This window comes from Rhinoderma darwinii, chromosome 1 (assembly GCF_050947455.1).
Source record: "Rhinoderma darwinii isolate aRhiDar2 chromosome 1, aRhiDar2.hap1, whole genome shotgun sequence".
Taxonomy (NCBI): domain Eukaryota; kingdom Metazoa; phylum Chordata; class Amphibia; order Anura; family Rhinodermatidae; genus Rhinoderma; species Rhinoderma darwinii.
The window spans coordinates 158,397,474-158,469,562 of record NC_134687.1 but is presented as its reverse complement, the minus strand read 5'-3'; the positions used below and the strand labels follow the sequence as shown (position 1 = coordinate 158,469,562).

The window sequence follows — 72,089 nt, the reverse complement described above, 5'->3', positions numbered from 1 at the left end:
AACTGATTTTACGGGATATCGTACTCCATTCGTCCGAGACAAGTTTCACGAACAGGTCCACTGCTGGACAAATGGAGAGAGTGGGAAATTTAGTGGATTTGTTCATTATACACTCGTTTAGAGAGGGACAGTCTCGATAAAATCAAATCATGGGATGATGTCTTAGTGAAACCAGCCGACAAGGGGGGTAACGTAGTATTGTGGCCGCGTCAGTCATATGTCAATGAGGCAAACCGTCAACTACAAAATGCTGTTTGCTATCAAAAACTTACTTTCAACCCCCTGTCATCTTTCAGACTAAAGTTTCACAAGATTCTGCAAGATGCTTTGGAAAATGGCACGATCACGAAACTGTTGAGTGACTCTCTCTATGTACCAGAACCTACCATACCAACAATGTATCTGTTACCCAAGATCCATAAAGATGCTAAGAATCCGCAAGGTAGGCCTATCATTTCAGGCACTGGGGGTCTTACTGAAAAGGCATGTAAATGGATTGATTTCCATCTCAAACCTTTGGTAGAGTGTCTACCGTCTTATCTGCGTGACTCGGCTGATTTATTGTTGAAGATCGAGGGGATCCATTTAGATCCGGACCATTCATTGGTCACGTGTGATGTTGAGTCCCTTTATACTAGTATTCAACACAGGGACGGCTTACATGCAGTGGCAAACTTTTTTCTGATGAGCGATATTGAGAAGGACACTTCTCAGCTCATTTTGTGTCTCCTTGATTTTACTCTTAATCACAATTTTTTTTACTTTTAATGGTTCATTCTTCCTACAGCTCCAGGGCACGGCTATGGGGGCAGCTTGCGCACCCTCTTATGCCAATTTGTTCCTGGGGCTGTGGGAGAGGGACATTTTCTGTCAGATCATGGGCCATCGATGAGCCGTGTCCTGTTATGGGTACGGTTCATCGATGACATTTTCATGATCTGGCAGGGTACTCTAGATGATCTCTCTTCATTTATTAATGCTTTGAATAGCAATTCTCTTAATATCAAACTTACTTATAAATGGAGCCATTCAAATATTGATTTTTTTGGATATTTTGATTAAGAAGGATATTGATGGTCTCTTGCAGACGGACCTGTATCGTAAGGAGACATCAACTAATTCGCTATTGCATGCCACCTCCTCGACATACCATCGATAAGATTCCAGTAGGCCAATTTTTATGCGTTAAGAAGATTTGCTCTAGTGAAGATGACCTCAAGTCTCGTTTTGATGAATTGGGAGACAGGTTCACTCAGAGAGGTTACAGTCAACGTTGTATACGTAAAGCTCGTCATCGAGCATCAGAAGTGAGTCGACAACAACTACTTCAGGTCACTCCAAAGGACCGCAAACAATCAAAGGTGAGATTCGTTACCACCTTCAACTCACGTTGGGTTGAAATGCGTGACATTTTGAACAAATTTTGGCCTATTTTGATGACCGACTCTATTTTGCAAAGGGTACTTCCACACTACCCTGCCATGGCGCCACGCAGAGCCCCCAATCTGCGTGATGCCATGGTACATAGTTATCTCTCACCTACCAAGCCTGGCAAGGTTTTTGGTACAAAGGGGCCCAAATGGGGCTGCAAACCGTGTGGCGACTGTATTAGTTGCCCCAATGTCGAGCGTTCAAACAATTTTGTGGACTCTAGTGGTACCAATAATTTTAAAATCTGTTGGCCCATATCCTGTAACACCAAAGGGGTCATTTATTACGCAACTTGTCCGTGTCCTAAGATATACATAGGCATGACCACCCGTGAGTTGCGTTTGAGAGTTAGAGAGCATGTTAGGGATATCGAAAATGCGAAAAACGCAGATGACGTTGAACAACTTAAAACAGTCCCCAGACACTTTAGACTCCACCATGCTTGCAACTCTAGAATGTTGAAGGTGAGGGGCATTGACCATATCAATCTTGATATGCGTGGAGGTGACCTTAAAAAACGTTTATTACAGAGGGAGTGTAAATGGATTTGGAGGCTCCAAACTTTACACCCCAAGGGTCTCAACGAGACCACGGGGTTCTCATCATTTCTCTGATTGCCAGTAATTTTAGTGGTGTTGGATTCTTTTATTATCGTGATTCATATTTACATATTTTTTGTGTGTTTTTGTGATTTTAACATTTCAATATTTGTATTCTACAGATTAGATTTTTAACTTGAGTTCTTTCATTATATCCGGATTTCCTGCTTGTCCATTTTTCTTGGGGTACTTACCTCGAATCATCATTCGCCTTGGCCCTTTATTGTGTCTTTTGATTATATATTTGTAACCATTTTTAATATTGGATGTTTTTCAATATAATAAATACTGATATATTGTGTTTCACTATATTTTATTCATACACATTTTTCATGATTACATGCTCGCCTGTACTTATTTCACTTCATTCACTTTATTCAACTTACATTTCACATTTATTTATTTATTCCTTTTATCACAACTTATATACACGGATTTTTTCATTATCATACTCACATGGTCCCATATAATGGTTTCTTTTCCGTTGGCAGGGCTGTTCGTCACTCTCATACAGATTCTTCATTCTCACGGTTCTTCTTATTCATTCACTCATTTTTCTTTCACCACACACATTCATCACTTCAATCTGTGTGTTTTTCACATGTCATTATTGTATGTATGATCACGTTATTTATCGTTGCGGGATTTCATTGTGATCTTCACTGGCGTATCTATAGGGGTCGCAGCGGTCGCAATTGCGACCGGGCCCCGAAGCCAGGGGGCCCACGGCCCCCCGTACCACATCAATAAAAAGTTACTATAGTAACTCGGGCCGCGGGCCCCTGTTACTATAGTAACATACTTTACTTACCTTCCTGGTTCCGGATCGCTGTGAAGGTCCTGACGTCAAGCGCTGTGCGCAGCGCATGACGTCACAGCGCTATGCGCCGCACACAGCATCGAGACGACAGAACTCCCGCCGCGGCCGAAGGGGAAGGTAAGGTTAGCCCTGACTGGCGGCGTCCGACTCCCGGGACCCGCCAATCAGCTGTTTTGAAGGGGCCGCAGCACTCGTACGAGAGCTGCTCCCCTTCATTCCTGTCACTTCATTCCGGTCACACTGTGAATCCGTGTCGGCGATTCACAGTGTGGGCGAGTAGTGAAATGAAGGGGAAGCAGCTCTCGTATGAGTGCTGCGGCCCCTTCAAAACAGCTGATTTGCGGGTCCCGAGAGACACATCAGCTATTGATGGCCTATCCTGAGGATAGGCCATCAATGTTTAGGGACTGTACAACCCCTAAGCCTACGATGTAGCAGGCTTAGGGGGCCCATGAGACAGGATCACAGATTGTGTGATCCTGTCTGCTGGGCCCCGTATCTAAGCCAATCACATGGTAGGCTTAGATACATGGCCCATGCGTGATCCTGTCTGCTGGGCCCTGTATCTAAGCCAATCACATGGTAGGCTTAGATACATGGCCCATGCGTGATCCTGTCTGCTGGGCCCTGTATCTAAGCCAATCACATGGTAGGCTTAGATACATGGCCCATGTGTGATCCTGTCTGATGGGCCCTGTATATAAGCCTACCACACTGTAGGTTTAGATACAGGGCCCCAGCACACAGTAATCTTATACTGTATAAGATTACTGTCTGCTGGACCCTGTATATAAGCCTATGTTGTGGTAGGCTTAGATACAGGGTCCCACAGACAGTATCACACATGGGCCCTGTATATAAGCCTAACACATGTGTTACTAATCATTTTTTGTGTGTTTTCTTACAGGTTCGGTCGTTGGACTATGGCGGATTCCAGTACTACTTCGATGACAGCTTTTTTTTTATTATCAATAAAATGGTTAACGAGGGCTGTGTGTTTTTTTTTTTATTTCAATAAAATATTTTTTCTATGTCTTTGTGTTTTTTTTTAAACTATATTACTACCGCCTTAGTAATGGTCGCCGGCTGATTGACAGCATCCATTGCTAAGGCGGGGCTTAGTGTTAGCCGATGCAGAGGCTAACACTAAACAACATTATTACCCCGGTACCCACCGCCACCAGGGGTGCTGGGAAGAGCCGGGTACGATCCAGTACCTGACCATCTGTAGTGATGGTCGGCCACTGGGGTGGCCGCAGGCTGGTATTATCAGGAGGGGAAAGGCCAAAAACAGTGGCCCTTCCTACCCTGGTGATGCTAGGCTGCTGCTGCTTTATTGTATCTGGCTGGTTATGAAAAATGGGGGGGACCCCACGTTATTTAAAAAAATAAAATAAAATAAATAATTGGAAAGAACGATGTGGGGTCCCCCCCAATTTTCATAACCAGCCAGATACAATGCAGCAGCAGCAGCAGGCAGCATTACCAGGGTGGGAAGGACCACTGTTTTTGGCCTTCCCCAGCCTAATACTACCAGCCTGCGGCCGCCCCGGTGCCTGCCCGTCACTACAGATGGACGGGTACTGGTTCGTACCCGGCTCTTCCCAGTACTCCTGGTGGCGGTGGGTACCGGGGTAATAATGGGGGTTAGTGTAGCCTCTGCATCGGCTAACATTAAGCCTCGCCTTAGTAATGGAGGTTGTCAATCAGCCAGCGGCCATTACTAAGGCGGTGATAATAAAGTTTAAAAAGATACAAGCACATAGAAAAAATATTTTATTGAAATAAAAAAACACAACCCTCATTAACCATTTTATTGGGAATAAAAAAAACGCCGTCATTGAAGTCCTCGTATCCGAAGTCCAACAACCGAACCTGTAAAAAAACACAAACACACAAAAATAATCAGTAACACATAAAGAAGCAAAATTATTATTCTTACCTATCCTGGGTCCAGCGCTGGAGACGCAATGTCAGCGAGCTGGGCCTTGTATCTAATCCAATCATGTGTGATACTGTCTGCTGAGCTGTGTATCTAATCCAATCATGTGTGATACTGTCTGCTGGGCCCTGTATCTAATCATATCTTGTGTGATACTGTCTGCTGGGCCCTATATCTAATCCGATCATGTGTGATACTGTCTGCTGAGCCACTGTATCTAATCCTATCATGTGTGGTACTGTCTGCTGAGCCACTGTATCTAATCCTATCATGTGTGATACTGTCTGCTGGGCCACTGTATCTAATCCTATCATGTGTGATACTGCCTTCTGAGCCACTGTATCTAATCCTATCATGTGTGATACTGCCTTCTGAGCCACTGTATCTAATCCTATCATGTGTCTATGGAATAGCCTACCGCAGGAGCTGGTCGCAGCAGGGACAGTAGATGGCTTTAAAAAAGGCTTAGATAATTTCCTAGAACAAAAAAATATTAACTCCTATGTGTAGAAATTTTTTACTTCCCCTTTCCCATCCCACTTCCCCTTTCCCATCCCTTGGTTGAACTTGATGGACATGTGTCTTTTTTCAACCGTACAAACTATGTAACTATGTAACTATGTGTGATACTGTCTGCTGAGCCACTGTATCTAATCCTATCATGTGTGATACTGTCTGCTGAGCCACTGTATCTAATCCTATACATAGTTTATAGGGTCGTAGTGCTATACATATGCTATGCTGTCTCATATATACACTTTTTTTTGGGCGGACACATATGTATTGGGGCTATTTCCCCTGACATTTTAAGCCCTAAGGGTATGTTCACACGGCAGCGTCTGTTACGGCTGAAATTACGGTGCTGTTTTCAGGAGAAAACAGCACCGTAATTTCAGCCGTAATGGCATGTGCAGGCGTCTTTCGCTGCGTCCATGGAGTCCATGGAAAACTGCTCCATTTACGTCTGAAGAAGTGACATGCACTTCTTTGACGTGGGCGTCTTTTTTACGCGCCGCCTTTTGACAGCGGCGCGTAAAAAAAAATGACCGTCGGCACAGAACACCATAAGACCCATTCAAATGAATGGGCAGATGTTTGCCAACGCTTTTGAGCGGCATTTCGGACTTAATTCAATGCTAAAACGCCCGAATTACGTCCGTAAATAGGGTGTGTGAACCCAGCCTTAGTGACGCCCCCAGCTGCTAGTGCTGCATTGTTGGGTCACTTAGGAGACCCAGCGATGCAGCTGAAAGCTGCGGACCGTCGGCCATGAGAAGTTTGCGTGGGGGGGGGGGCCCAGTAAGAATTTTTGCATCGGGGCCCATGAGCCTTTAGCTACGCCCCTGGTGTTATGTATAACTTATTTTCATGCTATGTATATATATATCTTTCTTCACTATTTTTCACAAATTTATGTTATCATATCAAGCACTTGCTTTGCAAAGTCCGATTGATGATTCTGGCTAAATTAATAAATACTATCTAATGTTTTACAAATCAGTCAATATATTCTTTTGTTGTATCCTGGGTTACCCCTTTCTCGCTGTGTCGCTCCTTTCATTGGTGGACGAGTGACGGGCCTCCGTTTCGTCGCTTGTGACGTATCGGATCTCGGACTCACGTGACCGTGTCTGCTGACGCGGTGACGTGTTTCCGGTTCCGGCCCCTGATGAGCGGCGTTTCCGGTGGCGCGGCCATCTTGCTTCACCTCGAGGCAGCGACCTGTAATCATACAGTGAGGTATGTACACCTTTCATTTTCGGGATTCCTCATTTTGGATACTTTATTATTATTGGCTGATTTCCCCTATTTAAAGTGGCATGTGCATTGTCCAGCACTACCCCCAGACAAAGGCATTTGCGCCGAAACGCGCGTTGGGGTGGACATCTTGCTGTGCATCTAGTCCTGGACTTACCATGGGTATGTTTACTATCGCAATTTGTTCCAATATTGTTCCACTTGTTAGCAATGTTTATTTCCTGCCATCTTCATACATATTTGTTACTTTAACTACTCTATGTGGCATGTGTCCATTTGATGTTGCTTCAGACAGTTGTGGGCAGGACTTAGCGTGCTAACACTCATGGTGATAGTCTATATAACCAGGCATTCTTTACTTATTTATTCCTTTAACTTATACTACCTGTTTACTTCATGAGCTGCATGGCTTGTATGTCCTTTTAACCTGTTGGTTTATGGATTCGTTTTTTATCATAGTACGTCTATATGTCATTTTCAATAAAGTACTTTTTCAATTTCTTATACCTCTAGTCTATTGGCATCTTCTTTTTTAGGTTATATAAACTCCAAATTCTCTCAAGTGCATGAGGCCTAAGGCATTGGAATCCCAGTACAGTGCCCCAACAGAGTCCTTCTGGTGAGATAATTTAGCCCTGAAAGTGTTATATCATGAATAACGTCCGGAAGCAAGACTTTGCAATAATACGGAAATTATCATAAATATTGTTACGTTTAGTGGGGGGGGGTGATAATGTCGCTATATACAGTACATACATGTTATACTGCTATATACGTACTGTACTCACACATAATATCGCTATATACTGTACACCTATATAATACTGCTATATACTATACTCACACATAACATTGCTATATGCTGTATTCACACATAATATTGCTAAATACTGTACACTGAAATAATATCGCTATATACAGTAGACACAATTCTGCTATATACTGTACACAGATAATATTGATATATGCTGTATTCACAAATAACATCACTATATACTGTACACACTATAATATTGCTATATACTATACACACATATTATTGCTATATACTATACACACAAATTATTGCTATATGCTGTACACATATAATACTGGTATATATACTATACACACATATAATACTGCATAGAGAGTAACCCATAAACCATCACTAACAACTCTATAGTGATCTACGATTCCCTTGGGACAACAAATGTATTTCTGCACAGACTAGACCCTATATATACTGGTAATGCTAGTCTGTGCAAAAATGGGCTTCTCTAAAAGGGGCTCTAAAGCTGACTGTGTGCTGAATGTGGGAGACAAGTCCAGGGCCAGCACTAGGGGGGCAAACTGGGCAATTGCCCAGGGACAAAATCCCCACAGGAACCTCTGCCAATTTGGTCCGTAAAAGAACGGCAGTGGCACGTGAAGTGCTGACTTAATTGTATTTATGTTCTTAAGTCATTGTGCCACCTGCCTCATTTTGCTGGAGTAAGCCTGGTCAGAAGAGACGAGGCCTGCATCAATGGAGGATGGTACGGCAATGGGGACACGTGAGTGTGGCGCTATCTACAGGGGGGGTGGTATGGCACTATCTACAGGTGGGTGTATGGCACTATCTACAGGTGGGTGTCGCACTATCTACAGGGGGTGTGGCAGTATCTGGAGGGGGTGTAGCACTAACTACAGGGGGTGACGCTATCTGCAGGAGGGTGTGTGACTGTAAAGGGAAGTGTCCCTATATCTATATCTATATATATATATATATATGTATAGTGTGTATGTATGTGTATGTATATGTATATATATATATATACATGTATATATATATAATATATATGTGTATGTATGATACATATAATGTATAATGAGCCAGGGCTGTAACAACAACAACAGCCCTGGTCATGAATGCGGTTGGAAGCAAAGCAGGACAATTAGCATTGCCCTGCTTTGTTTGGTAACCATGGAGACAGGAGATAGTTATCCCCTGTCTCCGTTTCAAGTCTCCCACGCGCACGGACATTCTCGTGCGGGCGCTCATGAGTCGGCTGGTGATACATTATCACCATGCCGACCCATGCTAGCCGGGGGCAAGCGCCACATCCCCCGCTGCGAGAATACCGACAGGGTTAAATAGCCCTGCGTTGGTACGCTCAGGAGCCGGAGCTAGCTGGAGCTAGCAGAAGAGGACCTCACCCCCAGCTGAGAGCTGCCTGCCTGCCTCCCACACCACCACGACCCGGCTCACCTCTCGCTCCTCCAAAGACCTGCTGCTACGGCTTCTGCCTCTGCTTCTGCTCCACCAACAAGTCGAGTCACGCTAAGTATCAAGTGTAGCAATAGCTACACTTAACCCGTTGCTCTCCCTGAGTACTGTTCCTACTCCCCCTGAGTAAGTTAACCCTTGCTTCCCTGAGTTAACCCCTTGCTCTCTCTGAGTACTGTCCCTACTGTCCCAGAAGTTAACCCTTGCTTCCCTGAGTCCCTGAGTTAACCCCTTACTACTGTCCCAGAGTTAACCCTTGCTTCCCTGAGTTAACCCTTGCTTCCCTGAGTCCCAAAAGTGAACCCTTGCTTCCCTGAGTCCCTGAGTTAACCCCTTGCTACTGTCCCTACTGTCCCAGAGTTGACCCTTGCTTCTCTGAGTAACCCTATGTTCCCTAAGTTCACCCTTGCTGCCCTAAGTACCCTGCAGTGACCCTTGACCTGCACATCCCCAGGTACACAGAAACCCATTCCCCTTGTTCCTCCTTATCCTGTATTAACCCTTAGTGTATAGGGAAAGTTATATTAGGAGGGAGTGGGATAGAGATAGTGAGCGTGTGAGAATCACAAGTAGCCTATGTGTATTGTGTTGTAACGTAACTGTATTCTGTGTATGCTTAGGTAAGTGGGTGGCGGTATAATTAGGAGTGTGATACCGTGTTTATAATGTACTGTGATTGGTTACTGTAATTTATATATGAGAGTGATTACTGTATGTTAATAAATATTACCTTTATTTACTATGCGGTCTTATTCCCTTGAGTAGCCGCTAAAGCAATTAGATCGACGTTAGTATAAGGAAAAGGTAGGGGAACTAGGCATAACCCTAGTGACCCTGTTTATCAAGGCGGTAGTAATAGTGGGTGCCACTAACCAGTGAATCCCGCTACTACCCCACCCCCTTTAACAGTGACACTATCTAGCCAGATACAACACAGCAGCAGGCTAGCATTACCAGGGTGGGAAGTGCCACTGTTTTTGGGCTTTCCCAGCCTAATAATACCAGCCTGCGGCTGTGCCAATCCCCAACTACCACTACAGACAGTCAGGTACTGGATCGTACCTGGCTCTTCCCGGTACCCCTGGTGGCGGTGGGTACCGGGGTTATAATGGGGGTTAGTGATAGCCTCTGCACCGGCTAACACTAAGTCCCGCCTTTGTAATGGACGTTGTCACTCAGCCACCAGCTATTAATAAGGTGGTAGTAATAAAGTTTAGAAAAACACAAAGACAGATAAAAAATATTTTATTGAAATAAAAATCCTACACACAAACCTTATTAACCATTTTATTGAGAAAAAAAAAACCCGGTATCGAAGTAGTCCTCGAACCCGATGTAGTCCCACAACTGAACTGTAAAAAAACAAATTAAAAAAAGCAAAACAATTATTATTCTTACCTTTCCTGGGTCCAGCGCTGGAGCCGCAATGTCAGCGAGCTGAGCCCTGTATCTAATCCTATCATGTGTGATACTGTCTGCTGAGCCACTGTATCTAATCCTATCATGTGTGATACTGTCTGCTGAGCCACTGTATCTAATCCCATCATGTGTGATACTGTCTGCTGGGCCTTATATCTAATCCTATCATGCGGGATACTGTCTGCTGAGCTACTGTATCCACAGCAATAGGGTCGTAGCGCTATAGATATGATGTCTCCTATATACACATATACATACACGCACACACATTTTTTTTTGGGGGGGGGGTATATGCATTGAGGCTAATTCCCCTGATGTTTCAAGACCTTAGCGACGTCCCTGGCTTCTAGACCCAGCGATGCAGCTGAAAGCTGCGGGCCGTCGGCCATGAGAAATTTGGGGTGGGGGGGGCCCAAGAAGAACCTTTGCATCGGGGACCATGTGCCTTAAGCTATGCCCCTGGTTGTCGCAGTGTAGAGATGAGCGAACCGGGACAACCGAACCCGGTTTCGGTCCGAACTTCCGGAAAAGTTCGGTTCGCAGCGAATCCGAACTTCACCGGGTTCGGCCGAACCCGTTTTGACCGAACCCGGTCAAAAATATTATACAAATCGGCAGCCACTTGTCTCTATCAATCACTGATAGAGAAAAGAGGCTGCTGATTAAAAATAAAATAAAAAGCATTTCATACGTACCCGGTCGTTGTCTTGCGGACGAGTCTCTCTTCTTCCTCCAGTCCGACCTTCTTTTCTGACGCGGCAGCCTGTGATTGGCTGCAGAGGCCTCTGCAGCCCGTGATTGGCTGCAGCGCTCACATGGGCTGCATCGTCATCAAGGAATGTCGGGCCGGATGTCGCGAGGGACGCGTCACCAAGGCAACGGCCAGGAGACCGGACAGGAGGAAGCGGGGAGTTCCCGGTAAGTGTGAACGTCTTTTTTTTTTTACAGGTACTCTATATTGTGATCGGTAGTCACTGTCCAGGGTGCTGAAACAGTTACTGCCGATCAGTTAACTCTTTCAGCACCCTGAAGAGTGACTATTTACTGACGTCGCCTAGCAACGCTGCCGTAATGACGGGTGCACACATGTAGCCACCCGTCATTACGGGGCCTCATGCACACGACCGTAAAAACACCCGTTATTAAGGGTCGTAATTACGACCCGAAATAGCGGGCCCATAGACTTCTGTTAGCCACGGGTACCTTCCCGTTTTCTCACGGGAAGGTGCCCGTGCCGTTAAAAAGATAGAACATGTTCTATTTTTTTATTTTACGGGTCGTGCTCGTAATTACGAGCACGGCCGGCCGCTTTTACGAGCCGTGCTGTCATTATAAGGGTATGTTCACACGACAGCGTCCGTTACGGCTGAAATTACGGGGATGTTTCCGCCTGAAAACATCCCCGTAATTTCAGCCGTTATGGCATATGCAGGCGCTTGAACGCCGCGTCCATTACGGACGTAATTGGCGCTGCTATTCATTGGAGTCAATGAATAACGGCTCCAATTACGGCCAAAGAAGTGACAGGTCACTTCTTTGACGCGGGCGTCTATTTACGCGCCGTCATTTGACAGCGGCGCGTAAATTACGCCTCGTGTGAACAGACAAACGTCTGCCCATTGCTTTCAATGGGCAGATGTTTGTCAGCGATATCGAGGCGCTATTTTTGGACGTAATTCGGGGCAAAAACGCCCGAATTACGTCCGTAATTAGTGAGTGTGAACATACCCTGTGTTCACACGCACTAATTACGGATGTAATTCGGGATTTTTTGCCCCGAATTACGCCCGAAAATAGCGCCTCGATATCGCTGACAAACATCTGCCCATTGAAAGCAATGGGCAGACGTTTGTCTGTTCACACGAGGCGTAATTTACGCGCCGCTGTCAAATGACGGCGCGTAAATAGACGCCCGCGTCAAAGAAGTGACCTGTCACTTCTTTGGCCGTAATTGGAGCCGTTATTCATTGACTCCAATGAATAGCAGCTCCAATTACGTCCGTAATGGACGCCGCGTTCAAGCGCCTGCACATGCCGTTACGGCTGAAATTACGGGGATGTTTTCAGACGGAAACATCCCCGTAATTTCAGCCGTTACGGACGCTGTCGTGTGAACATACCCTAAATTTTATAGCAGCACGGCCCGTAAAATAGAAAAATAGAACATGTTCTATTTTTTTAACGGCACTGGCACCTTCCCGTGAGAAAACGGGAAGGTACCCATGGGTAACAGAAGTCTATGAGCCCGTTATTGCGGGTCGTAATTACGACCCACAATAACGGGTGTTTTTACGGTCGTGTGCATAATGGGAGCACGGCTTGGAAAATCGACCGGCTGCCTGTGGCCGGCCGTGCTCCTCTCCTGAAATACTCTGTGCTGCCTTAAACTCTGTGGACAGGTCAGGATCCTGTTTCTTTTAAATGCTGCTAGGGAACCCGCTCGATCCACTATATAAGGCTGCGCTACAGTGCAGCATTTAAAAGAAACAGGATCCTGACCTGTCCACAGAGTTTAAGGCAGCACAGAGTATTTCAGGAGATGAGCGTGCAGATTCAGTGCTGCTGTGAACTCTGCTCTTACCATTACGTAGCTCTCAGTCTGTTACCTCTCCTCCATTCCTGTCCTCAATAACACCTTCACATGATTGGCAAGTCACCACCCCGCACAAGATCCGCACGCTCATCTCCTGAAATACTCTGTGCTGCTGTGAACTCTACTCTTACCATTACGTGGTGACTTGCCAATCATGTGAAGGTGTTCTTGAGGACAGGAGTGGAGGAGATGTAACAGACTGAGCTACGTAATGGTAAGAACAGAGTTCACAGCAGCACAGAGTATTTCAGGAGAGGAGCTTGCAGATTCAGTGCTGCTGTGAACTCTGCTCTTACCATTACGTAGCTCAGTCTGTTACCTCTCCTCCACTCCTGTCCTCAATAACACCTTCACATGATTGGCAAGTCACCACCCCGCACAAGATCTGCACGCTCATCTCCTGAAATACTCTGTGCTGCTGTGAACTCTGCTCTTACCATTACGTGGTGACTTGCCAATCATGTGAAGGTGTTCTGGAGGACAGGAGTGGAGGAGAGGTAACAGACTGAGAGCTACGTAATGGTAAGAGCAGAGTTCACAGCAGCACTGAATCTGCACGCTCATCTCCTGAAATACTCTGTGCTGCCTTAAACTCTATGGACAGGTCAGGATCCTGTTTCTTTTAAATGCTGCACTATAGCGCAGCCTTATATAGTGGATCGAGCGGGTTCCCAAGCAGCATTTAAAAGAAACAGTGTGTGTGTTTGGGTATGTGTCTTTGTCTGTTTTTGTTTTTATATGTGTGTTTGTGTTTATGTGTGTTTGTGTATATATGGGTGTGTTTGTGTATATGTGTTTGTGTATATATATGGGTGTATGTGTATATGTTTGTGTGTAGATGTTTGTGTGTGTGTGTTTTTGTATATGTGTGTGTTTGTGTATATGTGTGTGTTTGTGTATATGGGTGTGTTTGTGTATATGGGTGTGTTTATGTGTGTGTTTGTGTATATATGGATGTGTTTGTGTATATATATGGGTGTATTTGTATATATGTTTGTGTGTAGATGTTTGTGTGTGTGTGTGTTTATATATGTGTGTGTTTGTGTATATGTGTGTGTTTGTGTATATGTGTGTGTTTGTGTATGGTTGTTTGTGTGTGTGCGTGTATATATGTGTGTAGGTGAGTAGAAGTATTGTTATTGTTCACATTGATAACTGTTTTTTTATGTTGTTGCAGATTTTGATGTACCGATTGGACTACATCTTCGATTCGTTGGACTACTGCGTAGATCTACGTTTTTTTTAAATTTTAATAAAATGGTTAACGAGGGTTTTGTTGGGGATTTCTTATTTCAATAATAAAGAATTGTCTTTGTGTTTTTTTTTAAACTTTATTAGTGCCTAGATAATGGCAGTTGGCTGATTGACAGCGTCCATTATTAAGGCGGTACTTAGTGTTAGCCGGTGCAGAGGCTAGCACTAACCACCCATTATTACCCCGGTACCCACCACCACCAGGGGTGCCGGGAAGAGCTTGGTACGATCCAGTACCCGACCATCTGTTGTGATGGTCGGGTACTGGGGCGGCCGTAGGCTGGTATTATGAGGCTGGGAAGGGCCAAAAACAGTGGACCTTCCCACCCTTGTAATGCTAGGCTGCTGCTGCTGTGTTGTATCGGGCTGGTTATAAAAATGGGGGGGACCCCACGTCGTTTTTTTTGGGGAATTTAACAAATTTAACAATAGACGTTGGGTCCCCCACATTTTTAATAACCAGCCATATACAAGGCCGCAGCAGTCTGGCATTACATGGGTGGGAAGGGCCACTGGTTTTGTCCATTCCCAGGCTAATAACACTGTGTTGTATGTGGCTGGTTATGATAAATTGGGTGGAACCCCATGTCTTTTTAAAAAAAATAAATAAATAAATAATAAAAAAAAAATGACGTGGGGTCCCCCCCACTTTTATAACCAGCCAGATACAACACAGCAGCAGCAGCCTAGCATTACAAGGGTGGGAAAGTCCACTGTTTTTGGCCCTTCCCAGCCTCATAATACCAGCCTGCGGCCGCCCCAGAGCCCGACCATCACAACAGATGGTCGGGTACTGGATCGTACCTGGCTCTTCCCGGCACCCCTGGTGGTGGTGGGTACCGGGGTAATAATGGTGGTTAGTGTTAGCCTCTGCACCGGCTAACACTAAGCCTCGCCTTAGTAATGGATGTTGTCACTCAGACAGCGGCCATTACTAAAGTGGTAGTAATAAAATTTGAAAAGACAAAGATATAGATAAAATATTTTATTGAAATAAAGCACCCCCAACACAACCCTCATTAACCATTTTATTGTAGAAAAAAAAAACGTCATCGAAGTAGTCCTCGAAACCGACGTAGTCCAAACACCAAACCTGTAAAAAAAATAAAAATGAAATAAAACATGTCGTAGGCTTAGATTCAGTTTAATGTGTGATACTGACTGTTATACCATGTATAGAAGCCTGCCACGAAGTTGACTTAGATACAGGGCGCCAGCAGACAGTATCATACATGGCCATACAGACATGTATACAAACAAACATACATACATGCAAACTATCATACATACATGCATACACACACACATGAAACCATACATACAAACATGCAAAGATACATACATATATACAAGCATGCACAAATATACATGCAAACATAAATACATGCAAACATAATTACATACATGCACATATATATAAACATACATGCAAAAATAAAAACATGCAAACATACATGACAACATACATACATACATACATGCAAACATACATACATACAAACATGTATACATACATGACAACATACATACATACATGCAAATATACATTCATGCAAACATACATAAATGCAAACATGCACATATATACATACATGACAACATACATACATGACGACATACATACATACATACATACATACATACATACATACATACATAAAATGCAAACATACATACATTCATGCAAACATACATGCAAATATACACATACATGCCAACATACATACATACATACATGCAAACATACACACATGCAAATATACATACAAACATACATGCACATATATACATACATACATGCATACATACATACATGACAACATACATACATGCAAACATACATTCATGCAAACATACATTCATGCAAACATACATTCATGCAAACATACATACATGCAAACACACATGCACATATATACATACATGCACATATATACATACATACATGACAACATACATACATGCCCAAAAAAATAATAATACGTTCATACTTACTTTCCTCCTGTCCGGGCTCCAGCGATGACGTTTCATCCATGTCGCCGCTGCAGCCTGTGATTGGCTGCAGAGGCGGTCACGTGGGATGAAGCGTCATCCTGACGTGCGTGACCGCCACTACAGCCTGTGATTGGCTGCAGCGGCGAAAGGGATGAAACGTCATCGCTGGAGGCCGGACAGGAGGAAAGTAAGTACGAACGTATAATTTTTATTTTTTTATTACATTTAAATTGTATTTTCCGCGCGCCGAGCATGTACTGTCAAGGTTGCTGAAAGAGTTAGTGCAGCCCATTAACTCTATCAGCACCCGAGACAGTAGCATGCTCGGCGCACGTAAGTGACAGGTTCGGTCCGAACTAGTTCGGTCCGAATCGAACTTTTTTGTGAAATTCGGCGAACTAGCCGAACCGAACTTTTGAAAAGTTCGCTCATCTCTATCGCAGTGACTTCAGGTTCTTTCATCGAAACATCCTTATTTCCGGAATCGTTTGTGATGGAATTACGTGTTTTTTATATCAAAAGTTGCAACTTCTCAGATCAATAGAGAAGCATTCTTCCATTTTTATCCCCCCAATTTAGCTCACGAGGAACAAGAATTCCTTTATACACTGGATGTTGAGAGGTATTGAGATGTATCTTAAAAGAACTGAAGATTTCTGAATTTCTGAGAAATTGTTTGTTCTTTTTTTCAGGAGCTAAAAAAGGCCAAAAAGCTTCAAAAGGCAAGCTTGCCAGAAGGATCAAGACAGTGATTATAGAGGTTTATTCCTTTGAAGGAATTACTCAGCCATTTATAATTAAGGTTCATTCGACACGTTCAACTGTAGCCTCTTGGCCAGAGAGAACGCATGTCTCTCTGATGAATATATGTAATGCGGCCTCCTGGGCTTCCCCATCTACTTTCATTGACGATTACAGGCTTGATATTAATACAAAGAGTTCATCCTTTGGCACTGGCATTCTGGTATTGGATTCTTAACCACCTCCCCAATGTACTACTTAAAGAGGCTCTGTCACCAGATTTTGCAGCCCCTATCTGCTATTGCAGCAGATAGGCGCTGCAATGTAGATTACAGTAACGTTTTTATTTTTAAAAAACGAGCATTTTTGGCCAAGTTATGACCATTTTCGTATTTATGCAAATGAGGCTTGCAAAAGTACAACTGGGCGTGTTGAAAAGTAAAAGTACAACTGGGCGTGTATTATGTGTGTACATCGGGGCGTGTTTACTACTTTTACTAGCTGGGCGTTGTGTATAGAAGTGTCATCCACTTCTCTTCACAACGCCCAGCTTCTGGCAGTGCAGACACAGCCGTGTTCTCCAGAGATCACGCTGTGACGTCACTCACAGGTCCTGCATCATGTCGGCACCAGAGGCTACAGATGATTCTGCAGCAGCATCAGCGTTTGCAGGTAAGTCGATGTAGCTACTTACCTGCAAATGCTGATGCTGCTGCAGAATCAACTGTAGCCTCTTGTGCCGACACGATGCAGGACCTGTGAGTGACGTCACAGTGCTGCACTGCCAGAAGCTGGGCGTTCTGAAGAGAAGTGGCTGATACTTCTCTTCAGAAAGCCCAGCTAGTAAAAGTAGTAAACACGCCCCGATGTACGCACATAATACACGCCCACTTGGACTTTTACTTTTCAACACGCCCAGTTGTACTTTTGCAAGCCTCATTTGCATAAATACAAAAATGGTCATAACTTGGCCAAAAATGCTCGTTTTTTAAAAATAAAAACGTTACTGTAATCTACATTGCAGCGCCTATCTGCTGTAATAGCAGATAGGGGCTGCAAAATCTGGTGACAGAGCCGCTTTAAATCGCTTCTGCACTGCCAAGACAAAATAGAAAAGTGAAAATCGGTTAACCAGCAATTTTTATTTTCTTATGTCCAGAGGCAACACATATTTATCCAGCCAATAAAATATTAATTTGGCTGTACCTCTGTCTTTTTATTTATACAGAGTGTATGGGGTCTTTGAGAGCTACACACGCCTATCCAACTGATATGCTAATGTATTCTGTTGAGTTGTAGGTGGGTTGGTCCTAGGAAGGAGTCAAGGATGAGGTAATAACCATTCTGTGCTGACTCCGGACTTAAGGAAAGCAAGATTCCAGGTAAAACAATTTTTAATATATAATGTAAACATATAATATCATTATCAAGTGCATTTGGAAAGTCTTCAGACCATTTCACTTTTCTCACATTTTATGTTTAGTCCTTGAAGTAAAATAAAAAAAATTCACGTTTTTCGCCATCACTTTATTAAAAATAAAAAAACTCAAATTTTGCATGGCTATAAGTATTCCCACCCTTTGCTATGACACTTGAAATTTAGCTATGGGGCCTCCCATTTCTCTAAATCATCTTTGAATTTTTTTTATACCTTGATTGGACTCCACCTGAGGTAAATTCCTTTGATTGGACATGATTTGGAAATACACACCCTTGTCTATATAAGGTCTCACAACAGACAATGCGTATCAGAGCAAAGACCAAGTCATGAGGAGGAAAGAACTGTCTGTAGAGCTCAGAGACAGCTTTGTGTGGAGGTAAAGTTTAGGAGAAGGGTACAAAAAAGATTTCTGCTGCACAAAAAGTTCCCAAGAGCACAGTGGCCTCCATAATTCTTAAATGGAAGAAGTTTGGAACAACCAGGACTCTTCCTATAGCTGGCGGCTCCACCATACTAAGTAATTAGGGAATAAGTGCCTTGGTAAGAGAGGAGACTAAGATCCCAATGGTGACTCTGCCTGAGCTCAAAAGATCCTGTGTGCAGATGGGAGAAAATTCCAGAAGGTCATCCATCACTGCAGCACTCCACCAATGTGGGCTTTATGGCAGAGTGGTCGGAAAGAAGCCTCTCCTCAGTAAAAGACACATGAAAGCCCATCTGGAATTTGCAAAAAAAGCACAGAAAGGACTCAGACTGAGAAACAAGATTCTGTGGTCTGATAAAAGCAAGATTGATTTAAATGTTTGGCCTGAATTCTAAGCGTCATGTCTGGTGGAAACCAGGCACTGCTCATCACCTGCCTAATACCATCCCTACAGTGAAGAATGGTGGTTGCAGCAGTATCATGCTGTGGGGGTGTTTTTTAGGGGCTGGGACAGAGAGACTGGTGAGGGTTGAGGGAAAGATAAATGGAGTAATGTACAGAGATATTCTTAATGAAAACATGATCCAGAGTGCTCTGGACCTCAGATTGGGCCAAAGATTCACCTTCCAACAACCCTAAGCACACAGCCAAGACAACACAGGAGTAGATTAGGGACAACTCTGTGACTGTCCTTGAGTGGCCCAGCCAGATCCCTGACTTGAACCCAATCGAACATCTCTGGAGAAACTTGAAAATTGCTATCCACCGACAGTTCCCATCCAACCTAACAGAGCTTGAGAGAACCTGCAGAGAAGAATGGCAGAAAATCCCCAAATCCAGGTGGGCAAACCTTGTGGCATCATACCCAAGAAGACTGGAGGCTGTTATTGCTGCCAAATGTGATTCAACCAAGTACTGAGGAAAGGGTCTGAATACTTATGTCAATGCAATATTTTAGCTTTTTCTTTTCAATAAATTAGCAAAGATTACTAACATTCTGTTTTCACTTTGTTATTATGGGGTATTTAGTGCAGAATGATGGGGAAAAACTCAATATTATAAGACCATTATTACCAGTAATAACACTAGACAAGGTCCAAATAATACCGCCACACCATAACCACATAGTGACTGAAAAATACCCCCATACTGATACTGAATAATACTGCCACACCATAACCACATAGTGACTGAATAACACCCAAATGATGTTACTGAGTAATACCTCCACACCATAACCACATAGTGACTGAATAATACCCCCATACTATTACTGAATAATACCGCCACACTATAACCACATAGTGACTGAATAATACCCCCATACTGTTATTGATAATACCTCCCCACCATAACCGCATAGTGACTGAATAATACCCCCATAGTGTTACTGAATAAAAACCACTATTCAAAGACCAATACTACCACCATGTAGTGACCATACAGTGGTAGATGCCAGTTATACACAGAAGCCCTTCAAACGATATAAATGATTACAGCACATTTATATCCAGTGACTCACAGGTGATGTTTTCTCTGATTATAGTCGTTCACTTTCCCTTGTTTTCTCCATCTGGCCCAGTCCACTACTTATTCCAGCCACGACTCGTCTCTGCAAAATTTGACACACAGACATGTTGGTTTCTCGCTATTCCAGTATCCTCCCCATCTATATGCTATGCTCTAAACCAATTTGTAATCCACAGTGCCCCAGATGGTAATAATGATACCTGAGTGCTCAACACAATAAAAGTGCCCCATCAGTAACCGTGCCCCCACACAGTGATAATGCCCCCTTTGTGCTCCCTGTAGATAGCGCCACACACAACACCCTGTAGGTAGTGCCACATACAGGCCCCTGTAGATAGCGCCACACACGCAGCCCCCCCTTGTAGGTAGTGCCACACACACAGACCCCTCCTTATAGATAGTGCCACATAGCCCCCCTTGTAGATAGTGCCACACATACCCCTAGTAGACAGTGCCACACCCCACCTCCTTGTAGATAGTGCCATACAGCCCTCCCCTGTATAGTAACACATAGACCCCCTTGTAGATAGTGTCACACACCCCCTTGTAGATAGTGCCATACTGCCCTCCCCCTGTATAGTGCCACACAGCCCCCCTTGTAGATAGTGCCAGATACCCCACCTATAGATAGCACCACACAGTCCCCCCAGTAGATAGCGCCACACAGAGCCCCCAGTAGAGAGCGCCACACAGAGCCCCCCAGTAGACAGCGCCACACAGTCCTCCCCCCTAGTAGATAGCGCCACACAGACAACCCCCCCCCGGCCATTTTAGATATACACCGCCTCCTCAAAAAAAACATTGTACTTACCTAGCCCCATTCCCACGATGGAAGGAGCGCACCACTGTCTCCAGATGGGCCAGCGTGATGCAATGACCTCATTACGCCAGCCTGCGCAGGGACTCCGTCCCAGCGTCTAACGCAGCCTGCAGCCTATACTATTCAATTGTATCTGCGTCCTGAGGATGCAGATACAACTGAATGTGGCAGTCCCCGGTGCTAGCGACGCTACCGGGCATGAGGGGGCCCCGTGTTACCCGGACCATAAATGTTATGTGCCAGGTGGCACCCTCATACCGTGGGTCCCATAGCAGCCGCTATGGCTATTATAGTGAGCAGGGGGACCTGAGAAGATGGGGGCCCTGGGCAATTGCCCAGTTTCCCCCCCCCCCCCCCCAACGCCGGCCCTGGCTAGGAGATTGGGCATTACTAAACTAGTGACAGATCCTCTTTAAGCTCCTTTTACCTTGACGGAGGGGTTTCATATTCAAGATGTTTCTTTTTAGTTCTTTTATTATTAGATTGTGCATCTTGTTATCAGTTTATAGTAAAATATTTGATGGTTATAAACATAGTATAAAGGGGAAAATTCTAAACTTTATAGGTTCTTGCTAAAACAGGATTTTAGAAACAACCTTCTGCCAGCTAGGGAGAAATGAGAGAGTGATGTAGAGAAAATAAATAAGTGGGAATCGATCTTTAGGGACATTACTGTCCTATAATTAATAGGCTCTACTTTTATCCTGATAGATTGTATAAGATGAGATCTTGAAATTCTACAGATTGTCCTAAATGCTCAATGGCGCACACAAACTTGATACATCTTTACAGAAGGAGCCCTAAATGCCAAAGATAGTGGCGGCCGGTAGTTCATGAGCTCAATCAGACATTTTCAGCTGGAGTACCCCTTGATTAAATACAGGGGGATAAGCAGGGGTTAAGTGCTACAACAAGTATCATCACTGCTATAAGTAAAGCTTTGATGAGTGCAAGAATTGTATTGTTACAGGTGTGGATGTCATCAAATGAACCATCTAGACAACCTGGAGAAACGAGGTTTCTCATTTAGTATTGTATGAATAAATGATCTATAAAAATAGAAAACAATTTACTAAATTTCAACAAATCTGAATCAAATGGATAGAAAGATTTAATCTGCGAGTCTAAAACTGGAGGAATGAGTGTCTGGTTGAGAGGAAATGAATTATTTAGTTATTTTTATTTTCCTTCTCTCTCTAGCGGTTGTGTGGGTTAGGGAGGTTGGGCTGGGATTTGAAATAAATGAGCATTTCATGTGTACTATTAATGGCTATTTTGATATTGTAACAAAAATATTTAAAAAAAAAACAAAAACCCAGTCTGATGGAAAGAGGACCAATATGTCAGCCCATTAACATAGATGGGGTTGGCAGGAAGGGGTTACCTAAGCAGCAATACTAACTATCCAAGAACAAATACAATAAATCAAGTCTCCCATAATATGCAAAAATGTAAAGTCAGTTTATTAACCCCTTCCCTCTTTGGCCGCTTTTGACCTTCCTGACAGAGCCTCATTTTTCAAATCTGACATGTTTCACTTTATATGGTAATAACTCCGGAATGCTTTTACCTATCCAAGTGATTCTGAGATTGTTTTCTCGTGACACATTGGACTTTATGTTACTGGCAAAATTTGCCCGATACATTCAGTATTTAATTGTGAAAAACACCAAAATTTAGCGAAAAATTGCAAAAAGTTGCATTTTTCTCAATTTAAATGTATCTGCTTGTAAGACAGGCAGTTATACCACACAAAAATGTTGCTAACTAACATCCCCCATATGTCTACTTTAGATTGGCATCGTTTTTTGAACATCATTTTATTTTTCTAGGACGTTACAAGGCTTAGAACTTTAGCAGCAATTTCTCACATTTTCAAGAAAATTTCAAAATGCTATTTTTACAGGGGCCAGTTCAGTTGTGAAGTGGCTTTGAGGTCCTTAGATATTAGAAACCCCCAATAAGTCACCCCATTTTAAAAACTGCACCCATCAAAGTATTAAAAACAGCATTTAGAAAGTTTCTTAACCCTTTAGACATTGCACAGGAATTAAGGCAAAGTAGAGGTGAAATTTACAAAGTTCATTATTTTTTTCCAGAAATTCATTTTGAATCCATTTTTTTTGTACCACAGAATGTTTTACCCAAGAAATGCAACTCAATATTTATTGCCCAGGTTCTGCAGTTTTAGGAAATATCCCACATGTGGCTCTAGTGTGCTACTGGACTGAAGCACCGGCCTCAGAAGCAAAGGAGCACCTGGTGGATTTTGGGTCTCCTTTTTATTAGAATATATTTTAGGCACCATGTCAGCTTTGAACAGGTCTTGTGGAACTAAAACAGTGGAAACCCCCCAAAAGTGACCCCATTTGGGAAACTACACCCCTCGAGGAATTTATCTAGGGGTGTAGCAAGCATTTTGACTGGCCAGTTTTTTTGCAAAAATTTTTGGAACTAGGCCATGAAAATGAAAATCTACATTTTTTTCAAATAAAATGTAGGTTTAGCTAATTTTTTTTCATTTCCAAAAGAACTAAAGTAGAAAAAGCACCACAACATTTGTAGAGCAATTTCTCCCGAGTAAAACAATACCCCACATGTGGTAATAAACGGTTATTTGGACACACAGCAGGGCTTAGAATGGAAAGAGCGCCATTTGGCTCTTGGAGCTCAAATTTAGCAGGAATGGTTTGCGGAGGCCATGTCGCATTTGCAAAGCCCCCTAGGGGACAAAACAGTGGAAACCCCCAACAAGTGACCCCATTTTGGAAACTATACCCCTCGAGGAATTTATCTAGGGGTGTAGCAAGCATTTTGACCGGACAGTTTTTTTGCAAAAATTTTTGGAACTAGGCCATGAAAATGAAAATCTACATTTTTTTCAAATAAAATGTAGGTTTAGCTAATTTTTTTTCATTTCCACAAGGACTAAAGGAGAAAAAGCACCATAAAATTTGTAAAGAAATTTCTCCTGAGTAAAACAATACCCCACATGTGGTAATAAACGGTTGTTTGGACACACGGCAGGGCTTAGAAGGGAAAGAGCGCCATTTGGCTTTTGGAACTCAAATTTAGCAGGAATGGTTTGCGGAGGCCATGTCGCATTTGCAAAGCTCCTGAGGGGACAAAACAGTGGAAATCCCCAACAAGTGACCCCATTTTGGAAACTACACCCCATGAGGAAATTATCTAGGAGTATAGTGAGCAGTTTGACTCCACAGGTGTTTTACAGAACTTATTGGAAGTAGACCGTAAAAATGAAAATCTACATTTTTTCAAATAAAATGTAGGTTTAGGTATTTTTTTTTTCATTTCCACAAGGACTGAAGGAGAAAAAGCACCATAAAATTAGTAAAGCAACTTCTCCCGAGTAAAACAATACCCCACATGTGGTCATAAACGGCTGTTTGGACACACGGTAGGGCTCAGAATGGAAGGAGCACCATTTGGATTTTGGAATGGTTTCTGGGCACCATGTCACATTTGCTGAGCCCCTGTAGTACTAGTACAGTGGAAACACCCCAAAAGTGACTCCATTTGGGAAACTGCACCCCCTGAGGAATCATCTAGGGGTATAGTGAAAATTTTGATCCCAAAGGTTTTTTGCTGAATTAATTAGAATTAAGCTATGAAAATGAAAAATATTTTTTTTTTCCAACAAGATGTAATTTTAGATCAACATTTTTCATTTTTACAAGGAATAGAGAAGAAAAAGCACCCCAACATTTGTAAAGTAATTTCTCCCGAGTACGGTAACACCCCATATGTGGTTATAATAGGCTATTTACGTATATGGGAGCATTCAGAAGAAAAGGAGCGGTACTTATCTTTTGGAGTGTAGATTTTGCTGGAATGGTTTGCGGACGCCGTGTTGCATTTGCAAAACCCCTGATGTACCAAACAAAAGTGACCCCGTTTTAGAAACTACACCCCTAAAGGCATTTATCAAGGGGTGTAGTGAGAATTTAGACATCACAGGTGTTTTTCAGAAATGAATACGCAGTGGATGGTGCAAAGTGAAAATTGCAATTTTTCCACTGATCTGCCCATTCACCGCACAAGATGTTGTGCCCCTAGAGAATCTTACCCCATAAATTGTTAAGCGGGTTCTCCCGGGTATGGTAATGCCTTACTTGTGGCCATAAATTGCTGTTTGGGCACACTGTAGTGCTAAGAAGGAATAGACCGCCATTTTGAGCATGGATTTTGCTTGGTAACAGTTCTGTTTGGGGTTTTGCTGGTATTTCAGTTTATAATGTGGTGGCATATGTAATCTGTGCGGAGTATATCAGGGTATATGTAATCTGTGCGGAGTATATCAGGGTATATGTAATCTGTGCGGAGTATATCAGGGCATAATAAGAGGGTATAATAATGGGGTAAATAATACAATTATCCATAGATGTGTGTTACGCTGTGAAGCTATCCGTTATGCGCAGGCCGGTGTCACACTGATAAACGCTTTTCTTTCTTATCCCCTTCTGTAACGCTCTGCACCTTTTGGGGACTTTTTCTCCTTCGTAGTTTGGGAAATATTACTGGGAAAGTTTTGCGCTGGTATAATACGGGCGCCCTCGCTTCCAGCGGATGTGCTGTGTCCACTCCCTTTCCTAGTTCCTAAATACTAGGGCCCTGAAACTGAAGGAATGTTCCCCTCCGGCCTGCGCATTGAGATGTTTTTCATCACCGCATTACTAGTGCCGTAACTTTTTCGTTTTTCAGCTGATTGAGCGGTGTGCGGGCTTGTTTTTTGCGAGACGGGCTGTAGATTTTATTGGTATCATTTTAGAACACACATGACTTTTTGATCACTTTTTATTTCATTTTTTGGTAAAGGAAATTACCAAAAACAAGCAATTCTGGAATCGTTTTTTATTGTTTTTTTTATCGGCATCCACAGTGTGCCCTAAATTACATGTTCGCTTTATTTTGCGGGTCGATACGATTACGGCGATACCAAATTTATATAGTTTTTTTTATGTATTGCAGCTTTTGCACAATAAAATCACTTTTTTTATAAAATCATTTGTTTTCTGTGTCGCCATTCTAAGACCCATAACTTTTTTATTTTTGCGTGCACGAAACGGTGTCAGGGATTATTTTTTGCGGGATGGATTGTCGTTTTTATTAGTACTATTTTGGAGTAAATGTGACTTTTTGATCACTTTTTATAGCATTTTTTGGAAGGAGATGTGACCTAAAAACAAAGATTCTGGCGTTGTTTTTCATGTTTTTTTTTTACGGCGTTCACCGTGCGGGATAAATTACATAATAGTTTTGTAGTTTGGGTCGTTACGGACGCGGCGATACCAATTATGTATAGTTTTTTTAATTTTTACGGTTTTTCCCATAATAAAAGACTAACTATGGGAAAAAAGTCAGTTTAGCTTTATTTTTATTTGAAATGTGTGTGTTTTTATTGTTTTACCACATTTTTATTATCTTTTTTTTACTTTTCTGACTTGTCCCACTAGGGGACATGAGGGCCTGATGCCCCGATCGCTACTCTAATACACTGCACTACATACGAAGTGCAGTGTATTAGCGCTGTCAGTTATTCACTGACAGCAAGCCTATGAGGACACGCCGAAGGCGGGTCCTCATGGGCTCCCATACAAGGCAGACTCGGACGCCATTTTCTGGCGTCCGATTGCCACAGCAACCCAGCGATTGCATCACTGGGTTGCCGATCGGGTGAAAACTATTGAGCGCAGCATCTGAGGGGTTAATCTGCCGGATCGGAGAGTAGCTCCGGTCCTGGCAGTTACAGGAGGGTGCCAGCTGTATAATACAGCTGTCACCCCGCGGTGATGGTGCCGGCTCTGCTTCTGAGCCCGCACTATCACTGCGCCGTACATGTACGGCGCTTTGCGGGAAGCACCTCCCGACAGCGCCGTACATGTACGGCACATGTCGGGAAGGAGAGTACTATAAAAAAAAAATCATACATGTGTGTATATGTGTGTATATATATATATATATATATATATATATATATATATATATATATATATATATATATATATATATATATATATATATATATTTATATATATATATATATATATATATATATATATATATATAATATATTCCCCCCTGATATTTCTTTATCTCCTATGGCATCAGCACACCATGACTGAAACTAAAAAGAAAGACAAACTCCATCTGCCATGTCAGATGTATAAACCAGGTATAATATTATTTTTGCTTTTATTACATTCCTTATGCATTTTAAATCAGTCACTATTATTTTGCAATTTGCTTTTTTCAAATAACTTCCTGTGATATTTTGTTTTAAGAGCACTTAAAGAAGTACTTTAAAAAAATAAGATGAGAGCATGAGATTGCATGGCTTATGTAAGGGAGGTCAGGGCAAACTAGCCTAATGGCTTTGCTCTATTTTAGATTTGATAATATTACAACAAACAGGAACTTTATCTTATGTGTAATGAATTCTTGTCGACATGATAATGATACATTTACTGCTAAAAAGAAAACTTTGATGAGTCTGACATCTTTCTCATATCCCTTTATAAATGTACTTTGAAACTGATCAAGCTGGCCATATGTTATTGTTTTATGCCGTGTAAATACATATATATATATATATATATATATATATATATATATAAAATACATATATTTATATATATATAATACATATATAATACATATATATTTAATACATATATATATATATATACATATATATATATAATACACATATATATAATACATATATATATATATATATATATATATATACATATAATACATATAAATATATATAATACATATATATATATCTATATATATATATATATATATATATATATATATATATATATATATATTACCAGAATCAAATGGACTTGTTTTACTGTCTCATGAAAATTGAATAATGACAAACTCAAAAATTTTTAGAAAATACAAGAAAATTAAGATTTGGCATTTTGTATATATTTTGTGGCCAAATTATACAATAACCATTTTTTCTTATTTTCAACCTGTCACTGTTATACTGCTGGGGTTTAGCGCCCTAAACATTCGTCTCTCAAACTGTCAGTTTTAGCATTTTGTCTTAGGCCACATTCACACGACAGTGGAAAAACAGCCGTGTGACGTAGTGAAATACGGCCATTTTCAGAACAATTATGTTCAATGGGTGTATTTATATGGCTGCTTTTTTAACGGCCCGTCTGGCCGTTTTCACAGCAAGACAGCTACCATAGAACCGGCGTTTTTTCAGGAATCAATCCTTGTAACGGCCGGAAAAAACTGATCCTGGCCGAGGACTCTCTGCACACAGGGCTACTTTGAGCGCTGAGCCCGGAGAAGCCCGACAGCACTGTCCCTATATGGACAGATACGTCAGGTGCTCCGTCTATGAGCAGAATCTCCTGGCCAGAGGGATTCCACTCCTACAGGGAGCTACAGCAGTGCTATCTACAAGGGGGGTGCTATCTACCAGGGGTGCTATCTACATGGGGGAGTTGTTATCTACAGGGGGTGGCACTATCTACATAGGCACTGTGGCACTATATGGGGGGTGGCACTATCTACAGGGGACACTGGCGCTATCTACAGTGGCCCTGTGATACTATGTGGGCTCTGGCACTTTGTATGTGGGCACTATGTCACTTTATATATGGGCACTGTGGTACTAGGTGGGCACTGTGGCACTATCTATAATGGCCACTGTGGCACTATGTAGGCACTGTCACTTTATATGTGGGCAATATGTGGGCACTGTGGTACGATCTATAGTAGGTACTGTGTGCACTGGCACTATATATGTAGGCACTATGGCACTTTATATGTGGGCACAGTGGGCACTGTGTGGGCATTGTGGTACTATGTGGGCACTAGCCATATGTGGGCATTATCTACAGGGACATTGCGGCACTATCTACATGGGCAGTGTGGTGTTTTCAGGGGGTTGGGACAAGTAAAATCCATCCTTTTTTTAACAGCCATGAAAAACGGATGACAAATGGCCATTAAAAACGAACAGACCGACTGGAAGTGGATGACAATTTGGAGACACACTGATGCAAAATGGCCATGAAAAACTGACAGTTGAATGTAGCCTAAGGCTCTGTTTACATCTGCGTGAGGGCTCGGTTCTGACGTTCCCTCGGAGATTTCCGTCGGAATGGAGCCCTGACCGACACAACATTGATTTCAATGGTGACCAATCTGGCTTCCGTTTGTGTCAGTTGTGCAAGGGTTCCGTCGTTTTGACAAAATCAATACCGTAGTCGACTACGCTATTCAAACCTATGGTTTCCGTTTGTGCCCTGATGCAGATATGAACGAAGCCTTAGACAAGTAATAATATATTGAGCGCTGAATGTGAATTACCATTTAAGAGACTTGAGATTACTCCAACAGGTTCCTGCACATGCTCACTGCTCAGTTGAAGCCAAGGCCAGTACACTTGGATTCATCTAAAAAGTCTTCTCTAATAATTTACATACAGCACACAATGGGGAAGATGTACTAATGTGTCTGCTGCAGCTCGAATGTGTCAGAAATTGCTCCAAAATCTGGCACATCTTGCCGCATTTCTTCTTAAACCAATCACTAGACACTTTGCAAAAGTGTTCCGAAAAAGTGTTGTGGATTATCTGAAAAGGGTGCTTGGCTTGGTAGCACAAACCCCACAATACTCAATCAAAATGAAATAAAACATGACAACAGTTTCTTTGGATAAAAATGGCCACGGTGTTTATTAAGGGTAACCTAAGATAAAATAATTCGAAGAGAATAACCATAAATAATCGAATAAATAATAAAATATAAATATTTTGACCAATAAAAACCAAGTCCGCCCAGCATTAGCTGGGTGACAAACCCCTCTAACAAACAACGTGACGTGAAGGAATTTAAGAACAATAGGGCGGGAGGGTGGGCGACGGTCCAATCTTCAAAAACTGGCTGCTTGACCACGATGAACTGCTCCTTTTATGTCCAATTTTCCCGCCTTTAGGATTTTATCAATGACCAATCAGCTGGCCTTCCACAAAACTGCCTGGAGATAGAATCTGCCAGAACCTGCTCATGCAATTGCACAGCTGACCTAGGTCCAATCAGCTGGGACCAACTCCAAACTGCCCAGAGACAGAAACATCTGGAAACCGGCTCGTGCCACCAGCACAGCTTACCCGGGGGACACCACGATGGTATGTACCATTCTAATATAAAATAACAAATGGAGAAAAGAGGGAAAGGGGGAGAGAAAAACATACCAAGCAAAAAAACATATTTTATTAACAACTTATGGGGGGCCGTGCGACCATGTGTCCCCCAGGCAATAGCCTGGGGGGCCCCTGACATGGTAGCACAAACCCCACAATACTCAATCAAAATGAAATAAAACATGACAACAGTTTCTTTGGATAAAAATGGCCACGGTGTTTATTAAGGGTAACCTAAGATAAAATAATTCGAAGAGAATAACCATAAATAATCGAATAAATAATAAAATATAAATATTTTGACCAATAAAAACCAAGTCCGCCCAGCATTAGCTGGGTGACAAACCCCACAAGCCATGACATTACCAAGACATGGCCCCCCCAAAACACCGCAGCCATTCTTCAATTAAATTCTGCAGGCCCAAATTGAAAATGTCGATACCCACATCAGAAAGATGTATACAATCATTTCTGAACAGCCCGTCTGTGAGGTCTTCAAGGTCACTGTGTCTATAAGAAAGACCACCGAGGACCGACATGTATTTAGACATGGCTCTATTAATCCTTTTACGGATTCGATTCAAAAACTTATAATTTCCAGAGGACCATAGCAGTCTTGGAATAATCTCTGAAAAGGAAATAGTAGCGTCAGGGAAAAGACATTTTATCAAGGCTATATCCCTTCTCATTTCCCAAAGTAAGTCCAAAGTCTTTTCTTTACCTAGGTCATTGCCTCCAGCATGGATGATAATTAAATTCGGATCCGGCCAATAAAAACTCAGTGATTTAACTAAAGAAAACACGTTCTTCCATTGCAAACCCCTTACCCCATGCCAAAAAACCGAAAAAACTAGCGGATCCATAGACAAATTTTCTGTATAGGACCTTCTCGCGGCTCTCTTCTGTGCCCAAAATATAAAAGAGTGGCCAAGGATCCAAACAACCAAACGCTTACCTGTGGATATATAAATACACTACTAACAAGTCTGGTCGAACATAAAGTTTAAATCTGTTAGACTCCCACCTTCCAATTCTTTTTATAATCCCTTCATCAATTCCTAACTGTGCAGCTTCCGTAGCTGCACCTATTCTAAACGAATGGGAGGATATTTTTAAATGCTCCAACTTCAGGGACTTCAAACATTTCTTCAAAACAGAGTTAAACTGAAATCTGGACAGCTGATCCCCATTCTGATGAATCAGGAAAGCAACCCCAAGACTCGGCCTGATTGACAACCAATGTTTAACATTAGAAACTGGGCAAAGAACAGAACCCGAAAACTGATTAATTCTAACCAAACGACCTTTTCCTAATTGATCTGTCTTAGATTTTTTTAACAATAACAAAACATGGTCAATTTTGCAACTAACATCCTGAAATGAAAGGCCCGGGACTGAAACTTTACTCTCTGCCACCAGTTCGCTTATTCTCAAGGCTGCAAAGAACATTAACACAAATGCTGTTCTAAACAAACACACTTCAAAATTACTAAAACAAACTAAATGTAACACATTGAATAATTTTAACAACAAATCTAATGAAATAGGCCTTCGTCTTTCCACCACCGGAGCTGACCTATGGTAACCTTTCAAAAGCTGCTTAACTGGGAAGAGCGAAGAAATAGCCGGACAACTGTTTAATTTAAGAAAGAAAGAGATGCCTGCCAGAGACTTAGAAATGGAGGCAAATGACAGCCTCCTACTAATCAGGCTACATACAAACTTCAAAACTAGACCTACCTCATTATGAAAGAAATTACAGTTCTCATGAACACAGAAATTAACCCACTCCTTCCAAGCAGCTGAATAATCAGCCCATGTTCTTGGAGCCAAGGATCTCTGAATATTAACATAGATTAGTCCCAAATCAGATTCCATAAATGAGGAGGACACGGAATTCCACAAAGCTCCGCTTCTGGTGCCATCGTTCTGAACCTCCGCCACTGACAACGAGATAATGAATCTGCTATATCATTCTTTTTTCCTTCTATATAGCTAGCTTTCAACCAGATGTTCAACTTCAGACAACATAAAGTTAAATGTCTTAATATCTTAACTACTAATTCACATTTTGAAGATAATGTGTTAATTGCAAAGACCACACCTTTGTTATCCGTAAACAACAAAATTCTCCTATTCTTAAAATAATGACCCCATACAACTATGGCTACCAAAACCGGAAATAATTCCAATAAGACAATATTTGAAGTAACTTTGCTTACACGCCAAGCACTGGGCCATAACTCATCCGACCATTGCCCATTAAAGAATGCCCCGTAGCCCATACTACCGGCTCCATCCGTAAATAAAGACAAAGAGTCAGAATCCTCAAAATTAAACTGCCAGCAACTGCGTCCATTAAATTTAGATAAAAATTCTAGCCATACAGCTAAATCTTCTTTTAGCTGAACCGTTAACCTAATATGGGACCTAGGTGACTTAAGACCCCTTGTTGAAAAATACAGTCGCTTTGAAAAAACTCTTCCCATAGGAATAACTCTAGAGGCAAAGCTCAACAACCCTAACAGTGACTGCATATCACGTAATGAACATTTCTTCCTAGCTAACATACTGACTAAAGAAACCCTTAACTTTAACAATTTTTCCTCTGGTAAACTAAATTCCATTCTCTCAGTATCTATTCTAATACCTAAAAATTCTAATGACCTACATGGAAACACAGTCTTCTCTTCAGCTAACGGAACACCAAAAAATTTCATAAACTCGACAAATTTTAACAATAAGGAATAACATAACTCAGAACTAGCATCACCTATAAACAAAAAGTCATCAAGATAGTGCAGAACACCTCCATCCGGAATTTGTTTCTGCACTACCCAATGTAAAAAGGATGAAAATGCCTCAAAATAGAAACAAGATAAAGAAAAACCCATTGGTAAACATTTGTCATAAAAATAATCACCTTCAAATTGAAAACCTAGAGAGTTGAAACCTGCAGGGTTAACTGGTAGTAAACGGAAAGCTGATTTGATATCAGCTTTTGCTAAAAAAGCATTTTGACCAAACTGTCTCAATAAGGAGACAGCCTGATCAAACGAAGCATAGTGTACTGTCGCTTTAGACTTGTCAGCATCATCGTTTAATGAAGCCTTAAACGGGTAAGAAAGGTGATGTATTAAACGGAATGAATTCAATTCCTTCTTAGGGACAATTCCTAAAGGTGAAAGTCTAAAGTTTGTAAACGGCGGATGTATAAAAGGACCAGCGATCCTGCCAGTTTCAAGCTCTTTCAGGATTTTCTGATGCACAATATCCTTATGCTGCTGGATGGATTTCAAATTATCCACCCAGCAACAACCAGATCCTTTGAAAGAAGGGATATCAAAACCAAACTTAAAACCGTTAAAAATTAAATTAGCTTTCTCCCTGTCTGGGAACATTTCTAGCCAAGGCGCCATTCTTATTAATTTCACTGGCGTCCATGCTTTTGGATAACTGTTCTTTGGAACTAGGGGGTTGAGACTGGTTTGCTCTTTTAAAACAGCGACACATTGGGTGCGAACCCCCACAAAAGGAACATTCATGTTTATACCGACAATTGTTCAACCATTTACACTGAGCTTCATTATAAGCAAAGCAAACTCCTTTCCTCAACGTATTCTGAGAACTAGGCTGCTGCTTGGGCACTGACCTTTGTGGAAGCATTAAACTAAGCCACAAACCAACATCCTTAGTGCCCCATTTTAATGAAGGGTACACTGCCATCTTCTGGCGAAACATTTCATCATAATTGTACCATGCTAAACCACCAAACTGGCGGTAAGCCTCAAGAATAATGTCTACATGCTGAAATAAATTACTAGAATTAATGAAAGACTTTTCCCCTAAAACTGAAGCATAGATACAGAACGCCTGTAGCCAGTTAAAGAAAGACTTAGGAGGAGAACGTTTTTTATCCTCATCTTTATCAGACTTACCATCCTGCTTGACAAGAGTCTCCTGCGCAGATGGTAATAAAGAAAATAAATCTATAAACTCGTTCCTCCAAATACGCTCCTTAATTGCTGGCTGTAAATGAAAACCTAATGGCGAAATATCGCAAGACATCACTTCCTTACAGCAAGTTTCCGAAACACCAATTCCTTTCTCTAAAACAGGAATATTACTAAAACCAGCATTCTGTAAATGCTGACTACTATGCTTCCATACATCAGCGGGGGAACTAGCAGGAACAGCCGACTTACTGACCAAATCAGCTAATAATTTTAAAATATCAAACATTACATTAGAATTGAGGGGAGGGGGGATGGGGTGGGACAGATAAGGGGTAGCTGGCATATCACCACTCTGTTCCACCTGTCCTGGGTCGTGCACCGCTTCTGCTACCTCCTGCTGCGTGCCTGTAGATCCTGGGGAAACTTGCTGACAGGAAAGTTGACTCCTGGGACCTCTTCTTCTCCTTGATACTGGCGGGGGTGGGGAATAAGCCACCCTAGTCTTCCGGCTCCTCTTCCTCGGTTGCAGCTCTGAAGAAAAGTCCTGCGCCGCCTCTAAAACCAGTGAGGCCGGCGCTTCCGCTGTGTCCTCCACACCATCCTTGGAGCAGGAGGGGGTACCCGACCAACCTGTTGTCTCCCGTTCTCTGACTAAACTTCTGGCCAGCGGGTTAGCCAATTGCGCCGGCACTTGCTGCGCACTTCCGGCACTGTGCGCCACCTTCTTTGATGACACGGTCGGCCGCCTCCTCTCAAGCTCCGGCACCTGGAGCGAACGTCCGGAACTGCGCTCCACCCTCAGTGATGACTCTGCTGCAGACTTCATCCTCTTGGCTGCAGCTGATGACGGCACCTCGAGCGACGACCCAGCAGGAGACACTGCTTCCTCTATGTCGTCTTCCAGCCCAGCAAGTTCGCTTCTTCCCTCGACTTCCCTCGACGGCGCTGCTGCTAGGCATTGCCTCAGCCAGTTTTCTCCTCCTTCCGACTCCGCTCTTCTGATCAGCTCCATCAGCAGGACATCCATAGCGACGGTCCAATCTTCAAAAACTGGCTGCTTGACCACGATGAACTGCTCCTTTTATGTCCAATTTTCCCGCCTTTAGGATTTTATCAATGACCAATCAGCTGGCCTTCCACAAAACTGCCTGGAGATAGAATCTGCCAGAACCTGCTCATGCAATTGCACAGCTGACCTAGGTCCAATCAGCTGGGACCAACTCCAAACTGCCCAGAGACAGAAACATCTGGAAACCGGCTCGTGCCACCAGCACAGCTTACCCGGGGGACACCACGATGGTATGTACCATTCTAATATAAAATAACAAATGGAGAAAAGAGGGAAAGGGGGAGAGAAAAACATACCAAGCAAAAAAACATATTTTATTAACAACTTATGGGGGGCCGTGCGACCATGTGTCCCCCAGGCAATAGCCTGGGGGGCCCCTGACATTAGATGCTCCATTGTGGGCCATCGTGCTCCAAAAAAAACTGGCACAAAATCCTGTTGCAAACTAAGCCAAATCAAAGGTGGTATATAAAGGAGAGGAGTGTGTAGCAGGTCAAGTAAGATGCGCCATATTAATTATACAGCATTCACCACAGTGATTATTTTGGTGGCTCTTTTAGCTGCCTTGTCTTAGTATACACTGTCTAAACCTTAGACTGCCTTAGTACATCTGCCCCAATGTATGATAACTTATTTTTAGACAAAATGCTAGACATCAGTTTTGAGAAGGAAATGTTTAGGATGCTATTCCTCAGCAGTATATCTAGTGACAGGTTCCTTTAAGGTGTTACTTGCATGAGTCATCCATGATAGTAAAGAAAATGAAACTAGGAAGCATTAAAATGCTGAAGGTAGAAAAGCAGATTATGAGTATGTCAATAGATTGTTATCAATGGTGTGGTGCAGCATCATATTGGAAATTTTAATGTGATGCTTCAATAGAGAATAACATGACTTCATTGTTCAATGCCCAAATATAATAAACATTAGTTGTATATTGCATTTATGCTGAGCAAAAACATAATTGAATGAATGTATTATTTATCCAATGTGTTAGTGTAATGGTACAACAGTTCCACACTTACCATTGCACTGTCTGGCCAAATCCACCTTGAGCCTCTCACAACCTGCCGATCCATACCTGTGTAATGCACACTTCCCCTATTGATCACGTATATGGCAACCAGAAAATTATAAATTCCTGCGATGACGTGGACATTATGATACATGTTCCCATTCACGGCAGGCTATTTAAAACAGCAGTTCTCTGGTATTTGTCATACAGGCTCACTTATTCCCCAATGTCCTTGTTTAGCTTTGTGAATGTTCTCGGTATGCCGACCTCGGCCTGTCTGACTCCACTGCTCTGCCTATGACTTTGACCTGGACTGTCTCCTCACTTTTTTTTATGCCTGCTCCTTGTATCTTGCATTCCAAGTCATGGTTCCCAACCTCGGCTTGTCTGATTTTGCTGCCTATGCCTGTAGTAACCGTCGCCACTTACTACTCTAGGAGGCTATTCTGAGTGCCACAACCTGCAGGTTCTCTGCAGCAATGTCCAATTTTTCCTTGTAAGGGGACAAAGGCCAATATCATTGGGAGTATTAGGTTTAATAACCTTGGCTTTAATCAGTGTCAAGCCCAGATGACAATAAGAAATCCACTTGTCAAGTAAATGATAGTTCCTGTATGAGAACAGAAAGTTTAAGACAGAAAATAATAAATTTGAAGCCAAGACTCATAAATAATTAAACCAACCTGTATATTTTGTAGATTTTGTTTTCTATTCCAAGAAAATATTACCATGCATCAAGCGTTTGTGCAGCATTGCAATCTCGGAGAGAAAAGGCTCATTCACAAGGGAATTCTATCAATATTGTTTCTGATAGAGGGGTACAATTTGTTTCATTGTTTTGGAGAGCCTTCTGTAAGAAGTTGGAGATTGATCTGTCCTTCTCCTCGGCCTTCCATCCTGAAGCTAATGGTCAAACTGAGAGGACTAATCAGTCTCTAGAACAATATTTAAGGTGTTTTATCTCGGACTGTCAAGATGATTGGGTCTCCTTTATTCCCTTCGCCGAATTCTCCCTTAATAACCGGGTCAGTAACTCGTCGGGGGTCTCCCCCTTCTGTAATTTTGGTTTTAATCCACGGTTCTCCTCTGTTTCACCTGGTGGTTCCAACAATCCCGAGGTAGATGTAGTTCATCGGGAACTGTGCACAGTCTGGGCCCCGGTTCAGAAGAACCTAGAGGCGTCCCAGAGCATACAAAAGACTCAGGCAGTTAGAAGACGTTCTGCTAACCCCTTGTTTGTGGTCGGGGATCAGGTGTGGCTGTCTTCAAAAAATGTACGTCTTAAAGTTCCGTCCAAAAAATGTTCTCCACGGTATATAGGGCCGTACAAGGTCATTGAGGTCCTTAACCCCGTCTCCTTCCGGCTGGAGTTACCCCTATCTTTTCAAATACACAACGTGTTTCATGCCTTCCTCCTGAAACGCTGCTCCCCATCCTTGGCTACCTCGAGGAAACATCCGGTCCCTGTTCTCACCCCTGAAGGGGTAGAATTCGAGGTGGCCAAGATTGTGGACAGCAGGATGGTCCAAGGCTCCCTCCAGTACCTGGTCCATTGGAGAGGATACGGGCCTGAGGAGAGGACTTGGGTACCCGCCCGGGATGTTCACGCTGGGGTATTGCTCAGGAGGTTCCATCTTCGGTTCCCCAATAAGCCAGGTCCACCTAGGAAGAGTCCAGTGGCCCCTCATAAAAGGGGGGGTAATGTAAAGGATTTGCCAGACACAGCTTCTGTGTCGACGCCCGTGGTTAATCAGTCTGCATCTGCTCCTAGGTCTGATTAGAGTGACTCGATCTTCTACCACTCAGGCTGGTAGGCTGAGAAGTGGGAGAACCTATCGCAGCCTGGCCAGATGGAGCTAGCTCCCGCCCTTGGTCTATTTATACCTTCATTTCCTGCTCCTCCTTTGTCTGTGATTCTGTCTTGTTTCCTGGCTCTGCTTTTCCTGCTAGTACTATTGACCTCTGCTTTAAATTGACCCTGGCTTTACTAACTACGCTCCTGCTCTGCATTTGGTACCTCGTACACTCCTGGTTTGACTTGGCTCATTCACTACTCTTGTTGGTCACGGTGTTGCCGTGGGCAACTGCCCCATTTCCCTTAGCTTCTGTGTACCCTTGTCTGTTTGTCTGTTGTGCACGTATTGAGCGTAGGGACCGTCGCACAGTTGTACGCCGTCGCCTAGGACGGGTCGTGCAAGTAGGCAGGGACTGAGTGGCGGGTAGATTAGGGCTTACCTGTCTGTCGCCCTACCCCGGCCATTACAGTCTGTGTGTGCCACTATGTACAGGGGGCTGTGTGTGGCACTATGTACAGGAGGCTGTGTGTATGTGGTGTTTTACAGTGTGTGGTATTATTATATTCAGGCGCGCAGTGTTTGGTGCTATTATATTTAGGGGCACAGTATGTGGCACCATGATAACTTTATTTTAGTTTATAGGTGTGTAAATGTTGGAAAAGTGAGGAGCCGAAGACATCTGGGTGGCAAATTCTGCAGAAGTGAGTCATGGCCGGGAGAAGTCGTCATGAGCTCTGGACCGGATGGCGAAGAAAAGAGGAAAAAAACGACTAGAATCTGAGACGTCGTCACCTGTGAGTCACTAGATTCATAGAGAATCTGTCACCTCTCCTGACATGTTTATTATAAGAAATTCTTGTATTTCACAAAAAGTCTTTCTGCAGTCCAGGACTGATAGACAATTCCCCTTGTCAGGAGGACGTGTCCTTGCACAGTGTGATACTGTCAGTATGTAGGGACACAGCCCTGTGACAAGGGGAATCGTAACACCCATTTGTTAATGCTCGCCCAAAAAGGTAGTGTTAAAAATAGTTGCAGGGCGGCCCAAGTTTGGGTAACAGCCCAGGGCCCATGGTCTACTTAATCCGCAAGTGTAAACAGGGCAGTAATCATTTGAAAAGCGAGCAAGTTTGTCAGCTGATCACATCATTTATGCAGCCTAAAAAATTATTGTTGTCGGCAGCACATCTCCCCATGTTATCAGGATATGTGCTGCCGACAATGATGCAAACTGGTGGGGACAGAAGAATCGTATTTACGATTGTTCATCCCTATACAGAAAGGATCGACCCATATAAAAGGGACTGTTAAAGAGCGCAGATCGACTTTCTTTATCTTAGATCGGCACTAGTTATCCAATTATATCATCAATCGGCACTAGTTATCTAGATATCTAGTTATCAGAAATATGCCGTTGTAAACTAACCTTAAGTTTTGCATCACGTTTTTTTTTCAAGATTAGAAAAAAACATACCTTTAAAACAGGATGCAACAGGATGCCTATCTTGTTGCATCCTTTTGCTACTTACTTCTACTGTAAAAAAAACAAAACAGATCAATCTGGAGCATGTTCTTCAACAGGGTAGAAGACAGCAGCCTGCATCATCATTTTTTTTTTCCCGTTGCATCCTGTTTTAACGTTAGTTTTACCCTCCCAAAAAACAGTACCCTTTAACAGGTTGCAAAAACGTGGTGTGAGCCTAGCCTTGGTTCTTCCATTATCAGATTACAGTTCAGTGCCTGCAATAAAAGCAACATGTCCCAAAATGCTATTCAAAAGGCATACTGGATTAAGATTTAAAGGGGTTGTCCACTATCGGACAACGGAACCACTGGATAAGTCATCAGTACATGAATGACAGAACATGAATATATGGATAGTGACGCCAGGGACATCTCCAGGAGCAAAATCCCCGACCAGAGCGTTGGCAACGCTCTGGCCGGGGATTCTGCTCCTGGAGGAGCCCCTGACGTCACTGTCCATATATGGACAGTGACGTCAGGGACTCCCTCTATGAGTGGAATCCCCGGCCAGGGCGTTGGCAACGCTATGGCCGGAGATTCTGCTCCAGGAGGAGTGAATGGCAGAGCAGGGTGTGGATAGTTTCCTTCTCTGCCATAGTATTCAATTGTATCTGCGTCTTGCAGCTCTGCTCCTATTCAAGTGAATAGGAGCAGAGCTGTGGTTCTGCAGCAAGGCTGCTGTAATGTCCATGGCTGCGGGCCGACAGCTCCATTCTCCCCCTGACAGACGAGCCACGAGTCAGCGAGCGCTGGCCCCAGCCTCCTCAGGAAACGCCAGCGCTCGCGTCAACTCACCTCAGCCGGAACCCATAGGGTTCCGCTTGTGCCCGCTCTTAAAGGGGCAGCGTGCGCACTGGACTTCTGATTAACTTGAACCCGTGAGTACCCTGGACTAAAAGTCCCCTGCTTCTATGCCTGAGCGTTTGTTATGTTTCCTAAGTTTGTCTATGTGATCGCCTCCTAGTGTGTTCTTGTTCCTGTTCCTTGCATTCCATACTATCCTGGTCGAGCACTGTGCTGTGCCAAAGTCGTGTCGTGCTGTATCCCACGTCTGACCTGCTTCACATCGCCTGACGTCTACCTGCTGCCCAGTTCCAGCCGAGCCTGCCTTGCTGCTGTCCGAGCTGCCACAGGTACCTATACGAGCTATAGACATTGACCTGCACCCTGGTGGCCAGCTGCCTTACCAGACGAGCGAGGACACATCGGCACCAGAGGCTACAGATGATTCTGCAGCAGCATCGGCGTTTGCAGGTAAGTCGATGTAGCGACTTACCTGCAAACGCTGATGTAGCTACTTACCTGCAAACGCTGATGCTGCTGCAGAATCAACTGTAGCCTCTGGTGCCGATGTGTCCTCGCTCGTCTGACACGATGCAGGACCTGTGAGTGACGTCACAGCGTGATCTCTCGAGAACACAGCTGTGTCTGCACTGCCAGAAGCTGGGCGTTCTGAAGAGAAGTGGATGATACTTCTCGTCAGAACGCCCAGCTAGTAAAAGAAGTAAAAACGCCCCGATGTACGCACATAATACACGCCCAGTTGTACTTTTACTTTTCAACACGCCCAGTTGTACTTTTGCAAGCCTCATTTGCATAAATACAAAAATGGTCATAACTTGGCCAAAAATGCTCGTTATTAAAAATAAAAACGTTACTGTAATCTACATTGCAGAGCCTATCTGCTGCAATAGCAGATAGGGGTTGCAAAATCTGGTGACAGAGCCTCTTTAAAGGGCCAGGGCACAAAAAATAGGCGGATATCATCATCATCATCATCAACTGCCACGATTTCCTGGTCTATGAGAAGGCCCCTGGCCTTCTAATCCTTGCCTGAGCGTTGTTAGTTTTCCCAGTCTGTCTTGCAAATGGTCCCTTAGTGTTTCCCATTCCTGTTGTTACCCGTGCCTTGTTCACCGTTCCTGTTTCCCGTGCTGTTCCTTAGTATCAAGTCGTGCCACGTCCTGTGTCATCTGCCATGTCCGGAGGAATCCGCCACGTCCTGTGTCATCTGCCACGTCCGGAGGAATACGCCACGTCCTTTGTCATCTGCCACGTCCGGAGGAATCCGCCACATCCTGTGTCATCTGCCACGTCCGGAGGAATGCGCCACGTCTGGCACAACTTGCGGCTCCTGTGTCATCCGCCACCTTTGGCGCTATCTGCTACACCCATCTCCATCTGTGCCAGAGCTGCGGCGACCGTCTGGACTATCCAGGTACCCTTGTGCGGGACATTGTATTTCTGGGGTGTCCTGTTGTTTGGCCAGCTGCCTCCCCGCTATGGCGGTACGGCCTAGTGGGTCCACTACCCGCTTCGTGACAGTGGTACGGCCCAGTGGGTCCACAGACCCTTCGTGACAGCTGCTGTGCAGTGGTCGGAGCCATCTGCTTTCGGCTCCGAAAACTGCATACCCTGCATAACATCCGGTGCCCGGAGGCAGCCAGAGCAGCTGATTGGGTTTTGGAACCCCACTGATCATATACTGAAGACCTATCCTGTGGATTGGTCATCAGTTGTCCGTACCTAAACAACCCCTTTAAATGAAAATTAAAAAAATATCTGGTAAGGCCAGATACAAGCACTTAAAAGGAAATTTCCTCTAAACCAAAGTAGGCTCGTGTCATTTGTCACATGTGTCATTTACAAATATTTATGTATTATAAATATTCCTGGCACTTGTAAATAGTAAAGATGTGGAAGATAATCTGTATGCCATAGCTGAAGCATTTCTTTTCCTGGGCATTCTGAATTTGTATTAAAATTATATTAAATAAAGCAGCTGGGAGCTACTCCAAACCTCACAAATTAATGGAGCCAATTGTCAATGGTAAGAGCATTACCAATTTTAAACATCTGTAACATTATTAGCATTCCATTTACACATCCAAAACCTAGTTTTGTACGCCAGAAGCGATCTGTGTACAAGAAGATTGCAGATTTGATATCCGTATTAAGTGCAGTTGAAAAATGGTGGATTATGATTGGATGTAGGGATTCAAAGTATTCTGTATTTTCTATTATCTGTATCGGAATAAGAGTAATAATTGTGGGGCTTTCGCATATTATTCAGATGAGTGACAAGTTAGACTTTTATGTAATCTAAATGTAAATTCCGATCAAAACAACCTTATCCCGCACCAAAGTGGAAACAGAACATGTGGAGCTTCTTCAGATCAAAGTGATGACAACATTAGCAAGAAACATACCACTGCTGCAGAACTTCTTATAAATTTCAGGGGGATTATCTTGAAATAAGTAATGATCATGGGAATGTGGTTACTTGCAATGTGTTCTTACTGTTTCATAATTTGAATTAACCCGTTCTAAATAAACAAAAGAAAAAAAAATAGAAACATACCACGTACATGATGTACCACTATAATTTTTTCTCTGATATTTCTCTGAATTTTATCCCACAATCTTTGGAGCATTTCATTCATATCACCAGTAGACTTTTTGGTCTTAGTGGATGTCATCTCGGTATGATGACGATAACTCTCAGTTGACATGATGATCAGAAAGGAGCGTTGTCTTAAGCTCCAGTGGTTAAACTGACAGTTGCTATTAAACCTTATTGCAGCTATCTTTATATCGTAATTTAGAGTATAATAGCTTCTTGCAATGATGAAAAAAAATCAATTTTAATAAACGATTAGGAGTTCGCTTGTGTGCAAATCTTTGTGAAATTGTTATTGCTAGTTCTAAAGATGAAATCAGCTTTGCTTATCCATAGATATGTAATCAACAATAAACCAATGGTCCCAAATAAAATAAAAACAGAAAGGAGATTTATAAAAAAAAAATGGAAAATGTCACTGCACTTCCACTATAGTCAAAATATTCATTTATTTCTTTATAAAAATGTATACAAAAAAAAACACATTTTATTGATATTACAATATTATTAAAAAAAATATAATATTCTAATGAAATTAAATGGGGTTTTGAGAAGATATTCCATACAGAGATACAGTTCCTCGTGCAGAGGTGGCCAGGCATGTAAGGTCAATTTCATTTATAGTAAATCAGAGATATGGAAACAGATAAGCAGGCGTGTACAGTCCCCTCTTTGCAGGGTACCTCTGCTCTAGGAGTGGTCAGACCCCCAATAATAGGATATTTATCGCATATTCTATAATTATGGTAAACATTTCTGGGGAAATCTCCTTTAACTCCAACTTAGATCTGCTACCACCACACATATTTGTGGGTACGAGATTAAAGATTACCTCTATTCAAAACTTGAAAATTCCAATAGAAAACCCAATGTTCATCTACACTGTCTCATGTCACAGGAAGCTCGGATATAGGGAGATGTAAGCAGGTACTTCACAGCGGGTTCTAATAGCTGTTCAATAGCTGTGATTTTCTTTCGCCAACTAACAAAATAGTGGTTCTGCAGTGTTAAAATGGATTATTTGATACTTTACTTTGCAAATCCATAGTTTTTTTTAAAAGAAAGAATATTTCCGAAGACCACCATCTTTCCAGTGTTACGGAGTACCAAAACAGTTTCAGCTGCCTTAACTATGGGCCACAGGGAAACGGTGTGGGGAGTTAAAAATAAGGGTTATCTACAGTCCTACCTGACATTTTCAGTCTTCGATTAAATCAATATTTGTTATCATTTTGGAACTCACTTCTCCAAAACTGATGATGAACAGTCATTTTGTCTGCATGCTAAATAATCCTATCGATAGTTTACCATAGTTGGCTGTTAGAAGAATTTTCCATACTTATCAATAATGATTCAAGTTTTCATCCCAATAAGTGTTTTATTCTCATCAATGAGGAGACAAGTCAAAATCAGCAGTTGTCTGCCTTCATTACATAAGCACAGGTTTATATACACATATCAATGCATATTGCAGTACTGACCAACTGAAAAACCGTTTGTGGCTTTCCTGTCACATCAAATGTTACACTTCAGAATGAGATTAGGCCACATTGGACTTCCTCTGGAGATTGCAATCTTTATTAAGAAGTCCAACCGCCTCACACACTTAAGAACATAACATATTTAACCCTTTGTCAACTAAAGCATTTTCTGAGAACCCTGCATGCACATTTAATATCTATTACATGAAGTAACAATAAATTTAAAATAAAACTTTTCTAACATTCCCTCCTCTTATAAATTTATGTAGACATGTTCTGTAAGATTATCCAGGACAGGTTCTCTTCTTTTGAATCTCTTGGCACATTGTCTTTGTCACTGAGGTCTCAATTAATCTTTGGATCAATCCTCTTATTCAGAGTATCGCATCCACAAACAGTCAATATACTGGCAACGACGGCAATGGTCATGAGTACAGAGGTTACCAGGCCAGTCCATTTTCCAAACTACCCCGCAATACATGAGGTGAATATGTAATTTATTCCAGAGTTTTCCTGCAAGCTCTTCGTACAGGGAATTGAGTTCTTCCAATGCCTTGGTAATACTGCCATCAGGAGCTGTATTATTGGGAATAAAAGTTCAACAGACGATACAAACAGTTTGCAGACACTCCCTTTTCCTGCTAGTAACATATCCAGGGTTATTTTATTTTGCCATGTCATTAAAGATATAGGTCCCAACTGATCTGCAATGCCCTTTATTGCATCTCTGGCATAATTAACAAATTTCTGTTGATTATAATAAATATAATTAATCCAGTCGACATTCTTATTTATCGTAGACCACCAGAAAAGTACAGACTCGCAGCCTGATGCAATCTGATTTTGGGCCTTAAACTCATTTGGCCCCCTTTGGGGTACTCCTATTTTCTATGTATATTCTATGGTCAAAGGAACCTTCATGGATAGACTGCTTATAGCGATTCAGATAGTCTCCAGGGCGTTTTCTCATTCTCTGAAACTCAGGTGTTAAAACAAGTGGAATGGCATCAGAAGCTGAACCAGAGTACAGCCTCCCTGCCACTTGGCCTTCCTTTCTCCACATAGCCACCAGAGATCAGTCCTTGCCCTTGCCTGGTTGGTTAACCAATTAGAGGAGTAATTACCATTATCAGTCACAAAATTGTTCAGTGAGGTTCCCTACTTTCTTACATTGCCCATTCCTCAGAAAGAAGGTGTAGTTGCCTGGGTAAGCCACTACTAAGGGAGGGATTTCATCTCTCCCCACAGGTGGGTACAATAAAGAGAATGTCTTACATAATTTATCACCTGGATTATATGATGCATTATATAAAGATAACACGCATTGCAGACCTTGTGGGTTCTCCTTATCTGATAGCCTGAAACATGTAGTAGCCAGATGTGGTCTGGCTTTTGCACAAGCGATACAGTTAGTTCTATTATTTTGGATTGCAGTGTATCTCATCCAGGCTAACCATTCATGTTTATCACTGCAACCTGTTTCTAATGTCAATTTATCTTCATAAGTGAAGTTGGCCAGATAAACTTTAGAGGGTAGGTCTATCTTTGGAACTAAAAAACTTTCAGTTGCAAGAAATGCCCTATAGGCCAGTACCTGAAACATCAATTCCTATATCATATAGTCCCTTATCCTTTTTATTAGGGTATTTACATAGATAGTACAAATGTATTTATCTGAATATGCTAGTTTGTAAGCTGTGTTTCTATCCTTGCATTGATCTATAACACAGCGCGGAAATCTATTTCATACATTGCATTCTTACCTTCAGTGAAATTAAAATATTTAACTCTTTAAGCTAAGTCTTTAGGAAATCATACTCTGACAATCAGCTTCTGGCAGTGCAGACACAGCCGTGTTCTCGAGAGATCATGCTGTGTCGTCACTCACAGGTCCTGCATCGTGTCAGACGAGCGAGGAAACATCGGCACCAGAGGCTACAGTTGATTCTGCAGCAGTATCGCCATTTGCAGGTAAGTCGATGTAGCTACTTACCTGCAAACGCTGATGCTGCTGCAGAATCAACTGTAGCCTCTGGTGCCGATGTGTGCTCGCTCGTCTGACACGATGCAGGACCTGGGGCAGGAAGTGAGTGACGACACAGCGTGATCTCTCGAGAACACGGCTGTGTCTGCACTGCCAGAAGCTGGGCGTTCTGAAGAGAAGTGGATGATACTTCTCGTCACAACGCCCAGCTAGTAAAAGTAGTAAACACGCCCCGATGTACGCACATAATACACGCCCAGTTGTACTTTTACTTTTAAACACGCCCAGTTGTACTTTTGCAAGCCTCATTTGCATAAATACAAAAATTGTCATAACTTGGCCAAAAATGCTCGTTTTTTAAAAATAAAAACGTTACTGTAATCTACATTGCAGCGCCGATCTGCTGCAATAGCAGATAGGGGTTGCAAAATCTGGTGACAGGGCCTCTTTAAAATAGGGCTTATCCCCCTTACAGACTTTATTTTCTTAGCTTGCTCTATCCTGCATAATGCCAAAAAGGTCTATACAGTGGCAACAGGTTGAGCCAACTACTTGGCAAATGCCAAGGGAGCAGTGTTCAATCTGTCGGCCACTTTCTCTACATTATGAGCATTCTTTACTGCTAAACCTACTAACATTGTCAATAATCCAAACTTCTCCTACCATGGTACATATTGGTCATAATTGTCGCACTGTCACTTACTGTTCTAATTCGACTTTTACCCCTGCAGATATAACAGGTCGTGGGCAGCGTCTTTCTCAAACCTAAAGACACCCAGGTCACATAACCTCCGGGCTCTCATTACTGCCTTGTACGTCTTACTTATGAGTGACAACAACCAGTGACCTTCACATCATAACTCCACATAAAACACCTCAAGTTGTTATTCACAATACCGTGGCACGTTTACATACATTATAATTATAAACCTCAGACAATATAAACAATAGGGTCTCAACTAAGAAAATAATACTATCACCAAGCTCATGCTATCACCCTCAGGTTTGGGTCTCATCAGTTCATTGACAAGTTCTGTATATCAAATCAAACAAACAAACAAACACCTTTATATAAGAAAAAACTTCTCTGTCCCTCTGGACAGGGCACATAGAAATATGTAGTTACTGGGTAAATTTTATGTCACACTTGTTGTTACCCCTTTCAGCAGGATTTGTACCTTGATCTGAGATGATTATCTGTAACATCTTCTACTCACAGAAATATTCACAGATACCATATATTTTATCTGAAAAGTGTCTCAAGCCAAATTTTGTCTTACCTACTCTGAGATTCAAATGAACACCCTTATACATATACCTAATATCTTAGGAAGCAAACACAACTTCAATTAAATCCATACAAATGTGTTAGAGTGGATTTGGGAACTGTTCTCTTTTTGGTCTTACATTCCCCTGTGGATTATATTTGGCGCATGTTAAACAAGTTAAACAAAAATTTTAGAGTAGTTAGTAAAGCCATATGCCATGAACACTTTAGATATGATTTCTACCATCCACCCTGTTGAGACATGGCTTGTCCGATGGCTCAATATAACTTCATATCTGTTGCTGGGTAGGATGTATTTGTTCTTACAAGATCCATCTACAAACAGTATGAGATCACTATTTGGTAGTGGAGAATCTTTAAGATCTGATCTTGGTAACACTCTTTCTGCTATGGAGGATAGGCAATCAAATGGTGCACCATCCTCCGCAGTAGACATCAAAGTCGAAAAATGTAAAATGGTACATCTTTCTATCATAAATAACACTAATGTGACGGATGCTCTTATAGCTTCTGCGGCGGCTACAACTGATTGAACACAGGGAGGTAAGGCTCCAGCTACTGGGTCGAGTTTTGATGAGTAGTAAGCTAGAGGTCTATCCTTTCCTCCATACTCGTGTGTTAGCCCCGAAGTCATATATACATTTTTACAATCTAAAGTTTGAATAAAGGTTTTTTCTTTTTTTTTTTTTAATAATCAGTTAGTTCAAGCACTGAAGAGCCTACAAGAACCTGTTTTATCTGAAAAAAAATGCCTCTTCTTAAATCAAAGACAAAAATGGTCCCGTAATAGTAGCCTAATTGGCTATCCAACTCCTGCAGAAGTTAGTCATACCCAAAAAGGACATCATTTGTCTTTTTGTCAGAGGTTTCGGTGCTTGGAGTATTGCTGACTTTCTTCCTTCATACAGATATTTACCTTCACGGATAATATTAACAACAAAAAAGGTCTCACAGGTATGGTAATTGGCTAGGTATCACCCACAAGGCGAAATGTACTACCTCCAAAAATATCACTATAAGCTAGCGAAAACTCCACATTAATATTAGAAACCAAGAGAAAAAAGGAGTCATAGACTATAAGTACACAAGAATATATAATTTTATTGTAACACTCAAAAAGTACAAAAATATAAAAACACAAGTACACAACGAGGTGTATAAAATTGAAAGTCGATAGGTGGATCAGATGTCAAAAAAACCCTCAACACGGGCATGCCATAAGTATAATAGTATAAACAGTTCCGTTAGTAAATAAGTATATGGGGGAGAGAAAGCACCTCACCGTCACATACAGGCATTGCTGGTTCACTGCAACGGGAACAGTGCAATCTCACCACCAGATAGTGCATACAAGACAGCAGCAGATGAAAGTAACAACTACCGACTATTACCACAAGAGTTACGTCTAACTCTTCAATTACATGGTCCCAAAAATAGGTCAAGGGAAAAGGAGCCGGCCTGCTAGAGCCTGATGAACCAAACGTCCGTTTAACAGAACCACTGATGTGGCAAAACTAAAAAATGACGGCTTACCCATGGAGGTGTTTTTAGAAGTGAAGTGACCCACCGAGTGTTGAGGCACCCCGACGCGCGTTTCGCGAGTATCGCTTCCTGAGTAAGCGATACTCGCGAATCAGGCTCTAACCCCAACCCGTGGTGGTGACTTGCCAATCATGTGAACGTGTTATAGAGGACAGGAGTGGAGGAGATGTAACAGACTGAGCTACGTAATGGTAAGAACAGAGTTCACAGCAGCACAGAGTATTTCAGGAGAGGAGCTTGCAGATTCAGTGCTGCTGTGAACTCTGCTCTTACCATTACGTAGCTCAGTCTGTTACCTCTCCTCCACTCCTGTCCTCAATAACACCTTCACATGATTGGCAAGTCACCACCCCGCACAAGATCTGCACGCTCATCTCCTGAAATACTCTGTGCTGCTGTGAACTCTGCTCTTACCATTACGTGGTGACTTGCCAATCATGTGAAGGTGTTCTGGAGGACAGGAGTGGAGGAGAGGTAACAGACTGAGAGCTACGTAATGGTAAGAGCAGAGTTCACAGCAGCACTGAATCTGCATGCTCATCTCCTGAAATACTCTGTGCTGCCTTAAACTCTATGGACAGGTCAGGATCCTGTTTCTTTTAAATGCTGCACTGTAGCGCAGCCTTATATAGTGGATCGAGCGGGTTCCCCAGCAGCATTTAAAAGAAACCGTGTTTGTGTATGTGTGTGTTTGTGTATATATGTGTGTTTGGGTATGTGACTTTGTCTGTTTTTGTTTTTATATGTGTGTTTGTGTATATGTGTGTGTGTGTGTGTGTGTGTGTGTGTGTGTGTGTGTATATATGGGTGTGTTTGTGTATATGCATTTGTGTATATGTTTGTGTATATATGGGTGTATTTGTGTATATGTTTGTGTGTAGATGTTTGTGTGTGTTTTTGTATATGTGTGTGTTTGTGTATATGTGTGTATATGGGTGTGTGTTTGTGTGTATATATGGGTGTGTTTGTGTATATGTGTTTGTGTATATGTGTGTTTGGGTATGTGTGTTTTTGTTTGTATATGTGTTTGTGTATATGTGTTCGTGTATGTGTGTGTATAACTGTGTGTGTGTGTGTGTGTGTGTGTTTGGATATGTGTGTTTTTGTTTGTATATGTGTGAGTTCGTGTATATGTGTGTGTGTGTGTGTTTGTCTGTTTATGTGTGTGTGTGTGTTTGTATATCTTGTTGTGTTTGTGTATATATGTGTGTTTGTGTATGGTTGTTTGTTTGTGTGTGCGTGCGTGCGTGCGTGCGTGCGTGCGTGTATATATGTGTGTAGGTGAGTAGAAGTATTGTTATTGTTCACATTGATAACTGTTTTTTTATGTTGTTGCAGATTTTGATGTACCGATTGGACTACATCTTCGATTCGTTGGACTACTGCGTAGATCTACGTTTTTTCAAATTTTAATAAAATGGTTAACGAGGGTTTTGTTGGGGATTTCTTATTTCAATAAAATAGAATTGTCTTTGTGTTTTTTTTTAAACTTTATTAGTGCCTAGATAATGGCAGTTGGCTGATTGACAGCGTCCATTATTAAGGCGGTACTTAGTGTTAGCCGGTGCAGAGGCTAGCACTAACCACCCATTATTACCCCGGTACCCACCACCACCAGGGGTGCCGGGAAGAGCTTGGTACGATCCAGTACCCGACCATCTGTTGTGATGGTCGGGTACTGGGGCGGCCGTAGGCTGGTATTATGAGGCTGGGAAGGGCCAAAATCAGTGGACCTTCCCACCCTTGTAATGCTAGGCTGCTGCTGCTGTGTTGTATCGGGCTGGTTATAAAAATGGGGGGGACCCCCACGTCATTTTTTTTTTGAATTTAACAAATTTAGCAATAGACGGGTCCCCCACATTTTTAATAACCAGCCATATACAAGGCCGCAGCAGTCTGGCATTACATTGGTGGGAAGGGCCACTGGTTTTGTCCATTCCCAGGCTAATAACACTGTGTTGTATGTGGCTGGTTATGATAAATTGGGTGGAACCCCATGTCTTTTAAAAAAAAAAAATTTAAATAATTAAAAAAAATGACGTGGGGTCCCCCCCACTTTTATAACCAGCCAGATACAACACAGCAGCAGCAGCCTAGCATTACAAGGGTGGGAAGGTCCACTGTTTTTGGCCCTTCCCAGCCTCATAATACCAGCCTGCGGCCGCCCCAGAGCCCGACCATCACAACAGATGGTCGGGTACTGGATCGTACCTGGCTCTTCCCGGCACCCCTGGTGGTGGTGGGTACCGGGGTAATAATGGTGGTTAGTGTTAGCCTCTGCACTGGCCAACACTAAGCCTCGCCTTAGTAATGGATGTTGTCACTCAGACAGCGGCCATTACTAAAGTGGTAGTAATAAAATTTGAAAAGAAAAAGACAAAGATATAGATAAAATATTTTATTGAAATAAAGCACCCCCAACACAACCCTCATTAACCATTTTATTGTAGAAAAAAAACACGTCATCTAAGTAGTCCTCGAAACCGACGTAGTCCAAACACCAAACCTGTGAAAAAAAAAATTAAATAAAACATGTCGTAGGCTTAGATTCAGTTTAATGTGTGATACTGACTGTTATACCATGTATAGAAGCCTGCCGCGAAGTTGACTTAGATACAGGGCGCCAGCAGACAGTATCATACATGGCCATACATACATATATACAAACATACATACAAGCATGCACATATATACATGCAAATATACATACATGCAAACATACACACATATATACATGCAAACTATCATACATACATGCATACACACACACACATGAAAACATACATACAAACAAACATGCAAAGATACATACATACATATATACAAGCATGCACAAATATACATGCAAACATAAATACATGCAAACATAATTACATACATGCACATATATAAACATACATGCAAACATACATGCAAAAATAAAAACATGCAAACATACATACATGCACATATATACATACATACATGACAACATACATAGAAACATACATGACAACATACATACATGCAAACATACATACATACACACATGCAAACATATATACATGCAAATATACATACAAACATGCACATGTATACATACATGCCAACATACATGCAAACATACATGCACATATATACATACATACATGACAACATACATACATGCAAATATATACATGCAAATATACATACATACACACATGCACATATATACATACATGCCAACATACATGCACATATATACATACATGACAACATACATACATACATGACAACATACATATATATATATACACACATGCAAATATACATACAAACATGCATACATACATACATGCAAACATACATTCATGCAAACACACATACATGCAAACATACATACATTCATGCAAACATACATACATACATACAAATATACATACACACATGCACATATAGACATACATACATACATACATGACATGACAACATACATACATACATACATGACAACATACATGCAAAAATACATACATGCAAACATACATACATACATGCAAATATATACATGCAAATATACATACAAACATGCACATATATACATGCATGCCAACATACATGCACAGATATACATACATGACAACATACATACATACATACATACATACATGCCAAAAAAAATAATAATACGTTCATACTTACTTTCCTCCTGTCCGGCCTCCAGCGATGACGTTTCATCCATGTCGCCGCTGCAGCCTGTGATTGGCTGCAGAGGCGGTCACGTGGGATGAAGCGTCATCCTGGCGTGCGTGACCGCCACTACAGCCTGTGATTGGCTGCAGCGGCGAAAGGGATGAAACGTCATCGCTGGAGGCCGGACAGGAGGAAAGTAAGTACGAACGTATAATTTTTATTTTTTTATTACATTTATTAAAATTGTATTTTCCGCGCGCCGAGCATGTACTGTGAAGGTTGCTGAAAGAGTTAGTGCAGCCCATTAACTCTATCAGCACCCCGGACAGTAGCATGCTCGGCGCACGTAAGTGACAGGTTCGGTCAGAACTAGTTCGGTTCGAACCGAACTTTTTTGTGAAATTCGGCGAACTAGCCGAACCGAACTTTTGATAAGTTCGCTCATCTCTACTCTACATGTTGAGCAGCTGCGTTCTGAAATCCAGGTGCAAACCAGTGTTGTATTGGTTTGCCTGCTGCAGTCAGAAAGCCTCTTACTCGCCATATTGTGTCATAATCCTGTGAGACTCCAAAGGTGTACCTCGAGTCTATATAGACATTCACCCTTTTACCTGTGCCCAACTTACATGCTTCTGCGAGTGCCATGAGTTCTGCCTCCTGGGCAGAGCTGCTGGAGGGCAGTGACTTTTGCAGCACTGTCTTACCTTCCTGGACTACTGCATACCCGGTGGTGAAATGTCCTGTCTGCTCATTCCAGTATCTGGATCCGTCTACAAAATACTGAACATCATAGTTAGTCAAAGGTACATCAGTGACACCAGGTAACACTTGGGCGTCAAGTTACATTAAACTGTGACAATCAGACTCATGTTCCATATCAAACAAGTCTTTGTCATTTGCAATTTCGTACATTAAGGAAACTGTATTTATAACTTTAAAACTTGATTTTACACAGCTAACTTTAATTAATTACTTAAAAAGTCAGTCTATTTACACAATCTTGTACTTTAGTTCAATGTTCTAGGACTTTTTACACACTAATTTTACATATAATAATAATTTTAAATTCAATTAATTCAGTTCTTAATCTCGATTGAGAAAAACATCTCACATCAAACAGTACACAATTTCATTTCCTCCTCAGATTAGTCTGCAACAAACACCCTGTATACACGGACACACACCCTGTATACACGTCTACATCATACTTCTTGTTATCATTCACCTTACACATTGCAATGTACCTATCTGTATTACTCTTTATCACTACTGCAGTCACTATTATTGAATGCTATTATTTTATGCACATGCTATACATATCAACATTTATTGACACACTCTTCTATAGTTCTGCTTTTCCGATCATTTCATGGTCTTTCAACCAGCCAGCATTTTGTTCTATGAAAGTTTTTCATCTTGAACTATATAAACAACCGTCTTTAACATTCCTTATCATTTTAACATTCTGTCAACCTTCTACCTTGTTCTCCTTTGTGAGATTCTTCCAACCGTCGTCTTACACAATCAAAACCACACTTCTTTTTCCTTCACTAAATTATAACATTCAATTACCCTCAAAGTCCTTTTAAATCCAAATTTGCCACACCCTTATCATCATCATCATCATCATTTTACATTTACCACATCTAATTTGTGCATATACTTAACATCCCCTTCTAAAGGTATATTTTAATACTTTTTAACACAAACAACCACATCCTAAGACTGTTCCTGATACGTTACACATGTTACAAGCAGTGTCCTTTTGAAAGGAAATCTAATTTAGCAATTTTAGTATATGTCTATCTCTCTATTTAATGGACACCTAAATAGTTTTTTGTTTTTTTTCTAGAATAGGAGTCTTACGAGCACTTTTAATATGAAAAGATTTGATTAACTTTGTATCCTTTATCAATTATTTTGACTATTCTCCAACCTCCAGTAGAAATAGCCAACAATCCAAACAGACACTCAGGACAAGAGACTTAAAGAGGCTCTGTCACCAGATTTTGCAACCCCTATCTGCTATTGCAGCAGATAGGCGCTGCAATGTAGATTACAGTAACGTTTTTATTTTTAAAAAACGAGCATTTTTGGCCAAGTTATGGCCATTTTTGTATATAATCAAATGAGGCTTGCAAAAGTACAACTGGGCGTGTTGAAAAGTAAAAGTACAACTGGGCGTGTATTATGTGTGTACACCTGGGCGTATTTACTACTTTTACTAGCTGGGCGTTCTGATGAGAAGTATCATCCACTTCTCTTCAGAACGCCCAGCTTCTGGCAGTGCAGACACAGCGTGTTCTCGAGAGATCACGCTGTGACGTCACTCACAGGTCCTGCATCGTGTCAGACGAGCGAGGACACATCGGCACCAGAGGCTACAGATGATTCTGCAGCAGCATCGGCGTTTGCAGGTAAATCGATGTAGCTACTTACCTGCAAACGCTGATGCTGCTGCAGAATCAACTGTAGCCTCTGGTGCCGACACGATGCAGGACCTGTGAGTGACGTCAGAGATCTGCACTGCCAGAAGCTGGGCGTTCTGAAGAGAAGTGGATGATACTTCTCATCAGAACGCCCAGCTAGTAAAAGTAGTAAACACGTCCAGATGTACGCACATAATACACGCCCACTTGGACTTTTACTTTTTAACACGCCCAGTTGTACTTTTGCAAGCCTCATTTGCATAAATACAAAAATGGCCATAACTTGGCCAAAAATGCTCGTTTTAAAAAAAATAAAAACGTTACTGTAATCTACATTGCAGCGCCTATCTGCTGCAATAGCAGATAGGGGTTGCAAAATCTGGTGACAGAGCCTCTTTAAAACAATTTGGTGTGCCTTTGTCTTTTTCTAATATTTTTAAATATCTTAGTCATCACAAAATAAAGAAAAGAATAATAAAAGACCAACCAAACTTAATGAGAAGCCTTCGGGACAATAGATGTAAATCTACTTTTTTGCTACGGGACAATTTGACTTACTAATATTAATTTATCCCTTAATACTATTATTTGATCTTGGTTCTATGATCTGACTCTAATTTGATCTCATTCAAAGAGTCTTGTAGAATTTTGATGGTCAGTTGGGAATATTGAATAACAGTGTTCGCTGCACCTTATAAATAAGGCAGCTTACCAAAACGTTATTCTCCCTGGACTGTAGGACTCGCTGCACTCTAGACACCTAGAGCTGCTTACGAAAACACAGTCCCAAGACAGTAATGTCGCTCACCCAAGGTGACCACGACGAGGAAATGTGAAAGACTGTCTCAACTCTCACTTTTACCACATTTAGACAAGACACATGATTAACGATTAACAAACAGACAAATTCGATATGAATAACAAAACCTACTATCATATTCTATATTTCTGTATACCTCATATATCTTGACCACAAGGTATTTTCACCAAAGTTTCACAGTACACACACAAAACACAACAATATTTACAAGTATTATGCTGATCAGTCATATACTTCATGTTCCTGGGTGTTTTACAGTATTTTTCCTACTGATTTGTCCTTGTAACAATTTTACAAAGGACCATTCCTAATCGGACTCCCTTATACACACAGGGTTTTATTTATTTAACCCTCATACATTCATTCTTCACAGTCAAGGAGTCTCATATATGTTTCATCTATAACAACCATTTCTTTCAACTTCACCAAAGAAATACTTGATTACCTTAAAACTTCTGGTGTCAGGGGCGTCCAGAGACAATAAGAGGCTGGTCAGACCAGCAGCAGATGTCATGGATGTGTCTTTACACCACAGTTTGAAAGTCTTTATCTTTCTTTAACTTTGGATTTAGTTTATCTCAATCATTCAATACTTTTAGTCACAATCTTAAACTTTATAAAACAAATAATCCAAATACTCTATAAGAAACAATCATAATACTTATTCTATAGGAGATCCTCCAAATCTCCAAGTACTTTATCTTTTACGTGCTGCACAGAGTTATTTATTACCTGTAGCCTTCTCACATAGGCTATGGACTACTAACCTCGAGAACCGCTATTCCCAGGTTTTTATATTAAGACCTGTGCTTAATATAACTAAGACCCAGTCTTAGTACCTAAGATCCAACTTAGGTTTTTATCACATAACCTTATACATCTAAATATGAAAAATAATAAAAACACATATATACAAAATTATATTACCGTTATTCAGATGAAAACTCGAATCCTCAATTCTCCTTACTATCTTCTTTTAAAAACCGTCATTCCACCTCGTCCCTCCGTCTGACTGGCCTCTTTTTAACGGTAATTTAACCGGAGGTCTTTGAATTAAGTGAGTATTTTGATGACTCACCCCATGCATGGTGTGCAGTCCTCGGGTGGACGAGGGTCTGGAAATATTGGTTTCCGGCTTCGAAGGACCAAGATGTTAGAAGAATTTTCCATACTTATCAATAATGATTCAAGTTTTCATCCAAATAAGAGTTTTATTCTCATCGATGAGGAGACAAGTCAAAATCAGCAGTTGTCTGCCTTCATTACATAAGCACAGGTTTATATACAAATATCAATGCATATTGCAGTACTGACCAACTGAAAAACCGTTTGTGGCTTTCCTGTCACATGAAATGTTACACTTCAGAATGAGATTAGGCCACATTGGACTTCCTCTGGAGATTGCAATCTTTATTAAGAAGTCCAACCGCCTCACACACTTAAGAACATTACATATTTAACCCTTTGTCAACTAAAGCATTTTCTGAGAACCCTGCATGCACATTTAATATCTATTACATGAAGTAACAATAAATTTAAAATAAAACTTTTCTAACATTGGCAAAACTAATTTGAAGTACCATATGAGATATACTATATTACCGTACATATTAAATCCATTGCAATTCCGACTGTTCTGAAGAAAACTGGAGCCAAGCCAGTAGTTTAGATCACTCTAGCAGCTAAAGTCTGCATTTCCATATTATATTAGCAAACTACCATTTAAGCAATTCACTAATGGTTTAATCAAAGTGGCTTGAGAAGTTGAGCTGCATGTTACCGTTCCAGTTCTCCATTGGCATAGTTATACTGATCTGACGTAATTGTGGTTAACTAGAAAGAACATTTCAATCTGCTTTTCAATGAGTTTCATGCTGACTTTAAAGGGGTTGATTCATAAAGAATACTTTTTTCCATATTTCTTTGGAACATATGGTATATAGGCATCATAAAGCCTTCTATCAGCCACTAACAAAGAGCATCTGGTGGACTTGGCCCATCCATGTACTACGTAGGGGAAATGTATGGCTAGCCGCAGCTTCCCCGTTGAAAGCAGCTGAAACCAGAGGGTTTCTGAAGCTGGACCTGTGGTGTTCAGCTATACACCAGGCCTGCTTAAATGATGAGACAACCACTTAAATGTAAAATGGATCAAGTCATAATTTTTGGAGAGAGCATTATTACTTATAACAGGCATAGAAAATGAAGTTAAAAACTGATACAATTTTTGCTTCAATTGTAATAAAAAAAATGAGACTATATTTATATACGAGGGTGAGTCAAAAATTATCCGCACTCTGGTTATATTAAACCTACTGTTTATCAGTACGAGGTCGCTGTCTCCCCACTCACTGCTGTGCAGGTTTGATCATGTTACATCTGTTTATTTGTGACTGCGGTGCGAGAAACAATGACTGCTTCACTTGTGATTTGCACGAAAGAAGAGCAGCTTGCAGTGATTAATTTTTTGTGTTTTGAGGGTGTCTGTTGGCAATATTTATCGAAGACTTTGTGCACAGTATGGAGAAAGTGTTTTATCGTGAAAAAGTGTGCATGAATTGATAGAGAATTCAAGGAAGGTTGCACAAGTGTCAGCCATGAAGAAGGAGCCAGACACCACCCACGTCCACGACTTATGACAAGATTGAGCGTACACGTGAACTGATTATATTGGATAGACTATCACTTGTTTGGTCCCCTTAAAGAAGCCCTTCGAGGACGAAGATTCACGTTTATTGCAGAGGTGAAGACAGCGGTGCGTTCGCAGCTCAGCCTAAAACATTTTTTCAAGTGGGAATATGAATGCTTGTTGACAGATGAACAAAAGCAGGGAAGATGTCGAAAAATTATGTGTTTGTCTTATTCTGAAAGTTGATTAAAATAAATTCTACAGCAAGAGTGCGGAGAATTTTTGACTTATCCTCGTACACACACAAACAGACATACGTATTATATATATATATATATATATATATATATATATATATACACTCCTCAACATTAAAATTGCAACACCAAGAAGGGCAAGCCAAAAGGTTGTGCAAATTGAGGAAGTAGCAGGTGTCTCTAAGATCTGCAAATGATCAAAGATTGTGTGATGCCTCCCGTTTGTCGACGTGCCAGTTGTCACCACTTGTTGCAAACTGAGAGGGACAGAATCCTTAAACTGAGAGACCTTGGTTTATTACTCCAGCAGATCGATGCGCGCCTAGGCTGAGATGTCAGCACTGTTCAACGTTGCGTGTCCCGGAGGTTGGGAGAACAACAATGGCGGCAAGAGGTGCGTAGAGGCAAACCTCTGCAAGGACGGATTGTTTGATTGGAAGAATGGCGCGTAGTGATCCATCCTGTACTGCAAGTGAAATAGGACGTCACATCCCAAGCCTAGGGCAGCAACCAGTATCGACACAAACCATCCAGTGGCGTAGCTATAGGGGTCGCAGCGGTCGCAGTTGCGACTGGGCCCCTAAGCCTGGGCCCCCGTTGCCATACAGCATGTTTCCGAACAATCTTCTGTTCCGTGAAGCCGGCACTTCCTGGCTACGGTCACATGGTACACTTAGTGTACCACGTGACCGTGGTGTCACGTGACACGGCTTCCAGACGGAGCAGAAGAGTCGATGCGGAGGACTCCAGGTAAGCTGCAGTATAAGCTGCAGTGTAATGTATTGTGTTGTAATGTTATGTATTGTAATGTAATGTATTGTGTTGTGATGCCTTGTAATGTATTGTGTTGTTTGCGGTGGAGAGGGGGGAGGGGGGGGCGTTAAATCACAGCCCCCCCCCCTCCTCCACCGCAAACTGCACAATATACAGTATAGTACACATGACTATGAGAGCGGGGCTGTGGCTGTGTAATACAGTCACTTCCCCGCTCCTGAGTCCTGACATGTGCGCGCCGTCAGGATGATTCGATGCAGCCGGCACTGCACTAATGATCTGCGGCACTGAAGACAGAACATGGCGGGCGCGCTACAAAACACCCCCATGTTCTGTCTTCAGTGCCTGAACCGCCGCTCATTAGTGCAGCGCCGGCCGCATCACCTCAGGCTGACCGGGCGTGCACTTGTTGTCAGGAGCGGGGCAATGACTGTATTACAGTACCGCAGCCCCACTCTATAACGGCGGAGATCAGAGAAACCTCTCATCTCCGCCGCAATTCTCCTGAATGCTGCGATCAAAGCTGACTGCAGCATTCAGGGGAAAATGAGAAGGGGGATGCCCCTGGATCGCGTCACGGGGAATTCCTGTGACGCGATTGAGGGACATACCATATATGGGCAGACAGCCCAGGGTCTATTGACGGACCCCAGGGCTGTCTTACCATATTTCCTGTTAGGGCATACTGAGGTACTGGCACATATCTGATATAGGCCAATACATTGAAGTTTAAAAAGAAAGTAAAAACAAAGTAATGTTAAATAAAAAAATTACACATACACCTTTTTTACAATAAACATTAAAATAAGTCTCAATACATAAAACATACACATAATCGGTATTGGCGCGCCCGTAATAACCTGCACAACTATTTTTTTGCATCATTTATGATGTGTACTCTGTAAAAAAATAAAATAAAAATTGCTTTCTATCACTTAGGCCCCATTCACACGACCGTGCCCGCAATCACGGCCCGCGATTGCCACCCGCATTTTCGGGCCATGCTCCCATACAAAGTATGGGAGCACGGCCCGCAAAATGCAAATGGACGGACATGTTCCATAATTTTCAGAACATTTCTACGGCACGGTCACCCATCCGTAGAGCTACGGAAATGTGTCCGCGCTCAATGAAAGTGAATGGGTCCATTTTTGCAGACCGCAATTGCGGTCCACAAAAACTTAGGTTATTTACGGTCGTTTGCATGGGGCCTAATTGTGAGACGCGAGGTGCGATGATGAATTTAACCTCCATGTGCCTCACATTAATAGTAATTAACCCCATCATGTACCTTACATATTAACCCATTATGACTGAGAAACATGATGGGGTTAATTACTATTAATGTGAGACATTCAAAATTCATCATCACACCTCGTGCCTCACATTAGAAAACGAAAGAACTTTTTTTTTTTTTATTACTGTTGGCAAAGTAAACGAAGTATCGGTATCGAAGTCCAAATTTTGGTATCGGGACATCCCTACACTGTGGGTCGCGTCCCCCTGGGGGGTCGCGAGTCACTCACCGAGGTCCCGGTTCCAATCAATGCTGGAGCAAGGAGCTGACATCTCCTTGATCTAGCATTCCCTGTGCCCTGAGCGGCTCGACGCAGGCAGGCGGGATGTAGCGACATCATCACGCCTGCCTGCGCTGAGTCACTCATACCACACACCGGAGGAGGCGAAGGATCCTCCACTCGACGTGGGAACGGGGATAGGTAAGTAATTATGCACATATGGGGGCATTATACTGTATGGGGGGCATTATACGGTATGGGGCTGTTATGGGGGGAATTATACTGTGTGGGGGCAGCTATGGGAGCATTAACTGTGTGGGGGCATTATACTATGGGGGCTGTTGGGCAAGGCGTTTGAGCATAGGAGCGCGCAGGGGTCTGATGATTATGGTGGTGCTGGGGAGGCCCAAGCTGAATTCTTGCACCCGGGCCCATGAGCCTTTAGCTACGCCCCTGAAACCATCAGAAGGAGTTTGTGCGACATTGGGCTACGAGCCAGACGTCCACCTACAGGTGTTCCATTGACCACATGCCACCGCTCTCAAATTATATCATGGTGCACAGCAAAATGGCAATGGAGGCTGCAATGGAGGTCAGCGATGAGCCCCGCTTTTGTGTCTCGGACGCAATGATAGCTGGAAGCCTTCACAAGGGAACGTCACACCGGTCCTACTCCCAGGATTATGGTGTGGGGTGGCATAATGTATGGTACCCAGACCCCTCTAGTCTTCATTTAAGGTACACTAACAGCTCGGCGTTACATTGAGTTAGTTGTGGAACCAGTGGTACGGCCTTTTCTCCAGTGTCCCAGAAGCTGTTTTTCAACAAGACAATGCCAGGCCCCTGTGAGAAGCCTGCGTGGCTTAAACATGCTACCATGGCCTGCAGCATCTCCGGACTTGTCTCCGATCAAGCACAACTAGGACGTCATTGTTCGGAAATTGCAAAAGGAGCTAACAGCAACCAATCTTGATGATTTGGGTGACCAAGTGCATTCAGCATGGCATAACATTCTTCAGACAACCATTAATAACCTCATTGATAGCATGCCAAGGTGTGTAAGTGCGTGTATTTCCACGTGTGATGCTCATATTCGATTCTTAATAAATCAATTTTTTTGATAATTTGCATAGCATTTACATGTATGTGTATATATATATATATATATATATATATATATATTACATATATATATATAATATGATATCATGTTCCCTGAGTAACATCCTACAGCTTTTTTGGCTGGCAGGGAAACCTTAGATGAGAACCCCTGCCACTTTTTCTACCTAATTGAGCAGAATTACTTGGAACAAAATATTAATATTTAATAGCTATTACTGAGCCGTCCTATTGAAACAAAGTAATTGCTATGTCCTGGGGTGCATAGATGTATGGAACATAAAATATGTTTTTATAAAAATATATTTAATTTGCTAATAACCTGCTTAACCCATTGGTGGCCAGCCTATTTTAGGCCTTAACCTCTTCACGCACTGCGCCGCAACTGTACATCCTGCAGAGCAGTTGCTTCCCGCATCAGGACGTACAGTTGTGGAGTAGTTCCCGACGCACACTGTCTTAACGTACATTGTCCGGGAACCGGGAGGTCAGCTGTTATTGTGGGGGCTGCCGATGCTTCTCATGGCAATCGGAGGCCAGACAATGACCTCCGGGTTGCCATGTACGGAAGCCTCGGTGGAGCAGCCTCCGTCCGGTCCTCCGAAGCTTCTTGTCAGTGTGACTGTCACGCAGGGCCGATTCTAGCTTTTCTGCTGCCTGAAGCGAAAATGGAAATGGCGCCCCCCCCCCCCTCCACACAAAAAAAAATAAAAAAAAATTGTAAGTAAGAAACAACTTGTAAAACGAAACAAAAAAATTAACATTGTGTGAACAAAAAAATACATTATTGAACATCATTGTTATAAACTGCAAGGTCTCATAATGCTACAGGCAATTGTGTAGTAAATATCAATACCTATACCAGACTGTGAAGACTACTAGTATATCCAGAAAATGAGCCACACATAGAACAGATTATCTACCATGACAGTATAAAACAAACTTTATTGAAATGCACATAACACATTGGCCATCAAAAGATGAAAACACACAATTTAAAAAGGAGAGTGTGGAGGAACTGCGTAAATAATCCGAGTTATATACTACCACAATATAAACATCCTGTGATGTGGTAAAGTGCAGAGGTCTACATCCAAAGAGGATGTGTCATGAGTCAATTTGTTAAGCAAAAGCAGAGGCTATAGATATACTATGCACCTAACCAAAGAGCACAAAATTGTGCATACATGTGAAAATACACGGCTAGAACTGCACAGTTGCACCAAAAAATGGCCCTGCTTCATAAATTAAGAAGACTGCACAAACCCGTGGATTGCATGATGGATCACACACAAGATAACTCCACACTGACCGCCCCCGACGCGCGTTTCACCGTCAGCTTTCTCAAGGGGTACTAACTGATGGGATAATGGTCACTTTAAGTATAAGATACAAAGGGAGGGGATTATGTGAATGTCCAATCAATACAAAGTGTGCACAGCATGTGGGTATTATAATCACTGGTAAGGTTACACCTACCATGCTGCAGAGATCATTGGTGTGCACAGATGAAGGAAGCTGCACTCGTGTTTGCGGACGCCATTATGCCTCCGTTGCGCATAGACATCAGCCTCATACAAGTACGCACTGCGCATGCGCGCCGCAAAAGAACTAAAGGGAGGAACTGGCGTAGCCATACTCGTTATGCAGGGAGAGGTCAGTGGCCATCTTAGAGCCTGGCAAATATGCCAGAAGCCCAAACAAGGGATAAAGGACATATGCAAACTAGGGATGCCGTGTACATCGCTGAGACAGTCCACCCCGGGAAGGAGTAGAGAATATGTCTCAGTGATGAGACACAGCTGGCAAGGTTCAAAATGATTGTGTAGTAAATATCCCTATATTGCCCCAGCTATAAGTACTAGTAAAATGACCAGGGCAACGTGTATCCAAAATGCATACTCAAAAATGAAAGAACAATATCAGTTTTCAAACTTGTGTCAGGGCCCCTTTAATGGCTCTTTACAGTCAGTATAGTAACGCACGCTGCACTTTACAGTCAGTATAGTAACGCATGCTGCACTTTACAGTCAGTATAGTAACGCACGCTGCACTTTACAGTCAGTATAGTAACACATGCAGCACTTTACAGTCAGTATGGTAACACATGCAGCACTTTACAGTCAGTATAGTAACACATGCAGCACTTTACAGTCAGTATAGTAACACATGCAGCACTTTACAGTCAGTATAGTAACACATGCAGCACTTTACAGTCAGTATAGTAACACATGCAGCACTTTACAGTCAGTATGGTAACACATGCAGCACTTTACAGTCAGTATAGTAACACATGCAGCACTTTACAGTCAGTATAGTAACACATTCTGCACTTTACAGTCAGTATAGTAACACATGCGGCACTTTACAGTCAGTATAGTAACGCATGCTGCACTTTACAGTCAGTATAGTAACACATGCAGCACTTTACAGTCAGTATAGTAACACATTCTGCACTTTACAGTCAGTATAGTAACACATGCGGCACATTACAGTCAGTATAGTAACACATGCGTAGCTAGGGGGGGCAGGCGGGGCATGTGCCCCGGGCGCAAGGGAAGGGGGGGCGCCGAAGAGCAGCTGATTCGCTGCTGATAAGCGCCCCGTATGTTTACACAGCGGCGTTCTGACTGGGGTCTGTGACGGACAGGGAGTGGACCAGTCCAGTCACCTGACCTCACGTCAGTGACATGAGGTCAGATGACTCAGGTCAGGGGACAGGTCCACTCCCGTGCTGCAGCCTCCCTGCATCTGCCTCTACTCTGCTCTCCTGTTACACACAGCCGACGAGCAGAAGAGGAAGCTCCGCCCACAGCCCGTCCTGACCTGTCAGCAAGGAGACATGGTGAGTGTCTGTGTGTGTGTGTGTGTGTGTGTGTGTAGTGTGAATACAGTGTGTGTCTCTGTCTTAGTATGTGTATATGTTACAGTGTGTGTGTGTGTGTGTGTGTGTGTGTGTGTGTGTGTGTGTGTGTCTCTGTCTGTGTCTCTGCATGTGTTATCTGTGGCGTTACATAGGACTGCAGGTAACATCTACTTCATTATCTGTACTCAGAGAGTTATCACTGTGTTATCTGTGGTGTTACATAGGACTGCAGGTAACACTACTACATTATATGTACTCAGAGAGTTATCACTGTTATCTGTGGTGTTACATAGGACTGCAGGTAACATCTACTACATTATCTGTAATCAGAGAGTTATCACTGTGTTATCTGTGGTGTTACATAGGACTGCAGGTAACACTACTACATTATATGTACTCAGAGAGTTATCACTGTGTTATCTGTGGTGTTAGATAGGACTGTAGGTAACATCTACCACATTATCTGTAATCAGAGAGTTATCACTGTGTCATCTGTGGTGTTACATAGGACTGCAGGCACCACTACTAGATTATCTGTAATCAGAGAGTTATCACTGTTATATGTGGTGTTACATAGGACTGCAGGTAACATCTACTATATTATCTGTACTCAGAGTTATCACTGTGTGTTATCTGTGGTGTTACATAGGACTGCAGGTAACATCTACTACATTATCTGTGCAGTGTACATATGTTCCTGTGTGCGTGTATATATATATATAGGTCTGTTTGTGAATGTGTCTTTGTCTTGTATATTGCTGCCTTTTATGTATTTGTATATGTTCCTGTCTGTGTATTTATCTGCCGGAGTGTGTGCGTTTATGTGTCTGTACGTCTATATATTTACCTGTATGTATATATTCCAGAATGTGTGTATGTATATTTGCCCGTATGTCTAAATATCTGTGTCTTTATGTATGTACAGTATATATGTTCCAACGTGTCTATATATGTAGTTAATTTTTGGTTTGTGTAGGGGGCGGCAATAGAGAGTCCCGCACAGGGCGCCATCCAACCTAAGGCCGGCCCTGGCTGTCACCAACCCTAGTCAGAAGGAACTCCGCCGCTGCCTGCGCCGCATGACCTCCTCGGCTCCTCCGATAAGTCACACCAGGCAGAGCGGAGAGTGGTAGAGGTAGGCTACCGCTCACCGGTCTGTTCACAGTGTGGCGCTAAGTACAAGTGGTGGGAGTGTGGCGCTATATAAAACGAGGGAATGTGGCACTATTTACAAAAGGGGCAGCGGGCTGTGTGTGGCACTATCTACAAGAGAGGGGCTGTGTGTGGCGCTATTTACAGGGGGCTGTGTGGCCTCTTTAATTTATTTTCTTTATTTATTTTTATGTTAACCCCTTAGCGCACCAGGACGTACCGGTACGTCCTGCATTGAAGTGCTTTAAGGCACAGGGACGTACCGGTGCGTCCTGGCTAAAAACTGTCACCCTGTCAATGGACAAGGTGACAGAACTGTGCCGTCAACTGTTTATGACAGTTGACCGGCATAGTAAGACGGCAGGGGACCATTCACAGCGGTCCCCTGCCGTCGATCGCTGTGATTGGTCAGTCAAAGCAGACTGACCAATCACAGCTCTATGACGTGTGTATGTGATGACGCTGGCTCAGAAGCTGAGCCAGCGTTATCACCGCCGGGAAATCACTGTCCGACGCCCCTCTGCAACGGCCAGGACCGGAGCTAGGCTCCGATCCGGCCGATTAACCCCTTCGATGCATCGATCAACGTGATCGATGCATCGAAGTGGCTTGTAGCCTGTCAGCAACCACGATGGTTGCCACGGGCGCGGGTGTCAGCTGTTTGTCACAGCTGACATCGTGCCCTAATGGCCAGGACCGGAGCAAGGCTCCGATCCGGCCGATTAACCCCTTAGATGCAGCTATCGCTGCATCTAAGTGATTAGATCGTACCCTATGGTTGCTAATAACAACCATCGGCACCCGCGAGTGTTCCGATGGTTGCTATGGCAACCATAGCCTAACAATCGCTTCCTAGTACGGAAGCCTATTAGGCCCCGCCGGGAGGCGAAGCCTAATAGGCTTGCTGTCAGTGAATAGCTGACAGCTCTAATACACTGCACTATGTAGGCAGTGCAGTGTATTAGAATAGCGATCAGGGCTTCATGCCTTCAAGTTCCCTAGTGGGACAAAAAAAAAAGTTAAAACAAGTTAATAAAAATGTTGTAAAAAAGTTAAAAAAAATAAGTTTCATGTTAAAAAACACGATAACAGCCTTTTTTCCTATAATAAGTCTTTTATTATAGGAAAAACCAAAAAACATAAAAAAAAGTACACATATGTCATATCCCCGTGTCCGTAACGACCCAAACTATAAAAATATCATGCTATTTTACCCGTACGGTGAACACCGTAAAATTTTTTCATAAAAAACGATTCCAGAATCGCTGTTTGTTAGTCACTACCCCTCGCAAAACAGAATAAAAAAAGGGATCTAAAACTTGCATGTACCCCAAAATTATACCATTAAAAAACGCAGCCCGTCCCGCAAAAAACAAGCTCTCCCACCGCTTTTTTGACGGAAAAATAAAAAAGTTATGGCTCTCAGAATCTGGTGACACCAAAAATAAATAATTTGAAACAAAAGTGATTTTATCGTGCAGACGCTTCAAAGCATAAGAAAAACTATATACATCTGGTATCACCGTAATCGTACCGACCCGCAGAATAAAATAAAATTGTCATTCATAGCGCATGGCGAACGCCGTAAAAAACATAAATAATAAAAAACATCAGAATTGCAGGTTTTTTGTCACATTGCTTGCCAAAAAAATGAAATACAAAGTGATCAAAAAATTGCATGTACCCCAAAATGGTACCAATGAAATCTACAGATTGTCCCGCAACAAATAAGCCCTCACACGGCTCCGGTGGAGAAAAAAATAAAGACGTTTTGGCTCTTAGAATATGGCGACGCAAAATGTGCAAAGTGTCCAAAAGCGGATAAGATCGGGCGCCATTTATCAGTGTGACACCGGCCACATATCTGTGGATAATTATTTATTTACCCCATTATTATACTCTCTTATTATACCCCTGATGTTCTCCGCACAGCTTACATATGCCCCCACATTATAACTGAAATACCAGCAAAACCCCAAACAAAACAACTAGCGAGCAAAATCCATGCTCCAAAAGCCAAATGGTGCGCCCTGCAGCGTGCCCAAGCAGCAGTGTACGTCCACATATATGGCATCGCCATACCCGGGAGAACCCGCTTAACAGTTTGAGGTATTTGTCTTCAGTGGCACGAACTGGGCACAAAATATTGTGCACTAAAATGAAACATACCTGTGGAAATTTGCAATTTTCACTTTGCACCATCCACTGAGCATTCATTTCTAATAGAAAAAAAAACCTGTGTGGTCAAAATGCCTTGAGGGGTGCAGTTTCCAAAATGGGGGTCACTACTTGGGGGTTTGTTTTACTATTTGACCTCCGAGCCCTGCCGTTGTGGGCTAATGCTGCGAAAATCACCAAAATAGGTCTCAAATGCGCCTGTCACTCCTAAGCTCTGTCATATGTCCAGGCAAATTATAAATGCCTTGAGGGGTGTAGTTTACAAAATGGGGTCACTTCTCATGGTTTTACACTCTACTCTGGTACCTAAGAATGCTCTGCAAATGCGACATGGTGCCCCTACACCAGTCCAGCAAAATCTGTGCTCTAAAAGCCAAATGGCACTCCTTCCATTTTGAGCTCTGCCATGTGCCCAAACAGCAGTTTAGGGCCACACATGGGGTATTGCCGTACTCGGGAGAAATTGGGTAACAAATTATGTGTTGTTTTTTCTCCTATTACCCCTTGTGGGAAAAAAAATTGGGTGCAAATGTACATATTTTTTGGGAAAAAAATAATTTTTCATTTTTACTGCCTCATTCTAATACAATCTATGAAACACCTGTGGGATCAAAATGCTCAGTACACCCCTAGATGATCACCCTGAGGGGTAAAGTTTCCAAAATGGAGTCACTTCTCAGGGGTTTCTACTGTACGGGTACCTCAGGGGCTCTGCAAATGCGACATGGCGCCCAAAAAACAATCAACCAAAATCTACATGCCAAGTAGCACTCCTACCATTCTGAGCCCTGCGGTGTATCCAAGCAGCAGTTTATAACCATATATGGGGTATTGCCGTACTCGGGAGAAATTGCTTTACAATTGTTGGGGCGCTTTTTCTCCTTTATTCCTTGTGAAAATGAAAACAATTCAACATTTTAGTGGAAAGAATGTAGATTTTTCATTTTCACTGCATAATCCCAATAATTCAGCAAAAAAACTGTGGGGTCAAAATGCTCACTATACCGCTAGATAAATTCCACGAGGGGTATAGTTTCCCAAATGGGGTCACTTTTGCCAGGTTTGCACTATTTTGGCCCCTCAGTGGCTTTGCAAATGTGACATGGTGCTGCAAACCATTCCAGCAAAACTTGAGCTCCACAAGTCAAATGGCGCTCCGTCCTTTCTAACTTCCGCCATGTGTCCAAACAGCAGTTTATTACCACATATGGGGTATTGCTGTGCTCAGAAGAGTTTGCTTTACAAATATTGGGGTGTTTTTTCTCCTTTGTCTGTTGTAAAAATTAAAAAATCTGAGCTAAAACTACATTTTATTAGAAAAAAATTAGATTTTCAATTTTACGGCATAATTCCCATAAATTCAGCAAAAACCGTGTAGGGTCAAAATGCACACTATACCCCTAGAAAAATTCCTTGAGGGGTGTAGTTTCCAAAATGTGGTCACTTTTGGGGAGTTTCCACTGTTATGGTCCCTCCAGGGCTTTGCAAACACGACATGGCACCGAAAACCATTCCAGCAAAATCTGCGCTCCAAAATCCAAATGGCCCTCGTTCCCTTCTGAGCCCTGCCGTGGGTCCAAACAGCAGTTTATTACCACATATGGGGTATTGCCGTAATCGGGAGACATTGCTTTACAAATGTTGGGGTGCTTTTTCTCCTTTATTCCTTGTAAAAACTAAAACAATCGTATGTTTTTTTCAGAAAAAAAGTACATTTCCATTTTCACAGACCAGTTCCAATAAATTTAGCAAAAAACCTGTGGGCTAAAAATGCTAACTATTCCTCTTGAAAAATTCCTTGAGGGGTGTAGTTTCCAAAATGGGGTCACTTTTGGGGGATTTCCACTGTTTTGGCACCACAAGACCTCTTCAAACCTGACATGGTGCCTAAAATATATTCTAATAAAATAGAGGCCCCAAAATCCACCAGGTGCTCCTTTGCTTCTGAGGCCGGTGTTTCAGTCCATTTTCACACTAGGGCCACATGTGGGATATTTCTAAATATTGCAGAATCTGGGCAATAAATGATGAGTTGCATTTCTCTGGTAAAACCTTCTGTGTTACAAAAAAAATGTATTACAAATGAATTTAGTAAAAAAAAATTTGTAAATTTCACTTCTACTTTGCTTTATTTCCTGTGAAACGCCTAAGGGTATGTGCACACACACTAATTACGTCCGTAATTGACGGACGTATTTCGGCCGCAAGTACCGGACCGAACACACTGCAGGGAGCCGGGCTCCTAGCATCATAGTTATATACGATGCTAGGAGTCCCTGCCTCTCTGCAGGACAACTGTCTCGTACTGTAATCATGTTTTCAATACGGGACAGTAGTTCCACGGAGAGGCAGGGACTCCTAGCATCGTACATATGTATGATGCTAGGAGCCCGGCTCCCTGCACTGAGTTCGGTCCACTACTTGCGGCCGAAATACGTCCGTAAATTACGGACGTAATTAGTGTGTGCGCACATACCCTAAAGGGTTAAAATAATTTCTGAATGTGGTTTTGAATACTTTGAGGGGTGCAGTTTTTAAAATGGGGTGTTTTATAGGGGTTTCTAAAATATAAGGCCCTCAAAGCCACTTCACAACTGAACTGGTCCCTGAAAAAATAGCCTTTTGAAATTTTCTTGAAAATGCGAGAAATTGCTGCTAAAGTTCTAAGCCTCGTAACGTCCTAGAAAAATAAAAGCACGTTCAAAAAACGATGCAAACATAAAGTAGACATATGGGAAATGTTAACTAGTAAATATTTTGTGTGGTATTACTATCTGTTTTACAAGCAGATACATTACAATTTAGAAAAATTCAGATTTTTGCAAATTTTCTCTAAATTTTGGTGTTTTTTACAAATAAATGTTGAATTTAACGACAACATTTTTTCAGTATCATAAAGTACAACATGTCATGAGAAAAGAGTCTCAGAATCGCTTGGATAGGCAAAAGCATTCTGGAGTTATTACCACATAAAGTGACACATGTCAGATTTGCAAAAATAGGCTGTGTCCTTAGGGCCAAAACAGGCTGTGTCCTTAAGGGGTTAATTACATTATAGTACTACATCGCTTGTAAAATGTAGAAATGCTTTTATACTCGAGTTACATTAAAAAAATTGTGAAAAACAATTACACCTCATTGATTGGTAGAGAAAGCAAACATGGCGAGAGGGAAGGAGATGTTGGGAAATAAGTTGGGGGGGGGGGGGGCGCCAATCTGAATCTTTGCCCCGGGTGCAGGAGAACCTAGCTACGCCTCTGGTAACACATGCGGCACTTTACAGTCAGTATAGTAACGCATGCTGCACTTTCTTTCTGTCCACGTCTGTTGGATCTGTACAACCAATCCGTAATATTTGTAAACCGAAACTACACAGCCTCTACTAGGAATGAATGTAATCATCGAGCAAGTAATATAAATC

The 72,089-nt window shown here is 42.2% G+C and overlaps 1 protein-coding gene across 1 annotated transcript; it reads right to left on the bottom strand.

The window, feature by feature from the left end:
* Nucleotides 1-31,620: 31,620 nt before the first annotated feature.
* LOC142726466 (uncharacterized) lies at nucleotides 31,621-35,575 on the bottom strand. The gene is made up of 3 exons (XM_075849031.1): nucleotides 34,523-35,575; nucleotides 31,795-32,161; nucleotides 31,621-31,654 (listed from the first exon to the last, which is right to left on the bottom strand). Exons 1-3 carry the CDS (start codon nucleotides 35,199-35,201, stop codon nucleotides 31,621-31,623), a joined length of 1,080 nt encoding a protein of 359 aa, XP_075705146.1. The 5' UTR covers nucleotides 35,202-35,575.
* Nucleotides 35,576-72,089: the final 36,514 nt, after the last annotated feature.

What these genes read in the sequence shown, in the direction of transcription:
- LOC142726466 (XM_075849031.1), bottom strand. Translation starts at nt 35,201, where the DNA reads ATGGATGTCCTGCTGATGGAGCTGATCAGAAGAGCGGAGTCGGAAGGA. An exon ending in AGGACAGGTGGAACAGAGTG is followed by an intron (nt 32,162 to 34,522) that starts GTGATATGCCAG and finishes TCTCGTTGTCAG; the next exon opens with TGGCGGAGGTTCAGAACGAT. An exon ending in CTTTTGAAAGGTTACCATAG is followed by an intron (nt 31,655 to 31,794) that starts GTCAGCTCCGGT and finishes TGTTCTTTGCAG; the next exon opens with CCTTGAGAATAAGCGAACTG.